Genomic DNA, 72,089 nt, shown 5'->3' with positions numbered 1-72,089 from the left:
TACAAAGACATAGCAAAAGGACAACCATCTATGAAACAAGCAGTGGTCTCTTACCAGACACCCAATGTGCTGGTGCCTGGATCTTAGAATCTCTAGCCTCCAGAGCTGTAAGAAATAAGGTTATATTATTGATAAACCACCCGGTCTAGGGTATTTTGTTACAGCAGCTAAAACAGACTAAGACAGTAATATTATTAAGTAAAGATGTCAGGTTCTTGATTTCCAGCTATTTCCCTCATCTTTTCTGACAGAATCTCGGTTAAACAAGTGGTTCTTCTATTATAGAGCTGAAGGTCAGCAGTATATTCAACTAGATCAAACTAGAAAATTATTTCAAAGTGTGATTCATTATAGAAGACACTTTGCCACTTGTGCTGTGAACCTAATGCTAATGCTCTAAATCTGAGCAGTTTGATGACAAATGAATTGGGATCAAGAGTGGAAGTAATATTGACATAAATGAAACCTCAACTCTACAAATTCTTCCTGATTTTAATTATGACCATTGTTTTCCTTTGTAGACTATGGAGTCTATATCTTAGAAAATATATTAGAAGGATTTTAAGGAAAGTAATGGGATAACACTAGTAGGTAGAGAAATATATTAATAGACTTTAGCCTGTGTTTGTGTTTAGCACTACTGATTAGAATAGACTTAAAATATATTATACACACACACGGAAGTGCTTTGAAATTTGGACCCTATGGTACATATGAATGAGAAAGACTGAAAGAGAGGAGCTAAAATAAAACAAAATTCTGTAAGAGTATCTATGAAAAGAGTTAAAATGGATATTTCCTTACAGAAAAGTATAAATTCATTCAGTTTTAGAGTGTATAAAATCTAGTTATTGCAATTTTACTGAGAATTAAATATGAAATAGTTTGGATATCCAATTTTTCTGACCAGATAGTGTATTAGTTTACTAGGGCTGCTATAATAAAATTCCACAGTCTGGGTGGCTTAAAACAACAAAAATTTATTCACTCACAGTTCTGGATGCTACAAGTCCAAAAGCAAAGTGTCAGCAGGACTGATTACTTCTAGCTGTTCTGAGAATCCATTCCAGGACTCTCTCCTAGCTTCTGATGGTTGCCAGCAATCCTTGGCATTCCTTTGCTTCTAGGTGCATCACTCCAATCTTTGCCTCCATCATCACATAGCATTCTTCCTGTGACTCTATGCCCAAATTTGCCTCTTCTAATAATACCAGTCATTGGATTACGTCCCACCCTCATCTAGTATGACCTCAACTCAACTTGATTACATTTGCCAACACCCTATTTCCCAATAACATTCACAGGTACCATGTGGTGGAGCTTGAACAAACTTTTTTGAGGACACAATTTTACCCATTACAGATAGTATTTCAAGAAGGCTTGGAATATTCTTTTAGAGATTTTTGGTAGTGCCAAAGCATTGGAGCATTTTAACTTTTTCATCCCTCAAGTTTTGTGCTATTTTTTGCTATGTTCTTTAATCCTGTATGTATTTTTTAAACATCATAAGAATTCTTATTTATACAATCAGTATTCATCTGTATTCATTCATATAACTATCCTTTCCTTTCTTCTTGATTACTTCTTGAATTTACAATGTATATCTGTGTCTCTCTCTGTGTGTAAAATTTACATGCAATTTTTCCTTGTCAAAGAGATAATGTAAATGACTAAGTGCCCTTTTATTGGCTGCCTTAAGAACACAGTTTTATGATAAATTCATCTAATGCCTTCAATAGAGGTTACTTTACTCAAGGCAATATTTTCTAAGTTTTCAGTTTGTAAAACGCCACAACTTTAATTCTGCTCTGATGTATAAAATGCACCTTCTGTCACTGTTAAAATGGAATAAACAAGTGAAGATTAAAAAGTCAGAGAACTTAATATCCATTGTCATTTTACGTGTGGGGAAATTTGTACAGCTTCATTTGTTGGAGGACTTTGACAGTGTACATCTCTAACCTGAGAAAAGGGATTTTTACATATATAAATTTATTGTAAGGAATTAATACATATATGCACAAAATGTATATAAAATTATTTACTGAAGAATTATTTATAACAATAAAAAGTTAGAAACAATTTAAGCATCTGTAGGGAAAAGTTGGAAAATCATGTATTGTCTATTGTGTACCTTCCAGCATTAACAGATTCCAGGAGAGGTATTTTCAACTCTATATGCATATAACTCATAGTAATGCAAAATAATTTTTGTCTGTAGACATGTAAATTCTATCCTTTGGTGGTTCAATTGACTTCCTTCCTACATCATGAAAGAAACTAGTTTTGTCCCCATTTGCACATTGATTTCATTATTATTGCTCTATAAATCTCTTTCTCTCTTTCTCTTTCCTTCTCTTTTGAAGAGGTTTTAACACCTTACAGTTTCCTCTTTAATGGGTTAAATATAATCTTATCAAGACTTTATTTTTAAATGTGTATGAGTCACACAGATTTACCTTGTTTTGTAAACTAGTGTTTAACATGTCTTATAAGGGGGGAATGGTTCAAATAGCTATATCAGAGAACACTGTATTCATTAAAATCATCTTATAGATGCATCTGATAACATAGGCATGACCTAGTAACCTGCTTAAAAATGTGGTCAAATCACAGCTCCACCACTAATAGGGTGAATTTGTGTCTCAAATTGTCTTGTGGGATAATAATAGTACTTATTTCATAGTTGCTTTATGTGAGCAATTGTATACAAAATATTAGATGAGTGCCTGCAGACAATACAGAAAATGTATGGATACAATATACTATATTTTTAAAGGATACAAAAATAGCATGGCCTACTTTTATTTTTTTAGTATAGAAATCCCCATTAGACTTCTTACTCTCCTTTTATTTAGCTTTTTTTGTTATAATAGACATACATTATTTTGTAAGAAATAAAAACAATTTAATTTTTAAAATGTCACAGTGGTTTTGAAAGCCATTTTAACAAATATAGTAGAGAAAAGACAAAAACCTTCTCAGGATGAAAAAGCAATGTCGGGCTTCCCTGGTGGCACAGTTGTTGAGAGTCCACCTGCTGATGCAGGGGACATAGGTTCGTGTCCCGGTCCGGGAAGATCCCACATGCCGTGGAGAGGCTGGGCCCGTGAGCCATGGCTGCTGAGCTTGCGCATCCGGAGCCTGTGCTCCGCAACGGGAGAGGCCACAATAGTGAGAGGCCCACGTACCGAAAAAAAAAAAAAAAAAAAAAAAAAAAAAGAAAAGAAAAGAAAAAGCAATGTCTAGGTCCATTGTTTTCAAATGTTTTCCATTGCTTACCAGCTTCACTCTATGTCCTGGAATTAGCCTGGGCAAGCTTATCATCAGTGATAAGAATTTAAAAAAGGGCAAAGATAACAAAGTCACTGTTTCCTTTACAGAAAACAGAAGCCTGTACATGGGCAGATGGTGCTTTATCCCTAATATGCAGGGTATGTTCATCTGATGGTTCTGCACATACATATAATAAAGCCTATGATCAGGATGAGGAGGAGCTGCTTACAACCTGGGTAAGAGTCTGGTACCCTGATAAGTTGTCATGGAAACAAGAGACAGGAGAAGCTAAACCAAATGGTACTTCTTCATCTTTCTTTTTTTTTTTCCCTGAATCAATAATATGTGCACCTTCATTATTCCTGCCAAATATTGGATAAGAGTTTAAGATTGTTAGACTCACAAAAAAAGAGGCAATGACAGTGCTTAGCACCAGAACTAAGTATCACAGCCTCCTCAGGCTGCCCGGGTCAGAGATCAGCTACAGAATTGAGATTTTCTTTACTATATTAACTTACTCATCATGCTGCTATTTTCCTAGATATGCAGTTAGCACCTAATATAGTATGGTTTTAGCTTGACTGTCCCCAGGTGGCTCCCTGGCCTGCTGGCCACTGTCTCTGGAGTCCCCACCCATTGTGTTTTTGATCTCTAAGAAACTAGAAAAGCACAGATATATTAACAAAGAGGTACATTGTAGGAACTCATTATATGGAACCGTGACCATAACAAGGGAGAATTAGATCAGTTAAAGAGTCCTTTAAATTATGGCCTAGAATAGACCAATTTTAATGAGAATACGCTTATTATCGGGACAAGATCTGCCAGTTTGGATCAGGCTGAGAATCCTGGAAGCAAGAGATAATTTCTGGTATCTGTCACATTCAGCAAAACAGTGAGACACAATGAGAGGAAAAACTACCCCCTCTAGGCACTAAAGCAGAGATTTGAAGATTAATAATATTGGACCTAGGTTTGCATTATATTGGAGGAAGGGATGGATTGGTAAATACTTTGTATACAAATATCTTTCTTGACCCCCATCTAGTTGTTTACAAAGTATAAAAAAAGAGCAAATTTTGTTTTCTGTCCATTAGTAGCAAATGCCAAGCCTTACAGGATTTAAGGTGGTGTGGGTAACAGTGAATCTCTTTTTTCTAAGCTATCTTCACAATACTTAGTGAATCTAAAACAATGTGGAAACAACAAAGAAGTCCTGCATTTTTACAGTCACCTTAAATGTTTCTGCAAGTTAATATTGATTGTGCCATTCAAGTAATGATGTTATAGGTATAAAATATAGGAGTACTTCTGTAAAAAATATTTTTATTTCAATGGAAGACTATGTATCATCTGTAGTCTATCCTTTATTTATCAGTTTCTGCCCTGGTCATTGTGTTTGAGCTATTTTGTTACTCTTTATAAGTTTTAGGTAAATTCTGTCCTCTCTGGTAGTGATTTTAATTGACATCCTCCCCTCTATGACAGAAAAAAAAAGGATTTTATTCACATTTGTAATTTAAGTCAATGTCCCTTTACTCTATATAAATTTATGCTATTCTGACTTATCCTTTGAACTGGTTATCATATCTGACTTGTTTCCTTGCATCATATGAGTAAAACAAGTTCTTTATATGTGTCAATTCTTCTTTCTGTAGTGAATAATGATTTTACATTTTCTGAAATTATCTTTTAACAGTTTTGAGGTTTTTCACCAAGATGCAAAATGGGTTTCACTATCAGAGTTAGGTAAAATTTATCCTAGAAAAATGTACCTCATGGGTTTAATTTCTCAGAGGTGAATCCAAAGTGATGGTCTAACTTGGCCAACTCTCTTGTTTTTCTAATTATATTTCTACTGTTTATTAATTTCATTTTTGTTTTTTTCTGGATGATAAGTTATTTCATGTTTGGAATTTTTTATGGTTTGACCATTTAATGATCTTTGTATATGGATTAACGTTTTATAGAGATCTATTCTGTGTGGGGTGAGACGTGACAAAGAACCTGGCTTGTTAGTATGATTTTAACTCAGAATTCGATTTTATGGTCTCATCATTTGGTAATCTCTATAAACACTAATGGATTACAGAGATCATGTCTCTGTTGGAGGAGAGATAACAAAGAATCAGATATGTTAGTCTTTTCTGCTTGCATATTTATTTTGAACTTAAATAAAAAATTTGCATCTATAGGAAAAAAATAATTATTTGATGCAAACCGTGAGTCATTCTTGATTCATGTCTAATATTTGAAAGTTAACCTTATAAATTCTATCTGTTTCTTTTTGGTTTGTTTGGCCTTGCTACGTGGCATGCAGGATCTTACTTCCCTGACCAGGGATCCAACCCAAGCCCCCTGCAGTGGAAGCTCAGAGTCTTAACCACTGGATTGCCAGGGAAGTCCCATCTATCTATATATTTCTGTATCTCTGGCTATGTGTCTGTAATTCAGAAAAGGCTTTATGTCTCATTGTGTGAGGTTGGAATATTTTCCTAGATTCAGTGGTGTTAATAAATTAGATTATAAATTCTTTTTTTATTCAGATAAAATATATGTATTTATTAACTATATAACATTAAATTTATTTTTTCACAAAAGAATGTTTTTTAAAAATGTGGTTTTAAAATATGCTGCTTTTCAGTTTATTTAGTATGTCAAGTGGCCTAACACTAACCAAGAATCATATGAAAAAATTAAAAATATGGAAACTGTAAATGCCTAGAAGTTAAATATTATAATTTTTTTCAATTTTACTTTTTTTATACAGCAGGTTCTTATTAGTTATCTATCTTATATATATTAGTGTATATATGTCAATCCCAATCTCTCAATTCATCCCACCACCACCACCCCACCCCTTGCTTTCCCCCCTTGGTGTCCATACATTTGTTCTGTACATCTGTGTCTGTATTTTTGCCTTGCAAACCAGTTCATCTGTGCCATTTTTCTAGATTCCACATACATGCATTAATATACAATATTTGTTTTTCTCTTTCTGACTTACTTCACTCTGTATGACAGTCTATAGGTCCATATGCATCTCAGCAAATGACCCAATTTCGTTCCTTTTTATGGCTGAATAATATTTCATTGCATAAATGTACCACATCTTCTTTATCCATTCATCTGTTGATGGGCATTTAGGTTGCTTCCATGACCTGGCTATTGGAAATAGTGCTGCAATAAACATTGGGATGTATGTGTATTTTTGAATTATGGTTTTCTCTGGGTATATGCCTAGTAGTGGGATTGCTGGGTCATGTGGTAATTCTATTTTTAGCTTTTTAAGGAATCTTCATACTGTTCTCCATAGTGGCTGTATCAATTTACATTCCCACGAAAAATGCAAGAGGGTTCCCTTTTCTCCACACCCTCTCCAGCATTTGTTGTTTGCAGATTTTCTGATGATGCCCATTCTAACCGGTGTGAGGTGATACCTTGTAGTTTTGATTTGCATTTCTCTAATAATTAGTGATGTTGAGCAGATTTTCATGTGACTCTTGGCCATCTGTATGTCTTCTTTGGAGAAATGTCTCTTTAAGTTGTCTGCCCATTTTTCAATTGGGTTTTTTGTTTTTTTAATATTGAGCTGCATGAGCTGTTTATAAATTTTGGAGATTAATCCTTTGTCCATTGATTTGTTTGCAAATATTTTCTCCCATTCTGCGGGCTGCTCTTTGTCTTGTTTATAGTTTCGTTTGCTGTGCAAAAGCTTCTAAGAGTCATTAGGTCCCATTTTTTCTTTTTGTTTTTACTTCCATTACTCTAAGAGGTGGATCAAAAAAGATCTTGCTGTGATTTATGTCAAAGAATGTTCTTCCTATGTTTTCCTTTAAGAGTTTTATGGTTTCTGGTCTTAAATTTAGGTCTTTAATCCATTTTGAGTTTATTTTTTTGTATGGTGTTAGGGAGAGTTCTAATTTCATTCCTTTTTTTTTTTTTTTTTTTTGGTGATATGCGGTCCTCTCACTGTTGTGGCCTCTCCCGTTGTGGAGTACAGGCTCCAGACGCGCAGGCTCAGTGGCCATGGCTCACGGGCCCAGCCGCTCCATGGCATGTGGGATCTTCCTGGACTGGTGCACAAATCCATGTCCCTTGCATCGGCAGGCGGACTCTCAACCACTGCACCACCAGGGAAGCCCCTCGAGTGGCTATTTTTTTCCAGTGTTAGGGAAGTTTTTGACTAATCTCTTCAAATATTTTCTCGGGTCCCTTCTCTCTCTTCTCCTTCTCAGAACCCTAAAATATGAATTTTGGTGTGTTTAATGTTGTCCTAGATGTTTCTTAGGCTGTCTTCATTTTTTTTTCATTCTTTTTTCTTTATTCTGTTCCATGGCAGTGAATTCCACCATTCTGTCTTCCAGGAGGTCACTTATCTGTTCTTCTGCCTCAGTTGTTCTGCTATTGATTCCTTCTAGTGTATTTTCATTTCAGCTATTGTATTGTTCACCTGATTTTTTGTTACTTAATACTTCTAGGTGTTTGTTCTTTATTTCTTCTAGGTCCTTGTTAAGCATTTCTTGCATCCTCTCGATCTTTGCCTCCATTTTTTTCTGAGGTCTTAGATCATCTTCACTATCATTATTCTGAATTGTTTTTCTGGAAGGTTGCCTATCTCCATTTCATTTAGTTTCTTTTTCTGGGGTTTTATCTTGTTCCTTCATCTGTTACATAGTCCTCTGGTTTTTCATTTTGTCTACCTTTCTATGAATGTGGTTTTTGTTCCACACACTGCAGGACTGTAGTTCTTCTTGCTTCTCTAGATTATAAATTCTCTTAAAGTATGTCTATTCTGATTGCTTATAGAAATAAATAAATATTTGTATAAATATATTTTTTTTTCAATTCTCATAAAATAAGAAAATTGAACTTCTAACACTTTTACTGTGTTAGATATAAAAGGTATTCTTGAAACTAACTTGGGAATGTTTTAAGTATTCAAGATCACATAATTAGGAAAATCATGGTAAATAAAATTAGTTTAATAATTTTGTTTAATAAAAACTGCTATGTCTATTATGATTTATCAATGTTGAATATAAGGGTAGATTTTTATTCACTTGTGTATGTCCTTCCTAAATTTACATAGGTTTATTGATCAAATAAGTTAACATTACTTCTACTTAATGTTTAAGGTTATAAAAAATGTACATTTGTGTTTAATCAAATTGATTCATTATTCTGACAATTCTTCTCAAACTAATTATGTTTTGTAACATGTTAACTTAATAATTACTAAAAATATTTAGATAATTTAAACTTTGTATTAATGTTAAAGTAAGTAATTAATGTGTATTTATTAGATAATTAGGTAATTAGATAATGAGATCACTTCCTAGTAAGAATCCTGAACATTGTTAAGCTTAATTTTAAGCTTTCATATATTTTTGTTTTTAATTTTTATATGCTTTAGAAAGACTATATATTGGAGTCTGTTAATGAATGTGTTACTTTTTGCCACTTTGAAAAGTTTAGTATAAAGTGTGACAGCGATTGTGAACTATGCCAGACTGAAAGAATGCTTGCTGTATGTAGCTTTCATGGAGATCCATCTTCCAATTTTCTCTAAAATAGAAGTGACCGTAGTTAAAAGTTATACTTGCTATACTGCAGTGTGGAATTAGACTCTACTTAGAAACAACAGTTTTGGAGAAATACATCTTTGTATATAGTTCTGTTTTTCAAAGGAAAGTGTAGTTTTTTCCTAAAGGAGTATTTTTGTCATTGTTGTTTGTTTTCTTGTCTTTTCTTTTTTTGGTCTCTAAATATCTTTACACTTTATAGGCTTATTGAGCATTCCAAATAGTTTTTGTTGAGTATAATCATTGATATTTAATGTGTTATAAATTGAAACAAAATATTTAAAATGCTTACTTATCAATGAATTTGAAGATAGCAATGATGAATGTATTGCATGATAATGACATTTTTAGTAATATTATGAAACTAATTCTGACCCTGTGGAGCTTCAAAGATTGGTCCTAAAGTAAGGTTACAGTTTGCTCCAGAATAGGAAAGAGCATAGTGAAGGAAAACATTTAGAACTGAATTTTGTCTCATATTAATAATACTTGAATTTGACAAGCTATGAAATATTTTAAACTCTTAGCAAAATGTGGCCAATTTGAGGAGGATTTATTTTGTTTACTTTTTTGCCATCACCTGTAATATAAAGGATTATTTTAATTCTTATTTTTTCTGTTTTATACCTAGATAATAAAGATTATGTGCCTTACCAGAATAAACTTCTATGATTTATGTTGGCATTCTGATGTTCTTGATTATTTAAGAAAATAAAAGTTTCTCACTTGGAAAAGAGATAAGGTTCTTTACTATCATGTTACCTTTTATTTTTAATTTTCAAATGTTTTACTGTCACTCTGAAATGAGTGATAATATTGCTTCTCAGGAACTCTGATCTGATTCTTATCTTAAGTATTAAAATATCTTGCCCAATTTTGATTTTCATTCTTTTACAAAATCAAATCCTAAAATAAATTAAACAACTTTCAGGATACTAAAACTGTCTCTGAGATTTTCCAGACGGACTCTGGAAAATCACAACAATTTGTTTTTTCACCTCGTAAAGAGAGGTGCTGGAAGTAGTAAGGTTTATTTGATATGTTACTCTTGATAAGTTGTGTAGGAAGAGTAGTAAAATCAGAAGAGATGCTCAAAATTGTTTAGGTAAATGTTGTATAACTATTTCAGAAAATGTATGCAATATAGGAAATTTCTTGAGATTTATCAGTTTTCTTGCTGTACCTGATCTGTTTCTATTCTGTTTATCAGAGTCTTGGTGCTTCTTTTGGCTGCTAGACATCCAGGATATACTTTATCAGTCACAACTTCAGTTACATTTTAAAATGCTAATATCATTGTGTCCTTACTTCTTTAAATTGAATATAGTATCTTATAGGTTACATCTTCTAGGTTAGTAGCTTTCAACTGGGGATTCCCAATAATTACCTATGGAGTTTTATTAATATGCAGCTATTTAAGACCTACACCAGACTTATGGAATCTCTACTTTATATCCCTGCTGTATTCTTGGTCTTTTCTTGCTATCTGCAGTATAAGCATGGTACAACGGGTTAAGATTATTGTTTTTTATGTCAAGATATTTCTATGTAAATGTTAGTTTTATAAATTGATGTAACCTTTTCTTTCAAAATAAGATTAAGCTTATAATTATTTTGTCTAAAGTTTTTTTGGGGGATTGACTTTATTATCTTGTTTTGCATGCCATAGATACAACCAAAATTTCTTGTCAATGGCATTATTCTCATTATGAACTCTCATTCAGTCTTTCACTTTTGAAAATTTCAGTAATAAATTAGCCACAGCTATTTTCTGGACAGTTTGTTGTCGTTTTTTAACCCTTAATGTTTCCCTGAAAGCTCTGCCTTCAGCTATATGTCAAGAGGCTTTGTCTTCAACCAAAGTCTATTAGCCCTCTTGAAAGGAAATTGCTTTGGGTATAGACTTCAGATGATATCATGTAAACAAACTTCAACAGTGGAATTGAATTAGGATTTCCATAATTTTAGTCATGAAGCAGATGGCTTCATGAGAATTTTAACTCAAGGTCCAAAGGAAAAATAATTGTATAGGATTAAATTAACTGATGAAGGATGATTCTAGTTTTTATTTAGAGTATTGTTGATGTTGTTCTAATGTCTAATTTTCTGGATATATAAGGAAGTCCTTTCTCTTTCCTCTTAAACTGTCTATAACTCATAATAATTTAGTATATTCTACTTTTGTAAGCTTAAATAAAGCATTTGTAAACAATATCTTATTTTTCCTATCTGAGCTTTTCAGAATTTGGAAATTTTTATGAAATATTCTTATTTTCATAGCAATATAACTATTTTGATAGTTCCAATGACAATCTGTCTTTTTTTTTTTGACAAGGACATATTTGGACATATATGCAACTAAGGCCTTGCCTAGAAGATTGATGCTCATTTAGTTGAGTATAAGCAGATAGTTTTAAGGAACTAAGATTAACTTTATAAAACTAATGCCCTCAGAGCCCTTTGGGGAAAATTGGCTCAGGATTTACAGGGTTACCACTCTTATAGATGAGTAAGAAATGTCAGTTCCTGGCAATCTTGGGGAACAGGTTATTTTGGATCTTGAGAAGGAGAAATTCACCCAAATAAATAGGTATTACAGGTGAAAACTAATGGTGGGTTCTGAGTATTGCTTCTGAGACTCAAGAAGCTCTTAAAGGTCCAACCTGTGATCCTTTATGAAAATTTTCAGCAAACAAAACCAAAAAATTCCCACACCACTTTAGAAGGCCCATATAGCAAATTAGCTCTCTTGCTGCATTTATGTGAAGAATCAGGTCAAATCTAAGGAGACTTCAAGGTTTATTTAACATTATTTTTGATTAAAACAGGGGAGATTGTAGAAAAAAATTGTTTCACCAGAAAACTATGCATCCTCTATAGCATACCCTTCCAGATTTATCGTATTCTAGCCTTGTTTATTGGCTTTGAGCAATTGTGCAACTCTGTAAGTTGTAGGTAACTGATTATATGTAAATCTGTTTTGTCAGTTAATGGTTTTAATTAATTACCTTCCAATTTGAAAAACATTGCAATCCATTTGCAATTCATCTCAACATCCCCTTACTCCATGTAAATTTGTGCTATTTTGAACATAGAAATCAAAATATTATTTTCCTTCCTTGGTCTCCTTTTTTAATCACTGTAATTGAAAAGTATAAAGATTTAGAATTTCACTGACATGATTTATGCCAATGCTCTTAGAAGGTAAAAGTGGTCCATTTAAAAGCAAAATTGGTGAGTTTAACACTAAATAATAATTTTTTTTACATATCTATACTATGGTTACACTGATATATGAAGTCATTACCCTTTAATGTTTCACAGCATAACAGGCAAAGCATGTAGAAAGGTCTCCTAATCAATGTTCCCATACTAAAATTCCTTCTGCTTTTTAAGACCCAAACTTTATAGAACAAAGTATGGTTTAAATTTTTTCTTTGTATTTTAACAATTTTATTATTTATAAATAATATTTCTTTAAGGGTTTTGGGTTCACATGGCATGCTATTTAAATAATGGGATATAGGCATCTGGTTAACATTGCAGCATCAAATGTCTGTTTTTTAAGAATGGATCACTGTCTTACATTTAGGTCTTTAATCTATTTTGAGTTTATTTTTGTGTATGGTATTAGGGAGTGTTCTAATTTCATTCTTTTGCATGTAGCTGTCCAGTTTTCCCAGCACCACTTATTGAAGCACCACTTTTCTCCATTGTATTTTCTTGCCTCCCTTGTCATAGCTTACATGACCATAGGTGCATGGGTTTTTCTCTGAGTTTTGTATACTGTTCCATTGATACATATTTCTGTTTTTGTGCCAGTACCATACTGTCTTGAATACCATAGCTTTGTAGTATAGTCTGGAGTCAAAATGAATTAAAGACCTAAATGTAAGGCTGGACACTATAAAACTCCTGGAGAAAAACATGGGCAGAACACTTTGACATAAATCACAGCAAGATCTTTTTTGACCCACCTCCTAGAATAATGAAAATAAAATTAAGCTTAAAAGCTTTTGCACAGCAAAGGAAACCATAAACAAAATGAAAATACAATCCTCAGAATAGGAGAAAATGGTTGCAAACAAAGCAACCAACAAGGGATTAATCTCCAAAATATACAAACAGCTCATGCACCTCAATGTCAAAAAATCAAACAACCCAATGAAACAATGGGCAAAAGACTTAAATAGACATTTTTCCAAAGAAGACATACAGATGACCAACAAACAAATGAAAATATTCTCAATATCACTAATTATTAGAGAAATGCAAATCAAAACTACAATGAGGTATTACCTCACATTGCTCAGAATAGCCATCATCAAAAAATCTACAAACAATAAATGCTGTAGAGGATGTGGAGAAAAGGAAACCCTCCTACACTGTTGGTGGGAATGTAAATTGGTACAGCCACTATGGAGTTAATATGGAGTTTTCTTAATAAACTAAAAATAAAGCTACTATATGATCTAGCAATCCCACTCCTGGGCATATATCCAGAGAAAATCATAATTCAAAGAGATACATGCACTGTAATATTCATTGCAGCACTATTTACAATAGCCAGGACATGAAAGCAGCCTAAATATTCATCGACAGAGGAATGGATAAAGAAGATGTGGTACATATATATAATGGAATATTACTCAGCCATAAAAATGAATGAAATAGTGCCATTTGCAGAGATGTGGATAAACCTAGAGACTGTCATATAGAGTGAGGTAAGTCAGAAAGAGAAAAACAAATATTGTATAATATTGCTTATATACAACATATAGAATCTAGGAAAATGGTGGAGATGAACTTATTTGCAAAGCAGAAACAGAGACACAGATGTAAAGAACAAACTTATGGATACCAAGAGGGGAAGGGGGTTGGTATGGATTGGGAGATTGGGATTGACATACATAGAGTACTATGTATAAAATAGATAACTAATGAGAACCTACTGTGTAGCACAGGGAACTCAACTCAATGCTCTGTGGTGACCTAAATGGGAAGGAAATCTAAAAAAGAGGGGATATATGTATAGTTATAACTGATTCACTTTGCTGCACAGAAGAAACTAACACAACATTGTAAAAATTAAAAAAAAAATAAGAATGGATCACTGACACTAAGTGGAAGATATCTCTAACTAAAATGCTATGTTTGGAACAGTTCTCTCTCTAGCTTTTATAGGTGGAGAAATTTCCTCCCAGAAATACAAACTGGGATTTTCTAATAAGTACTAATTGTGGTAAGTCAGTAAAGCTATTGCATTATATAAATTTAAGAAACTGTTTTTGTCAGAGATTATGAGAGAAAAGGGTTCAAAATTGCACTATAACTTCTTTGGAGTTATTGCCAGTTTGATTCCAGGCCACTACAATAAAATGAATATCACAATAAAGTGAGTCACAATTTTTTTGCTTTCCCAGTGCACATAAGAGTTTTGTTTATACTGTACTGTCATCTATTAAGTATACAATAGCATTATGTCTAAAATACAATGTACATATATTAATTAAAAATACTTTATTGGTAAAAAAATGCCAATCATCATATAAGCCTTCAATGAGTCATAATTGCTCTGCTGGTGGAGGGTCTTGCCTCAGTGTTGATGGCTATAGACTGATCAGGGTGGTGGTTGTTGAAGGTTGAGTGGCCATGGCAATTTCTTAAAATAAGAGTACAATGAAGTTGGATACATCAGTTGGCTCTTCCTTTCATGAACTACTTTACTGTAGCATGCAATGCTCTTTGATAGCTTTTTACCCACAGTAGAACTTTCAAAATTGAACTCAATCCTCTCAAACTTTGTTGCTGCTTTATCAATAAAGTTTATGTAATATTCTAAATCCTTTGTTATCATTTCAGTAATCTTCACCAAGAGTAGTTTCCATTTCAAGAAACAACTTTCTTCGTTCACTGGTTAGAAGTAACTCCTCATCCATTAAAATTTTATTATGATATTGCAGCAATTCAGTCACAGCTTCAGGCGCCACTTCTAACTCTAGTTCTTTTGCTATTTCCACCACATCAGCAGTTACTTCCTCCACTGAAGTCATCCATGAGAGTTGGAGTCAACTTCTTCCAATCTCCTGTGAATGTTGATATTTTGACTTCTTCTCATGAATCATGAAAGTTCTTAATGGTGTCTAGAATGTTGAAACCTTTCCAGAAGGTTTTCCATTTACTTTACCCAGGTCCATCAGAGGAATCACTCTCCGGCAGCTATACTCATACAGAATGTCTTTCTAAAATAATGAAATTTGAAAGTCAAAATGACTCCTTGATCCATGGGCTTCAAAATGGATGTTACATTAAGAAGCATGAAAGCAACATGAATCATGTATATCTCCATCAGAGCTCTTGTGGGAATAGGTGCATTGTCAATGAGCAGTAATACTTTGAAAGGAATCCTTTTTCTTCCTTGAAATGTAGGTCTCAACAGTGGGCTTAAAATTTTCAGTAAACATGTTGTAAACAGATGTGCTGTCATCCAGGGTTTGTTATTCCATTTATGGAGCACAGAGTGGATTTGACATTTCTAAAGGACCCTGGGATTTTCAGAATGTCAAATGAGCATTGGTTTCAAATTAAAGTCACCAGCTGCATTGGTCCCTAACAAGAAAATCAGCTTGTCCTTTAAATCTTTGAAGTCAGGCATTGACTTCTCCTCTTTAGCTATCAAAGTCCTAGATTACATCTTCCAATAGAAGGCTGTTTTGACTACACTAAAAATCTGTTTTATAGTGCCGTCATCTTCATTAATTACCTTAGCTAGATCTTCTGGATAACTTACTTTGGCTTCTACATCAGCACTTGTTGCTTCACCTTGCAATTTTGTTATGGAGGTGGCTTCTTTCCTTAAACTTCAGGAACCAATGTCTTCTAGTTTCAAAAGTTTCTTCTGAAGCTTCCTCAGCTTTCACAGAATTGAGGAGAGTTAGGGCCTTGCTCTAGATTAGGCTTTGGCTTAAGAGAATGTTGTGTCTTGTTCGTTCCATCCAGATGACTAAAATTTTCTCTGTATCAGCAATAAAATTGTTTCACTTTCTTATTATTTGTGTGTTCACTTGAGTAGCACTTTTCATGTCCATTAAGAAATTTTCCTTTGTGATCAAACTTGCCTAACTCTTTGGTGCAACAGGCCAGACTTTCAGCCTATCTCACCTTTCAACATGCTTTTCTTGCCAAGCTTAATCATTTCTAGCTTTTGATTTAAAGTGAGAGACGTGTGACCCTTCCTTTCACTTGAACATTTAGAGACAACTGTAGGGTTATTAACTGACCTAATTTCAATATTGTTGTGACTCAGGAATGGGAGGCCTAAGGAGAAAGAGAAAGATGAAGGAATGGCTGGTCTGTGGAACAGTCATAACACACATATATAAATTAAGTTTGATGTCTTATATGGGTGCAGTTCTTGGCACACCAAAACAGTTACAATAGTAACATCAAAGACCACTGATCACCATAAAAAATATAATAATAATGAAAAATTTGAGATATTGTGAGAATTACCAAGAGTGATTCAGAAGCAGAAGGTGAGGAAATATTGTTGGAAAAATGATTCTGATAGATTTGCTTGATGCAGGGCTGCCACACAACTTCAATTTGTAAAAAATGCACTATCTGTTAAGCGCAATAAAGAAAAGTCCAATAAAACAAAGTATGTCTATAGTTACTATTTTGATCTAACTATTGTTTTTAACATTCTCTTGTAGATTCAAAGTTTACCATGAGTTTTCAAGATATCTTAATTCAATTAGGATCTAAAAATCATAGAACTAAGTAATCATATAAGGCAGAGTTTCATGTAAGTAAAGAGTTAATTGAGGGCTTCCCTGGTGGCGCAGTGGTTGAGAGTCTGCCTGCCGATGCAGGGGACACAGGTTCGTGCCCTGGTCCGGGATGATCCCACATGTCACGGAGCGGCTGGGCCCGTGAGCTATGGCCGCTGAGCCTGCGCGTCCGGAGCCTGTGCTCCACAACAGGAGAGGCTGCGACAGTGAGAGGCCCGCGTACCACAAACAAAAAAAATAGTTAATTGAATTTGGAGGAAAAAATGGCCAAAGCTCCTGAGTATCCTGAGTATAGAATTACAGACATAGGATCAGAGCAGAATTCCATGGCAATGCTCATTGTGTACGGGAAATACAATGCAGATAAGCTTATTTATGGATCCACTGGGAACCCATCATAAAATGATGATCACTTAAAATTGGAATGATAAAATAAATTTATGTTCCCTTTAATTTTTATTTCTACTAATAGCAGTTCAATCATGTGGCAATTTCCTGATTGAGGATTTATGTTTAAATAAACCCTGAGACTCTTAGGGCAGTAATTTTTTTCTGTCTTACTTTTAGTTTCTTTTGAGGCTATATTTTTCAAATTTCTTACCATCTTTCCTCCTTAACTAATTCCATCACAGTATTAGTATATATTTTCTAAAAGATAAAATAGCAGCTATTTTCTAATAAGCTGACTATGAACCAAGAGCATAGCTCTATTTAAATAAAACTGAACAAGAGACGGGTTTGAATAAATTGAAATACATCTCAATATAATGGAGAAAAAATTATACTGCTAAACTCAGAACAGGAGAGATAGTTATTAGGAAGCACACATTGTTTTTAGCACTTTAAATGATATATGGTAAGCTTAGAGAAGTTTTAGAAGAAATGAAGAATTTTAAATTTTGGAAGGAAGAAGGAAAAAGGTGAGTGTAAGGCAATAATTTACAGAAGAAGAATGTTTAGGGGTATAAAAAAGGCTGGTGATCTTTTCTTCATGTTTCTTAAGAAATAAGCTTTATAGCCATCTTTACATTTTTAGTCAATAAGTTGATGCCTTACAAGAGGAAATAAATTTAAGAATTAACTAAAGTTCCTAAGAGCATACATTGTTAGGAAAGATTCTCTCAGATTAATATTGATACCTTGATTGTTTTTCATTTTGTATATTTCAGTCTTGTTTGTTTTATTTCATGCCATCATCATTTCTTATAATATGCTTATTTCCTTCTATTCATGCTTCTAAGTAAGGTATAAATAGCAATTTAAAAATTATTTTATGATAGATTTTTTTAAGTTTTCCTCATGAGCTCAAATTATTTTTTCTCCTACTTATCATTTGGATTTCTATGAACAAGAGTAAATCTTAAAAATAATACATCAATAAACAACTCAATTAAGGCACCTAACAAAACCCAAAATATTTGGTGTGATACCTTAGCAGCAGAGCTATATTATTAGTCAAGATTCCAGATCATAATGGCATGTTAAGCAGCTTGTTTAAGGAGCAAAATAACATATGCGTTAAAGTCTCAGTGTTTGATATATACGAAAAAAGTCAATAAAACCATGAACAGTTTGTAACTTTACTTAGCTATTTATTGATCAGTAAGCAGAAGCCCACTTAGTAAACACTGCAGTACTGATTTTTTTATTTTTTTGTTTCTTCCTCTTTGGCTCTTCTGGAGGTCCTAGCAAGATGCCAAAAAAGCCATGGCTGCACTATTTTAATGCCATGCCTGCATTCTTTTGTTTTATTTTCTTCTTAAAATAGTTTGAAACATTTTTAGTATTATGAAATGTCATCCAACCCATCCTCAAAGTGTAACAATATCTGTGATTTCTCATGTCTTTCATATATGTTAAGACTGCATTTCCTACTTAGAGAAAGTGGCTCTCTATGAAACCCTGGGATATGACATGACTGTTACATTATTTAAAATGGTTCTTTACTCCTGTTTTGCTCATTAGGGAAATGGAAACTTCAATAATTTGGCAAAAATACCACTGATATGTTATCCTAGACCTGCACGTAAATGGCAGTCTGTTAATTTCACAAGGTGCTGAGGGGTATTCAGTTACTGGTTGCTCATAAAGACATGAAAGTTAGGGGAACTCAGATATATATAACAGCCTCCCCACGGCCTCATTTTGTTCTGATGTGGTATAGTGAAATACATCCATCTAATTCCATTTAAAAAATGTTAGCAAAAGTGGAGGGAAAATAAAATGGAATATAAACTTTAAGTGGTCTACTCAGGAATTTAACATTCTTACTCTAGTAAAATACTTATATATGTAGTGTGAAATGACAGACAATTAGGACAAAAACTGATGCTTGAACTACATATGAATAAACTGAGTTATAAATACCTTAATTCACATGTCCTTTCTGGCTTCCCTCCAAAAGATTTATGTGGTTGACCTATCAATATGTATAGATAAGTAAGTTACTCTTAGCTTGGAAAGAACAAAATGTAAAACAAAATAGAGATAATACCTAAAAATGTGAAATACTGAAAAACTGAAATATTGGTTATTATAGTATGTTTATGTGAAATAACTGAACCATGCTAAAATAATAATCAGTTGCATAAATGTCTGTGTAGACTAAGAACATTTCCCTAAGAATGTATTGATTGATTTTCAAAATTATAATCTGCACGACCTCTAGACAAAGAGTACTGAAGATATTCCTAAATTATATAGACCATGATTGTCCCCCACTGCCACACCTGACAGTCATTGATAGCTTCTCTAATTTCAAGATTGTCAAGCTCATTAAATGACAGCATGGTTGAATGCTTTTCCGATGATCACACTACCATCTGTTTAAATGATGATCTATGATCTTTTGGAAAAATTTAGAACTTGAGCATTTAATATGATAAAAGCAGTTTGCCTCTCTTGGACACAGTTTCTTTATTTGTAAGCATTATGAGTCATAGGAAAATTTCATAAATATTAGTCATGACAAATCGCTTTAACATTGACAGGCAGCAACATGCACTATATTTATTCACTAAAGTTTTAAATTTTAACCATCAATGTGTATATAAAAACATACTGGCTTATACAAAGCTAATATATTTTTTCACATACTCCATTGTTAGATTTACTTAACTTTTAAAGTATATTGCTTTCAAATTTCACTTAAATAACATTTCATACCAAGCTTACTGTCTGGAAATTTGGCTACAAAAAGCAAACTCAAAGTACCTAGCAAAGATTATCAGCATCACTTAAACAGGTATTTTAACTTTACAAATATAGATTTGGTAATTTGTTATAATATAAAAGAGCCTTTAGAATGAATGCTTAGAGTACAAATCTAAATAAACAACCATATTTTATATGAAAAAATTTACATGAAAATAGGCCCTTCTGGTACAAAGGTACATTAGTACTGAATTATTATAACAAATACAAGGGCTAATACCTGAAATTTTGCTGTTGCTAAGACCTTAATTCAAGGCCATACAAGTTTTATCATATAGGATATTTCTATGTGATCTCAATGAAATTGTGCTGCATATTCCAACTGACAAGTTATCATAGTTTACCTGGCTTTTAAAAATAACATATACACACTACCATATATAAAATAGATAAACAAAAAGGACCTACTGTATAGCATGGGGAACTATATTCAGTGTCTTTTAGTAATCTATAATGGAAAAGAATTTGAAAAAGAATATATATATTTATAAATATATATATATATATATACACACATATATATAAAACTGAAGCGCTTTGCTCTACATCTGAATCTAACACCAAATTGTAAATTAACTATACTTCAATTTTTAAAGTTGTTAATAAAAAAATTAACTCAAAAAAGATTAAAGACTTAAATGTAAAACTTGAAACTGTAAAGCTAGAAGGAAACATAGGTGGTAAGCCATGACATAAGTCTTGACAATGATATTTTGAATCTGACACCAAAAGAAAAAGCAAAAATAAACAAGCAGGACTACATCTAACTGAAAATCTTCTGCAGAATACAGAAAACCATCAATAAAATGAAAAGACAACTTACTGAATGAGAGAAAATATTTACAAATCATATATCTGAAAAGGGACTAATATCCAAAACTTATGAAAAACTCATAGAACTCAACAGCAAAATAACAAACAATCCCAATTAAGAAATAGGCAGAAGATCCCAAGAGATATTTTTCCAAAGAAGACTACAAATGTCCAACTGATATGAAAAGATGCTCTATGTCTCTATGTTAATCATCAGGGAAATGGAAATCAAAACCACAAAGAGATACCACCTCACACCTCTTAGAATGGCTATAATCAAAAAAAACTAGAAAAAAACAAGTGTTGGCAAGGATGTGGAGAAAAGGGAATTATTACATACCATTTGTGGAAAGTAAATTGGTGCAATCACTATTGAAAATATTTTGGAGGTTCCTCAAGACATTAAAAGTAAAACTACCATATGATCCAGCAATTCCACTTCTGGGTATTTGCCTGAAGAAAAGAGAAACACTAAATTGAAGAAAATACATGCACCACCATATTTATTGCAGCAGTGTTTGCAGTAGCCAAGATATGGAAGCAACCTATATGTCCACCGATTAATGAATGGATAAAGAAGATGTGGTATATATATATATATATATATATATATATATATATATATAAAATGGGATATTATTCAGTCATAAAAAAGAATGAAATACTGTCATTTGTGACAACATTGATGGACCTTGAGGGCATTATGCTAAGTGAGATAAGTAAGAGAGAGAAAGACAAATGCCATATGATCTTTCTCACATGTGGCATCTTAAAGTTTTTTTTTTTTTTTTTTTTAAATCAAGTTCATAGATAGAGAGAACAAACTGGTGGTTGCCAGGTGGTGGAGTTGGGGGTAGAAATGAGTGAACTGTTTTTGTTTAGTTTTGTGTTTTTAGTTTAAATAAATTTAATTTAAAAAAACAAAAAAATATTTTTCTTAGTGGCACATAAAAAATGGTATATCTTAAATTGATGCTGTCTTAGGTTGTAAGAAATTCAACAGTGCATTACTAGAGGCAAATTAAGTTAAGAATATGATGGGAGATGACAAAGAGGGAACCTATAAAGTGACTTCTGGCTGCTTTGTTAGTGTGCTTAAAGTCGGTGTTCAATATTCAAATGCTTCTAGGTCAGGCCTTAATAAGCATTGGGCCCTGAGTTAGTTTGCTTTTTGTGTTTTTGCTTATCTACCACCAGCTTCCAGTTCAAGTTTAAATTTGGGCTATTTTCTTTCTCCTACTGTCTTTTAAAAAACATTTACAAAATGATCAGCAGTCAAATATATTTAGAAATCAGGTAGAAGAAGGGATTATCACTGTTAATGATCAAAACGATTCTTCAAGAATTGAATTACTCTATCTCAAAGTGTAGATAGATGAATACTAAATATAAAATAAAAGAACAAAGTACATATACAAACATAAAAATACAAAAATATTTTCCTAGATCTCAGAAAAGTAAAAATTGGCCTAAGCAAAAAAAAAAAAAAAAAAAAGGCTGAGTTTTAGAAATAATAAGACTCCAAAATCTTTATCTTAACTAGATCAAAGTTTTAAAGGTATACTTCTCAGTGAATGTGTGTTTGGGTTTCCATACCTTGACAAACACAATCTCCATTTCATTTTGTTTCTACCAGAAAATAAGCAAGGGAAAGAACTTGGAATATATATATATATATTTAAGACAGAGTTCTTTGTTTCTTTCATACTAGTTGGTGTAGGGAGAGCCTGGACAATAAAATGTGTGTGTGAGAGAGCAAAGAACAGAAAAATGGTGAAGAACAGTAAGAATGACATTAAAGATAGAAAAATTGCCTGATTCTAGTGCCTTTCATATGAGTACTCAACAAATCATTCATGAGTAATTGACTAACTGAATGAGTGAATAAGGAGAGAAATGATTCTTCCATATTATGCAATCACATATTCCATGAAGAGTAAATATTTTAATGCAAATAAGCCTTAAAATTCCAAGTTCAGTTCAGTTTGTCTTGTTGTTGAAACATATTTGGTCTGTGATTAAAATGTTCACGAGTTTGTGGAACTTTCCATCTGTGAGTTGTTTACATGTGAGGATCCTGGAGGATTGAGACTATGTTTATCTAAATTAATTTTTTTCTATTCCATGCTGAAGTTTATACTTATTATCACATATTGATAATAATAATAAGAATGTTATAAATGCAATAAAGGACTCAAAATGAAAGACATGACTGGTAAAATATCTGTGATTTAAGATTTTTCCTAATATGCTTCTTTCATTTTCTCAAGCTATTGAGATAGAAAACAGAATATTTTTAAGATGCAATTTTAAATCCCTTTGCAAAGCAGTCATACCATGGCTATTTCCTTTGCCTCTATGCCACACTCTATTCTTCTTTTCCAATGTGCTTTTCCTGCCACTAAATGTCACCTTGTTATAATATAGATTTTCTTATACTTGTAAAACTTAGCTCTCTTTTAAAGGGAAAAAAGCTCCCATATATGCATAGTTGACAATTATTTCATTATGAAGTTACTTAAAAGTATATACAAATTGAAAACTAGATTTAGATTTATTATTTTTATAGCTCTTATGGAACTATAAAGCCAAAAGAAGTTTACAAGTTAAATATAAACAAAATAGTAAAACCAATAAAATAAAATAATGTGATGTGGTTTTGTTAACTTGGAGTTAAGGTAGAAAGATACAGCGTAAAATTTTCTTTTACATTTATTCTATAACTGTTTGTCTTGTTTTGTTTCTTTACTTCAGTATTATTAATGAAGGCTGTGCCTGGTCACCTAATGAATGGTATTATTTCAGAACTTGTTTGCTAGTTTAGAATAAGACTTAATTTCATAATTAATGAGGTATCATTCAATACATCTGTCTTTTTACTACTTTGAGTATAAGATTACCATTTTGCATTACTCAAATAGACATTAAAAATCTAATCTAATATGGTTGAAATTGGAATTTGGAACATAAATTGTTTTTTTTCATGTACTTACTACAAAATACTACTAGTGCACTCTTTCAAATTAGCACATTCAAAAATAGTCACTTAGAAATATTTATGGAGCAGGTTCTCTTGGATTTGGTATGCTACTACTGTCATGATCCACTTCTGTCACCAGTTTTCTTTAATGGAATCACTTCAAATCTTTAGTTCATGCAGAATGAAGTGACATCCTTTTGCCTTTGTCTGACATAAGTATAGGCACCAATTGATATGGTGGTCCTAGGTTATAACAGCGATTCATTTTATGCTAACACTAATTTTTGTAATTTATTATAAAGTTCAAAGTGAATCATATCTATATCTTAAGATAACTATGATTATATTTGAGAATACAGTTTGGAAAACATTGGAATAAGAAAAAATTCCAATTCAGTCCTGCTTCTTTTACAAGATAAGAATACTTGTTCAGTTCACATAACTTCTTTCTGCCTAAGTTCCCTCATTTCTTAAATGAGAATTTGGACTTGAAACTCTTGTGCAGTACTAAAATGCTATGACTCTATGCATATCACTCAAAAAAACAGTAAATACTTAATGTTATTGATATGAAGGTAGAAACAAATAATTTATTTGAAAATAAATAAACATTAATTTAGCATGTTTTAATACAATACAAATGTATTTGTATAACACAAATGTATTCAATTTATTGTATTGTTACATTTTAATGTACAATTTGAAGCATACATTTATAGGTATCTTTCATTAAATATGAGATATTGGAATAGATTTTCTAAGTTTAATTTCTAAGCAGTAAAATCCCTGTGCTATGACATCAAGAAAATATTTACAAAGAACCCATAAAAACGCTCTCTTTATATCTTGAGCTGCTGCATTTATTAACTTTGTGAGCATGGGCATTCCTTTTCTTTAACTGCACAATACTCTATTAAAATGGGATTAATAATACGTCTTTTACTTACTTTACAGGGATACAAAACACACATTTTGTAAATTGACATTTTTTATACAAATTTAACAAATATAGTCTTTATCATCACCATTGGATACTTTCTTATACACTTTAATTTAAGGTAATTTTGTTACATTCCACCCATTAGAGGGCAGTAACATCACATTCCCACGGAGTGTTACCAATACATAGCGAGGAAGGAGAGAATAGACATTCTCACCAGTTAGATCTGCAGTCTTCTGAAATGTTATGGATAAACTGATTATTTAATAAGATATTTGTAAGATACTTCCCTTAGGAGCATCGTTATACCTGGTGATGAAGTACCTAAGTCAGATTACAAAAAGTTTACTTAACTTCCATTACCTTTGTTTCTATTTGGAAAATCTAGGTTTCTAATTTGTGGCAGTGGAAAGAAACTCACTCTCCTACAGTGAGTTTTAGGACTCTCTTTATCTTCGTTTGCCTTCAGGGAATGAGGGTGGAATGTATGTGTAAGCCTCCTTGATTCCTTAACTGTTGTTTTCTTCCCCAGTTATCTGCTTTAATGGCAACAACCTTTGGTTTTCAGCCAAAGAGGTTTTGTTTGCTTTTTTTGTTCTCCAATATTTCAAGACTTCTTCATTCTCTTCTTATACTGGAAGCAATTAAAAAACTTGAACTGATTTTAGTAAAGAAACCATAAGAAAATCTTTGATAATTAAGTCATCGTATATTTTTAACTTAATATTTATAGTCAAGAGACTGAAAAGGGGAAAGAAAGAGAACTTAAAGGAAATTTCCAAGGCAGATGTGGGTTAGTAGCTCTCAAAGACCTGTAGTTCACCTGTCCATTTGTATTCCTTTCTTCCTTTCCTCCTTCCTGACATTCTTCCTTCCTTCATTTATTTGACAAACTTCTACTAAACATCTATTATCTATAAAACAGTGATAGACAATGAGAACTTATAAAAATAAAATAGACTGAAAGTCCTACCAAAGTAGTAGGAACTATTGCACACACACACACACACGTATTAATATATATGTTTATATTTATATATATTAGGAGAACCACTGACTGAAACCACCTGCTCTGGCCAGGCACCATAGGTAACCACTTGCATGAGTTATCTTAAACAGGAGGTCCTGGTAAGGAATGCAGAACTTACTAACTACCACCAACTGGAAGAATTCAGGAAAGGTCAAAAGGAGAAAGGAGACTCCAGTCTATATGTCTTACCAACCTCCCAGAATCCTCCTGGCTGGAATTCATCTTGACTGAGTGATGCACAGGCCACCAGGAAGGACCCTGAGTCAGAGTGATTGGCTAGAGACAACCCGGAAACTAGCCCAATTACCATAAAACCCAAGACTGTGAGCCACGTGGCAGAGCAGTTCTCCTGGGTTCCCTTACCCTGCTGCTCTATGCCCCTTCCGAATAAAGTCTCTTGCTTTGTCTTCTCGGATAATTCGTTTCTGAGTGTTAGACAAGAGCCCGCACTCGGGCACTGGAAGGGGTCCCCCTTTCTGGAAAATATATATTTATATATATTTAACTATATGTAGTATGGTTAACTCACAAGTGCTATAAGGGTTGGGGAAAAGTTTTATCAAAGTTCAAAGACAAAATAAATTACTCCCAAATTAAGGCAATCTGAATTATCTTCATAAAAAAGGTAGAATTTGAATTGAGGCTCTTTTTGAAGTATGTATGATGGTTTGCATATTGAAAGATTGAAATTAACTTGGAGAACTAAATCAGAAGTAGAAAAACTTAGGGATTATGTAAGGAATAGTAAAAATTCAATTTGGTCAAATCTCAGAGTGCTTGGAAAATATTTTAGAGATGAATATTCCATTGTCAGATAACTCCTTTATTTTCTCCAAGTATGTCCTTGAAGTCACATGCCCAGAGAGACTCTATAAAAAGTTTTAACATGCATGTGATTCTCTAGTAGGAAATGACTCTAGGACTCACTATCCTCCGTGGTTCAAAACTACTCCAAATCCAATTATTTCTCCTAATTCCCTAAATATTTGGATTTTCATCTTGGTTCTTCCTTCTATGTTTACCTTGTTTGAATTTGACTGTGGAAGTCTGAACTCTACCTTGGCACTGATAAGGTTCAGAGCAGGCTGCCCCAAAATATGCCATGATGACATATTGATTATTTTGAACTGAAGTTGCTTGAGAGCCAGCTGATGTAAGAAGGAAACTCTGATCCTCCTCTGTCTCCCTGAAATCAGGAAATAAATCTGCCATGTGAAAGCCACCCTCCCTGTATCGGGAGGTAGAAGGACACCCTTGTCACCAGAAACAGGGAATTCAGGGCCAGAGAAGCCCATACTAGCGAATCTTGTTACTTCTTTACTAATTTACTATGCAAAGCCCAAACTTTGCTTAGATTTTTCATTAATTAAGCACCCAAAGCCTAAGTTTCTTTGTCCTGTCAATTCCTCACAAATTTATTGTTCCTTTGTCTAAAAAGTATAAAAGCTGCCTGCTTTGGCCACTTCTTAGGCCCTATTTCTATGAGATTTCTGTGCATATGGATTAAATTTTTTTCCTCTTGTTAATCTATTTTGTCTCAGTTTAATTATTAGACCAGCCAAAAGAACTCAAGAAATTTCCCCTCTAGAAGAGCACCTGTATAGAAACCCCAGGAGATAATGTCACCGATTAGCCGCGTTTTGCTTTTTTTTACCACCAAAGTTTACCTCAAGCTCTGTCGTCCAGTTCCTCAGTTATCTGCTCATTTGAAGAAAGAGAAACTCATCAAAGAAATGTGGGGTAAATTTGAGGGGTAAATCAAAGATGACTTTATAGTTTCGATTTGGTTCAGCATGTCTAGGATAAATCAAGTTAACCATGATAGCAAAATAACATACCATAGGTACCAGAATTTGCAAAGAAATTCTGAGCTAGTTATGGACATAATTGATTTGAAAATTGGTTAAAGAATGGGTAGTAGTAAAGCATTGTATTCAGTAGGGTTTTAATAAATGAAAGAATGAATGATACAAGATCTCAGATTAAGCCACTTTTGTGAGCTTTCTGTAATTCAAAATCTATTAAAGAATTAGAAAGAACCATGTATTACTATCTTCAAAGGTATTTGCCATGTCTTCATTTCACAGCTAGTATACGCCCATATGAGGCAACAGGGATTTTGAGTTGCATTGTGGTCATATGGCCCACTGCTCTCTGGTATGATTCACACAGAAAAGGAACACTCTAAATTGAAATTCCACATGATAAATACATGACAAAGCATGAAATGAAGTTTGCTTTTATGTCTCAGAATCACTTTGCTCTCAGACTAGATAGCTAGTTTAGGATATGGCAGAATTAGAGATGGGTCAGTCTTTGAGTGGGGGTAGGATGTGAGGTGTAATAAGTAAACTAAATCAACTGGCAGGTGATGATCAGCAATTCTCTTTCAAATATAATTTTATCTCAGGGTTTAGGAAGAGCTTACTCAAAGGATAGCCACCATAGCAGCAGTATTTACCATAGCCAAGGCATGGAAGTAACGTAATTGCCTATCAACAAATGATTGGCTTAAGAAAATGTACTACATGCATACAATGGAATATTACTCAGCTATAAAAAGAATGAAACATTGTCATTTGCCCCAACATGATGGACTGGAGAATATTATGCTTAGTGAAATAAGTCAGACAGAGAAAGACAAATAAATGATATCACTTGCAAGTGGAATTAAAAAAAATACAAACAAATCTAAATACAAACCAGAAACAGTCTCACAGACATAGAAAATAAACTTATGGTTACCAAAAGGGAGAGGGAGGAGGGGAGGGATAAAATAAGGGTATGGTATTAACAGATACAAATTACTATACATAAAATAGATAAGCAATAAATGATTCACTGTATAACACAGGGAGTTATACCCAATACCTTAAAATAACTTATAATGGAATATAATCTGCAAAAAAAAAAAAAAAAAGAACGAATCATTATGCTATACACCTGAAGCTAACACTATATTGCAAGTCAAGTGTACTTCAATAAAAAGAAAGGATAGCCAATTTAGTGTCCACTAGTGTGCCTCACTGCATCTTATTAATGGCCTTAGTGGTATTTGTTTAGGGGAATTAAGCAAAGTTTTAGACTTTACAATTTCCCTCACTGAAACTAGTATGGTAAAAAAAAAAAATCCTTTGATTTTTTAAATTTTTCTTTCTTTCTGGGGTTTTTCTCTTCCTTCTTTAGCACTTAAAATAAAAATGGTTACATTTGTAACTTGGTTCACATGTTTTTGTATCATAATCGCAAATATATTTAAGAATATATAAATATGAAATTACAGTGGCAGATGCCTGTGTCCACATTTGTTTGCTTTAGGCCTAGCTTTAAAATTAGTGAAGTAAGTCAGAAAGAGAAAAACAAATACCGTATGCTAACACATATATATGGAATCTAAGGGAAAAAAAAAACGGTCATGAAGAACCTAGGGGTAAGACGGGAATAAAGACACAGACCTACTAGAGAATGGACTTGAGGATATGGGGAGGGGGAAGGGTAAGCTGTGACAAAGTGAGAGAGTGGCATTTACCAAACGTAAAAGAAATAGATAAATAGATAGCTAGTGGAAAGCAGCCACATGGCACAGGGAGATCAGCTCGGTGGTTTGTAACCACCTAGAGGGGTGAGGTAGGGAGGGTGGGAGGGAGGGAAACACAAGAGGGAAGAGATATGGGAACATATGTATATGTATAACTGATTCACTTTGTTATAAAGCAGAAACTAACACACCACTGTAAAGCAATTATACTCCAATAAAGATGTTAAAAACAAAACAAAACAAAACAATTTACATTTTCTAGACAAAAAAATGTCAGTCAAGATTTTCTTTTATTTTTCCTGAAGGAAATTTCTCCAAAGGGTGTTGGTAACCTCATGTTCACTGGGAATTTCAGTAAGTTTGTTCAAGATAAATATTTGTATAATTGTATTTTATCAGCTTTGAAAACTTTTCTGTTGGTTTCCCAGAGAAAAAATTATAATTTTCATAAGCATAATGAAATTAATTTTTATCCAGATAATTGGAAAGCCAATTGTATGGTCAATGTTTCCTAGAATCCAGCAGAGAAGTGTTTTTTTCAGGCTCCGGACGCACAGGCTCAGCGGCCATGGCTCACAGGCCCAGCCGCTCCGCGGCATGTGGCATGTGGCATCTTCCTGGACCCAGGCACGAACCCGTGTCTCCTGCATCGGCAGGTGGACTCTCAGCCACTGCGCCACCAGGGAAGCCCAGTGTTTATTTTTAATAGAATTCATACAAATGTATCTTGAAGGGGCTTAGGGTTGGAATGGGAAATATTTCCTGGGGTGAAGGCATTCTCAGGAATTATTCTAAACTTATAGAAAGTAATATTTATAAATAAGGAAAAAGGATAAATGTGCACAATATCTACAATTTTACTGAACAGAAGGCAGAGAAACTGTATTTCACATTTTAACATTATCCCATGGTTGACAAAATTTTTCTCTAGCTAATAATAAATTAATCAGTGAGGTTAATCTTGAACTATGTCTACCTCATTAGATCCATCTCTTGCCATCTAACCCTACCCATTTTCATATTGTTATTCTTTTTATAATTTTTCTTTTGCATAGCAGGTTTCCTCTGTGTTTTGTTCTCTGCTTGGCAAACTTCTATTCCAATGTGATAATCCAACTCAAAGGGCTCCTCCTTAGTTTTGCCTCAGCTACCATCCCCAGGTAGAGTTGGTGGAAACTTCCTCTGGGCTCTTTTTCTACTCTTTTATATCTCTAATGTAGCAGGTATCCCCTTGTATTATAGTTTACCTATTTGCATGCCCCTTCACTGTTCTTATTATGTGCTACTCCTCCAGGCCAACAGAATAATTTGCTTATTTCAATATCACTGGCACATAATGATGCTTGCTTGGTAAAAGGCATTTAGAAAGGGCTTAGACTAAATTGATGCATGACTAATGGGGAAAATACTACTTAGTTACATTTAAACTAGAGGAACGTATATAATATTAAAGGAAAGAGAATCAAAAAGAGAGGGGTGAATATAAGCTGAGGCAATAGAAAACATTTTCAAGGTTAAATGTTTATTCATTCTTTAAAGAATTTGAACATTTTTTTTTTTTTGGCGGTACACGGGCCTCTCACTGTTGTGGCCTCTCCCGCTGCGAAGCGCAGGCTCAACGGCCATGACTCACGGGCCCAGCCGCTCCGCGGCATGTGGGATCTTCCCGGACCGGGGCACGAACCCGTGTCCCCTGAATCGGCAGGCGGACTCTCAACCACTGTGCCACCAGGGAAGCCCCTGAACCTTTTTTAAATAAAAACCAATGTTCATCTCTTTTTAAAATGGCAGATTGTTGAGGAATAAGTATGTGTACAGGTTTGTGTGTATATATATGTGTAAACCACAGTGAGAGAGAGAGACAGAGAAACAGAATTTTAAACATCCAGCTTTGGGTTAGGAGAAAATGAGAGAAAGGAACTGTGAGTAGAATTTGGGCTTGCTTTTTCCAATGCTACACTGGATAACATCTTCCCTCCACCTCACCAATCTATCCACATCAAAAATACAAGCAAAGAATTAGAAAACTTTTCTCTGAGAGGAAGAACTTTGCCAGCCAAAAATGGGTTGGTAGCCTTTTTAGTGAGCTACACCCTATTACAAAATTATGTTTGCACTGTGCTTAGTACAATTGTGCTTTCAACTAATAATCACTTGGTTTAGGTTTTTTAACGGGCAAAAGCTATCAGCTTCTGTGTCATTTTAACCCCCTTTCCACTGTTTATTTCATTCCACGCTTTCTCTACAAAAGTTTAATATGGTGCGTTAAACACAGGAGGTCGCTTTAATTTGTTGAAACTCCCACAGCACAGGAATTCAAGGTATATACATTCTATGATAAACATCAAGTCAAGATTTGTGTTAGTACCTAGGAGATTCTTGTAATTCTAAGATTTTTTGTAAGCTATTATGTTTAATTTTTTTTATTAAAAAAAACTTTTTTAACATCTTTATTGAAGTATAATTGCTTTACAATGGTGTGTTAGTTTCTGCTTTATAACAAAGTGAATCAGGCATACATATACATATATCCCCATATCTCCTCCCTCTTCTGTCTCCCTCCCACCCTCCCTATCCCACCCCGCTAGGTGATCACAAAGCACCGAGCTGATCTCCCTGTGCTATGCAGCTTCTTCCCACTAGCTACCTATTTTACATTTAGTAGTGTATATATATCCATGCCACTGTCTCACTTCATCTCAGCTTACACTTCCCCCTCTCCATGTCCTCAAGTCCATTCTCTGCATCTGCCTGTCCTGCCCCTAGGTTCGTCAGAACCATTTTTATTTTTTTTAGTCTCTCTAAACATATATGCACTGACATGACTAGGAGACCAATATTTATATTCTGGATTCCAATGTCTCCGTCTTATTAAGATGTCAAAGGAGACTTTGTCTGTAAATATTTTCTATTTTAATTGTACTCTCAGATGATATGGCTTGGACCATAGTATAGAATATGGGAGCTTATCTTATATTTCTGCAATCTAAAGCTCTTTGGTTCCTCTTTTATGGCATGACTGAATTGACTTCAAAATCTTATTTCTACAGTTGCAAATTATATTGGATGACCCTGTATGATCTTTCAGAGTCACACTATAACTATTCTTTTTTGAAGTTTGTCACCCAATACTCTAAGCTTTTTAATACTTTACATGATGCTTTGTTTGTAATGATAGAGCATCTATAGGTGAAAGCCTATGAATAAACTCCTTTTTTTGAACAAAGTTTTACTATAACATTTTGGAAAAAATCCATATAATGATTCTGCACCTAAGCCATGAGGGTAGTGAGAGGAAACAATCTTATATTTTATTTACTTACTTTTACATAAGGTTAGGAAGATTTGTTTTTCATTGGAAATAGCTTTATTTTATTAAACAAAGTAGATTTTTAGTGGATTCTGTTAATGTGTTTTACATATATTGACATTTCTGACATATTTAGACTTTGTATTCAAGTACAATGCCTCCAGATACCATATTTAGGGTGAACTATTTTTTTAGTTTTAGAAAATTTATTTTGTATAAATATATTTCTTATAATTTCTTGTGTTCTACGATAACCCCTAAATGATGTTTAATACATAATATATAAGACACACATCTTTTTAAAGGACCAGATGACAAATACTATATGCAAAATTAATAATGGATAACACAAATCAACTTGTATTAAGTAGTATAGATATGATGGTACAGAACAATTGGCTAGAGAAAAGAGGAAATGAAATGAAAAGGACAGACATAGAAAAAGCTGTCAGGAATTGGACAACTGTGTCATATTTGATTGGATGATATGATTCCTAATGGCCCTTTATTCTGTTCTAGATCTAAAACAGAGAGTTATTTCCCAGAGGAAATAAACTTGGAAAAAAATTAAAATTTAAACAATTACGTACTCATCTGTGTTTAAAAAATTGGATCATCTGTATTTTCATTTACCTAATTGTTTTCCTTTCCCTAATGTGAGAACCGATTCAGGAAATATGAGTCACGTTGCCTGATACTCCTCCTCTGTGTTACTATGTGCTGAGATCTGTCTCCCAATTGTGAGCACATAAAGCTGGGACAGAGCTGCTGACAACCTCGTCCTGAAATAGTATATGATTTTTAAATGGAAATGACCTAAAATTAACTTTTCTCTTTTTGAGAATGTGGAAAATATAAACTCCTTTATAAACTCTTAAATGGAAATACATTTATTGTCTAATTCTTTACAGGGATCAAGGACAAAACTGATTCTTTTATGTTTTATTTGCTGTCAATTCTTTATGTTAAATGATCTAATGGATGCCAGTAAATCTTGAAGTCCGTGATAGTCTTTTCCTGTAACTAGTATTGCTTATTATTCATTTACTCATTAATTCATTCAACCACCTTCTTTTTTCTTTTTTTTGACCACTTGATTGAAACTGATTATAGAAAAATCCACCATCCAGATCACTATTTTATCTTACTCCAGAGCCCACAAGGACAGACAAACATGAAACCGAATAATTATGAGATAATACAAAAAATTCCTGAGCACATATGCATAGCATGGAAGTTACTAATTGAGCTCAGGAAGCAGTTACTCCACCTGCCCTGGGATAGCTGAAGAGCGCTCCACAGAAGAGAGGATACGGAGCTGAGCCTGAAATAATGAATATAAGTTTTCCAGATGTGCTTTATGAGGGGAGGCAAGTTCTATCTAGTCCTATGGATTTCTTTTCAAGGCAGAGATATCTTCTGGATTTTTCTAGTGTCATTTTATTAGTCCAGACAGCAAAACTGACTCCACAAATTGTGAATTTAAATAAACTCTCTTACAGAAGATGAAGGAAAAAGTGATGTGAGCTGTGGAGCTCTCTACTTAAACACATGCTTTTCCAAGCTTTGATTACAGTTTCAGGTTTCACTATGCTAGAATACAGATGAAGCATTTTCTCACTGCCTTAGTGAGATGCATAGTTCCATTTAAAAACATAACCATGCACCAGTTAGTGACTTTAGGCTGCTTCTGTCATACACCTTCTCCTATTTCTGTTTTCAGTTACATACTTAGTAAATGTAGAAAGAATTTGTTGTAATTGAAACTCTGATGGTCTTAAAAGTGAGATTTATTGAGCAAATAGTTCTGTGGCGTGTAAATGCAGTCCACAAAGTACCAAGCATCAAATGTTTAAATTATTGTACACCCACCTGCTATTGATTTGGTGGACAATATTGGGACATGATGGTAATAGGGAAAATGTTAATGTTATCCTGAAAATATGATGGTGTCACCACTATCCGCTTTAACAGGAAATATTTCAGTTCAACTTCCAAAGAAAATGTTCCCAATATTAGGCCTTAAAAACCTCCTTAAAAGTCATGTTTTTTGGTCAGAGAATAGAGAAAAGTCTGATGTCCTAGGAAAATTGGAGAGATGAATGTACAAAGATCAGATCAGGGAGACTGAGACTTAATTTTAACAACCAGAATCATCTCTTTGCATAATATAATGAAGAAAACTAAAGAGAATTGTGGATATCAATCAATTCTTAAAAGCATATCAGTGTGGACAAAAAACTATAACAAAGTTAGGAAGACTGAAGCAGAAGGTTAGGACTCTAGAGTTAAGCACATTTCCTTTATTTTATTTTATTTTTTCAGATTGCATAGGTTCCCTAAATTTCTGTATTGGGAAGATCATTGTATTCTACAAGTCTGTAATTACTTCCTAAGTATAGTTTGTGCATTTTCTAGTGATTAGTGAGGTCATAAATTCATTTCTATTTTTCTTTAATTTCTTGGTCAAATTTTTACTTGAAAGATATAAAATGCATATTTAATGAAACCATAACAGATAGTTAAAGATGTGTACAAGTCATAAATTCAATGAATTTTCACAAAATGAACACATCTCTGTAGCCTACATACAGAATAAGAATAGGTAAATATATATGTATAACTGAATCAGTTTGCTGCGCACATGAAACTAACACAACATTGTTAATCAACTATACTCCAATATAAAATAAAATTTTATAAAAGAGTCAAAAAAACATATTTGTGTTTCAAAAAAAAAAAAGAAACAGAACTTTAACAGCATCTTGGAATTGCTTCCATGTTCCTTTTGAGTCACTAACCTCTTTCCCAAGGTAAATGTTATAATGACTTCTAATAATATTACCTTAATTTTGCATGTATATGAACTTGATATAAAAGGAATCATACAGTAAATACTTTATTGTATATGACTTCTTTTGCTCAACAGTATGTTTATGAGATTCATCCATGTTTTTTATGTATGAGTTCATATTGTTTTTTAGCAAACTAAATGTCTATCAACAGATGAATTGATAAAGAAGATGTAGTACATATATATGGAGTGGAATACTACTTAGCCATAAAGAAGAATTAAATTTTGCCATTTACAGCAACAACCATGATATGCTAAGTTACATAAGTCATATAGTGAAACACAAACGCTGTATGATATAGCTTATATGTGGAATCTAAAAAATACAACAAGCTAGTGAATAAAACAAAAGCAGGCTCACATTTACAGAGAACAAACTAGTGGTTACCAGTGGGGAGAGGGAAGGGGAGAGAGGAAATATAGGGGTGGGGGAAAAATGGGTTATAATGGGAATATATGAAATCACGTGTGTAAAACTTTTGAAAACTGTAAAGAATTTAAAGAATCTTTAATTCAATAAAAGTAAAAAATAAATAAATTAAATTTTAAAAATTTGTATTATCTTTTTAATATCATTAACTGCATGATAATTAGGTCATCTCTTTTAGTACTCAATCTCAATAAAAATAGGAGCATCTCTTTCTGTGCATTGTATACAGTATAAGCTTAAAACTAATGAGATAGGACTTCACTGGTGGCACAGTGGTTAAGAATCCGCCTGCCAATGCAGGGGACATGGATTCAATCCCTGGTCTGGGAAGTTCCTACATACCATGGAGCAACTAAGCCCGTGCACCACAACTACTGAAGCTCTCCCTCCTAGAGCCCATGCTCCACAACAAGAAAATCTACAGCAATGAGAAGTCTGTGCACTGCAAGGAAGAGTAGCCCCCGCTCGCCACAACTAGAGAAAGTCCGTGTGCGAGTGACAACGAAGACACAACACAGTGAAATAAATAAAATTAAAAAAATAAATAAATAAAATTAAAATAATGAGATAACTAAAGCCTTGCAATGTCAGGTTATCTTGGAAATAAAATTGTACTACTAGTACTAACTAGTTGGTTAATATTTATTATAAACTAAGTTTCCGTATCATACCTGTATTTTGGACAAATTAAGCTATTATGTATACACATCAATTTTCTCTAAGTTTTGTAGGAATTCTTATATGAGACAACTATCACTTAACCTAATCCTGTACCAATTATTTTATTTCAGCTTTAAGTAATATCAGCTGTTATGCCCCAAAAGTGCAAAATATTGTAATTTCTGATAGAGATTTGAGATGACTCCTTATAAACTTGGGTAAGTTTAGGTGTTCCTGGTCCAGCAAAAGAGTCAGTAAAACATGACAGAGCAAAATGGTAAGCTCTGTACCAAACTGATGAAAAGCTCACTTAAGTCCTCAAGAAGGCAATAAAATTTCTCAGTTGTAATGGTTTTAAGGGCAGCAAAGCACTTAAATGCTCAGAGATGTAGTTCCTACTATCTCTAAACCCACGAGAACTTAATAAAACATATTAGGAAAACTGGTTGAACAATACTGTTTATCACTGCAGGCTTTATTGGGCCATATAATTAACAATGATGACAATGTATATGTTTAAAAGGAAGGTGAAGATACTTCCTGGAACAAATCCTAGGCCCAATAAATAGTGTGTAACCAGAGGAAATGATTATCAAAATAAGAGGAAGTGATTATTAAAAGTATTTAAACCAGTCCTGATACTTTAAATGGTTAATTGTATATGATTTTTAAAATATTATCAAAATATGATAAAATTATTTTCAGGTGGGAAGTCATGAGACACTAAGAAAAATACAAGTACCTCTTTATTTCATTTTTAGAATACATTTAGATTGCCTGATTACTAAATACAGAACATTCTTTCCCTCCCATGATAATGTTAAAATAGAAAAATACTGAACTTATAAATCCTAATGGTGTAAGAAAATTAATCTACACCTATATTTATGCTGTTTTGCTATGTGAAAATTGTATTATTAGTGTTCAAGTAAGGGATAGAGAAGAAATTTTAGTTTCTTTAGGTAACTTACACAGATTTTGAGCATAGTTACCCTTTGAAATAGGATCTAATTATTAGAATCCACGTTAATCTTAACTGAATTTTGGTAAAGTTGGAGGAAGAAAGTTGGAGTGAAATAAAGTTAAGGTGGGCAATTGTTTAGTAAAAAGACATTTTACCAATCCTGTAATATCATGTTCAAAGATGATATTAATTATGAAATATATTTCCTAAGTATTCTTCCTCCTTGGTCATAAATTTAAAAGAACTTCATAAAAGAAAATAACTTTGTTGAAAAAAGGAAATTATTTTCTGGGCTTTAAATACTCAAGATAAATAAAACACAGCTAAAATATGTAGAGATTTGAGAACAAGTGTTTAAATCTGGAAGATGAGGGGCTTCCCTGGTGGCGCAGTGGTTGGGGGTCTGCCTGTTGATGCAGGGGACAGAGGTTCGTGCCCCGCTCCAGGAAAATCCTACATGCTGCAGAGTGGCTAGTCCCATGAGCCATGGCTGCTGAGCCTGCCGTCCAGAGCCAGTGCTCCACAACGGGAGAGGCCACAACAGCGAGAGGCCAGCGTACCGCAAAAAAAAAAAAAAAAATCTGGAAGATGATAAGAAAAATTATCATGAGCTTTATGAGATATAAATACAAGTGTTTTTCCAGGAGGATACTTTAATTCCTGAATCTGTTATCAATTAAAGCAAAGGCAAACAGCTTGAAAACACAAAGTCAAGGTTTACCCAAGTGGTGACTAATTAACTGTCAAGATTTACTCAAGAACTCTTTGTGGAACAAAGTTAATTTATTTAAATTTAACCTAAATTATTTCTCTATCTATCATCTAATCTATCTACCTATTCATTCATTCATTTATTCTTTCTTTCAAAAAATCGTACACTCATTATGTGTTAGACACTATTATAGATATTGGAAAATAAAAATAAACAGGACAAAGGCCTGCCCTCAAAGAGCTTTTATTTTAGTGTAAAACTAAACAAGGAAACAAATGTATATTATTATTTCATGTAGTTATTGTAATATCTATAACTTTTAAAAGTTGGAATGGACAGTGCTATATTATATATGTGATACCTTGTTCAACCTCAACTATGTGGCAGTTAGCTGCTAAAACTAAAATATTATACCCCAGGAACTGTCAGAAAATTATAAATATGAACTATAGAGGCAATTACTAATAGAGGTTTTGTTATAGAGGTCTTTATAAATACTTAATGCTTTAGTAATGACCATGGTGGACTCTTATTGATGAAATTAAAGGCATTCAAAATGTTTGGATGGGTTAAATATTTTAGAGACACACCCACATTTGTATACTCTGCGTATAAGCTATAAGAATCCAGCAAACCCTATAACATTTGCCTTTAGAGATAAGGCCAAAGACTTGGTCCATAAATAGTCCTCTATCTAACCACTGACTGGATGGATTTCCACTTGTCTGATTCCAAGAATAAGAGTAACTAACCTTGCCTAAAATTATTTCTGTCTGCCTCAGATGAGTCTTTAATAAAAGGTAGTTATCAGATTACCTAAGAAGACAGAGAGCTGGGACTCTATAATTTATACAACTATTTATAAATTATTGTGGTACTTGCTTGCTAGTAAGTTATTTGTTTAACAAATCTTTGTACGAGTTGCAGAATTCAGTCTGAAAACTTTCATTATACTGTAATAGTAAGATTATGAGGAAGTAGTTCATCTTTATTTTCTTCTAACTACTTTTAGTGGCTGCCATTGCATGCTGTAAAGAATGTAAGAGTTTGTATGACAAAAACTGGCTTAAGTAAGTTTATAAAAGTAGTGAAGTATTATAAAGAAACATAAAACAAAATAAGGTATGTGTAACTAGGATGTACATGGGAAGGTGATTTTAAAATGCAGTCCAGGAAGTCTTCACTGAGAAAATGGTATTTGAGCAGAAACCTGAATAAAGTGTGGGAGTGAGACATTGGTGATTGGTCTAAGGAAATGGCAAGTTTAAAGGCCCTGAACTGGGGACGAGGTGTGCCCATTCAAGAAACATTCTGAAGACCGGATGATTTGGTCAGGATGAGAGATAAGAAAAATATTAGGAAAGAAGGTCAGAGAAATAAACAGGAGTCAAATCATATAGAGTTTTTGACCATTAAATTTGTCTTAATTCTGAATAAATGGCAGGGCATTGGAGGAACTTTAGCAGGAAAGTAATCTTACCTAACTTACCTATAAAAATTACTTCTCTGATAGATGTGTGCAGAATAAGTTTTGAAATATCAAGAGTGAAAGCCATGAGACCATATAGGAATCCATTGTATTGATAGTAGTGTAGGCAAGCGGTCATGAAGACTTCACATATTTTAATAATGGAGGTAATAAGACTTGGTGGCTATGAGATAGGTATTTAGGTGACACCAACTGGATTCTTATTGGATTAATGTAGGATGTAAAACAAAGTAGTAAAATGTGAAAAAAAAAAGATTCTGGTGAACTGGAATATTGTAGCAATGGAGGTTAATAAGAATTTATTACTTGGGGGATATGTTTTTAGGTGAAGCCATCAGGATTACACATAGAATGTAAATAAAAGAAAATAATCATAAATGAAGATTGCACTTCTGGCAATGGTGGACTAAGTGGTTTGGATCAACATTCCTACTAAGAGAAAAACTGGAAATATGTAAAAAGAAAACAATTATTTGAAGCAATCAGAGAAAAATTAAACAGTGAGGAATTGTAGATCAAAATCTGAGAGAAAAGAGACATCTAGAGGATTAAGCCCAACTTTGGGGGTGACTTTTCTCTACAAAGTGATGACCATTCTCAAAGCAGCATCAGAGAGACTGAGAAGCTGAGCAGAGCTCCAGATACACAGACTGGGGGTAACTCTCTTGTGGAAAGTTCAAGATCCACAGAAAAGTGTGGGCCTTGATGAATATTACAGGCTTCCAATTAGGATTTCAAAAGGCCTCAATTTGAAGGAATAGTGAACAGAAACTAGACCAACCCAGTTTTAAATATTTGCAATTAAATGAAGGTGAACTGATATGACTATTGCTCTCCTGGATTTCAAGAAGAAAACAAAATATAAAAACAAGCAAACAAACAAAACAAAAAGTCAATTGTGTCTAGAGGAAAATACTAGAGTTCCTAATTAACTTTACAAATTTTCATATACAACATTCATTTAATCAATAATAGCCAGGCATATTAGAAGATAAGATGGAACAAAAAGCAACAGAACAAATAGACAATAGAAACAAACCCACAGGAGATATGGATAATAAAGTTTTGAGTCATGCAATTTAAAATAAATGGTCTGATACCTTCAAGGAATTAAATGTCAAATTTGAGAATTTGGCAGAGAACTAGAAGGTTAAAAAAAAAGAACAAATTTGAAATTCTATAACTGAAAAATACAGTTACAAATGGTTAAAATTAACAGCAGATTAGCTATAAACAGAATAAAGAATTAGTAAATTGGAAGATAAATCAGAAGAAAATATTTAGAATAAAGTCCAGACAGGCAAAAGAATAAAAAATACAGAAAAAGTATATAAGAAATATGCAGGAAATTAAAAAGCAGATTATAAATTTCATTTGAAAAACAAAATAACCAATAATAAATAAGAAAATCTTAAGAAGAATAAAAAAGTGTGAAGGCAAACTCCATATGATAACAAGATTTATTATCAAGATACAGTAATTTACACTGTGTGAAATTGATATAAAGAGAAAAATAGATAAATGAAACAGATTAATTAGCTCAGAAGGAGACTCATTCATACACATACACCTTATTTTTGACAAATTTAGTGTAGTGGAGTAGTTGTGAAGACATAAACAATTTAATAAATGGTGCAGGGTCAATCAGTTCTTCCTATGGTAAAAAATGAAATAATTACTACTTCACATCATATGCAAAACTCAATTTTAGTTTGGTTGTAGATTAAAATGTGAAAGAACAATGTTTTAGAATATAACATAGACCTATCTTTATAAAGTTGAATAATTTTTCTTAAGGGACACAAGAATCAGAAACCATGAACAAAAGACTAATAAATTGGACTATATAAAATTGAAAACTTTCTGTTCATCAAAAAATGCCATTGAGTGAAAAGCAATCCTCAAATTGAAAAAAATATAATTGCAACATAGACAACTCATAAAGGGCTTATATTCAGAATATACAAAGACTACTATGATTAATAAGAAAAAGACAGGCAAGCCAATGTGTAGAAAAATTGGCAAAAGGCTCATTAAAATACAGAATATTCAAGTGGTCATAAGCATATAAGACTGTGCTCAACCTCATTAGTAATCATAAATATGGAAATTAAAATCACAATAAGATATCACTACTCATTCAAGAATTAGTAATGGAATCATTAAAAATATCAACAATATCAAGTGATTCTAAAGATGTGAGACAGGTGCAACTCTTAAATCACTGCAGTTAGAAATGTAAATCATTACAGACACTTTGGAAAATGCTATTAAATTTCAGCATGCACATATTTTATGATCTAGCAATTTCTTAGACACACACACACACAAACACACACACATATTTGGGAGAAATCCATATATGTGTGTACCCCAAAAATGTCCAAGAATGTTTATAAAAGCATTTTTTGCAATTGTCCCAAATTGAAATCCAATTTCTCGTCAACAGTAGAGTAAATCAGGTTTACATATTCATACATAAGAAATACTATACTATCATGAAAATAAAGTAACTGTAGCGCAGGCAGCAAAGTTGATTAATTTCACATATTTAATGTTGCATGAAAGAAGCTAGGCAAAATAATTCATACTTAATGAATCCATTTATATAAGTTCAAACATAGGCAAACCAATGTTCAGTGTTATTAATTAAGCATAATTTAAGCTTTCAGGATGAGTAAACAAGTGGTATTAAAACATCATTAGAGGGGCTTTTGGAGTACTGATAATCATAAGTAACTTTCACTACATTTTTTCAGCTGTCTGCAGCATCAAAATGAATGATTCTCAGGAAGATATTTGGAAGTTTCTGGAAAAACATCATATCAGTGGCCTGCCAAAGCCCACAGTCCTGTCTACTTTACTCCCAATATTTAAATGTGCTGTAAATATCTCTTGCACTTGCTACAATTTAAACCTATAATCCTGCTTGCTGTCAGAGATTCTGGGAAATGTAGTTTCCAGTCTTCCAGCCTCTGTGATAGAAGGCAAGGGCTTGACTGAATTGCAGAAAAAAAATCCAACATATCAGACTGTAACTTTTATTCAGAAAATCAAACCAGGCTGTTATGACATAAGGAAGGCCAAGAGTTTATGCAGTAATAAACATGATAGGATATGACATTCCATAGAATCTAATTTAGGGTAAGGAGATAAGTAAGAAAACTGTACAGTATCAGTGATGTGAAATAAATGGATTAGAGGTGTCAAAAGGGATGAAAACATTTTGGAGTGGGGATATTGGAGCTGGAAGAATAGTGTGCATTAATCTGTTCAGGTTGCCATAACAAAGTACCACAGACTGGTGGCTTCAACAACAGAAATTTATTTCTCCCAGTTCTGGAGGCTGGGAATTCTGAGATCAAGGTGCTGGTCAGTTCAGTTCTTGGTAAGAGCTCTCCTCCTGGCTTTCAGATGGCAGCCTTCTTGCTGTGTCTTCACTTAGCAGAGACAGAAAGCTCTGATATTTCTTATTTTTTCGTAAGGACACTTGCCCTGTCAGATTAAAGCCCCACCCTTATGACCTCATTTAACCTAAATTACTTCCTTAAGAGGCTCAATTTCCACGCATAGTCACATGGACAGTTAAGTCTTTACCAGATAAATTTTGGGAAGGCACAAACATTTAGTTCATAGCAGATAGAAAACAAGGTCTAGAGGGTAGATGCTATAAATCTAGCTTCTGGAGAACATTTAAATTTGGTAATGAGGATGTATAATGTAGTGCCTAGAAGACAGACATATAACATTGCTAGTTCTCCTGATGACTTGTCTATTATATTTCTGACCCATACTAGATATGTGCACCCTCTTCATCTCTCTCTCTTTTTTCTCTTCAAATATAGTGTCAAGTGAGTGCTAACCACAAGATTGGAAGGCTCTTATTTATGACTGGCTTACTGGCCTTATATTATTATCTTTTAATTCAAGAAGTCTCAATTAAATATAATTTGGAGAAGACCTACAACTTAAAAGGGAATGTCTCATATACATTTTCCTAGTTTTCAGTAAAAATTTAAAATTATTTTGTGATAAAACTAATTTATAACCTTAAAACAAAATAGTTAGAAATTAAAGGGAGCATTAAATTATAAATGATGGTGTAGTTTCAGGTGGGTATTTAAATGTATTTTGTTTTTATATAAAAAGATTTGGCTCTCAGTTTTTAACTTTGTAAAAGCACATCATATAATTTATTTATTTTATCTAGAGATTATGAAAAATTGTGAATAATCTTCCAAATCTTTCCAAGGAAATAAATTGAACCTGGCAAGCTGTGCCAGAAAAAGTGAATACATAAAGAAATGTTAAAATACTGTAGCACATCCAAGCAATAAACCTTGAGGGATAAAAGAATTAGATTTGATGTATACATTTCTAAGAATCATGGATCTATAAAGACTCTTCAAAAAAGTGCAGTAATTAAATTTATTTATTAAGCTTATGTAATCTCTTCTCCACATTACTATGAATTTTGTAGCTGCTGGGCCTTCAGGGAGGAGAACTTCAAGGCTCCTCTTTGTCTCTTGCTATTTCCTAAGCAGTCTCTACTGGGGACCAAAGGGCACTCGCTCTCGAGGAAGAGTATGCAACTATGGATTGGTAAAATTTAAGGATATTATTGGCTATTGTGCTAATAGTTGCAATTATTGACATAGTTTAAAGATCATAATGGCCCTTACAGAATTTTCACTTTTCCTAGGTAAATTCTTCTGAAGAAGAACTATCATTTTCTTTCTGTTCATCTTACTGGACTTTGGAAAATCTAGATCAGGCAGTCTAGAGGAATCCTGTCTTGGAATTAGGGGAAATATTTGTGTTATATCTAATAATCTCACTCCCTTGCTCTGGTTCTTTCCCCTGGGTGGCTGCACTTAGATCTTCCCAGAGATCTGAGACTTTGGGTTCACATTTGGGTTCTGATGTGAAAATAGAGAGAAAAGCACATGCCCTGCTTTGAGCCTTGACATTTTAGACCTATTTAAGTTTAGGGAAAGAGGTTCCACATGGGTCCAGCATAGCTCTGGGGGTGGGAGTGGGATGTCTATCATGGTTTGACACCAAAGCCCTTACAAGTAATAAAAAGTGTTTTGCCTTATTCAGCTGTGAATGCATTTTCATCAGGTATATTGAGAGGAGAAAAATTGAGAAAGGGATTCAGGCATTTCTGTTTCCTTAGTGTAATTCTATCTAAGCAATTATCATCCTTTAGTTGTAGTGCCACATGTTTAACAGTAGTTAACCAAAAATAAAAAAAAATACATATATTTTCCTCCTCTACAGAAATGTATAGTCTAGTTGTATTACTAAAGAAATAGATATAGGTAGATGCTGAGCTACTTATAAACAAATTTAAAATAATAATCTCAATATGTGTGTGTGTGTGCACATGTGCACTTATTCATGTAGTACTTACAATAGCACATGGTAAGATTTTAATAAATATTCTTTAATGAATGCAAAAATTCATAATCCATGTGTTGCTAAGTATTCTCTTAGAATACCAAAATAGAACTGAAAAACAAAGAAAACCCCCAAGGGATAAAGTAATGGATCAAAAAGACTTGTTATTGTTTTCAAAATCAATGAACAAGAGGAAGATGCAAAAGAAGATAATGTATTAACTAATTATTAATCATTTTTATTGTTTTCTAGACTTCAGGAATCTATTTTATCAATATTGAGTGTGTGTGTGTGGTATCAATAATCTTACTCTGCTGATGAGGGAAGCAACAATAGAAATCAAGGGTTATTCTACTTCAATGTTAAATATTTCCCTTATATGGATTACCTGTTAATTATGAAGGACATTTGTAACTTCTTCTCTCCAGATGGTAGGATTAATCAAAGAATGAACAACAAGAAGTGTGTTCAATAAAGTGCACTTTCAATAAAGTGCAAAATGGCTTTTAAATCATTTATATAGGAAACATATTATTATGTCTTAAATTTGAACAATGAAATATTGATGATGTTTTCTGTAAATATTTTTAGCCTGGTTATGTCATTTATTAGTTGATTTATAACTGAAGCATTCTAATACAATGTTAATTTTAATGCACTAGTTGCTTCACATTTTTCTACTTTTGAGAAATGGTAAAAAATTCAATAATTATTAAATTTTCTTTTACTATGTATATCAGATTATTTGTGTTAGATTGTAAATCTAATTGAGTAGTCTTAAATTTTATCATTTTTAACACAGCATTGAAGAAAATTAAAAAACTTTGAACACTACATTGCAGATACCCCTGTGGACTCTAGGAATTCAGAGTTTAGGGACATCCACACGAGTAAGTTAAAGTATTTTTCTAAATTTTTTCAAATCTTTTCAAAAAGAAGTTTGAATTATATTTATTTGGTTTAGTAAGGACTGAAGGCAAAAGCCTTGTTTTGAAAACACTTTTAAAAGAGATGAATGATTTTTCATTAATTTTTAGAAGTTCTGTTTGCTCTACTGAAATCAGTAGCACATTAATTTTGTCTCATAAGCTTCCTTTTCTTTGAAATCCCCAAGTGTCTTTACATCAGTAAACAGAAACCAAGTTAAAAAAAAAAACTAAAAATACAAAACAGGAGCCTTACATAAAACTGTATTGTACAGCATCATGCAAACAGAGAACTTACTGCAGTGAGTTTAGACATGGCTTAGGCCATATTATGTGTAATTGCAAGCATAAATTAACTGTAATAGGCAGAATTCAAATGTTTACAAATAAAATTTATTATGTGAGATGATAATTGACAAATATAAGAAAATCACCATCTTTCCCTTGGCAATGTTTTATCTAGACAACATCATGTACTCAAATTTTGGATTCTACTCAAACTACATTTTCTTCTCTGACCAACATTCTCTTACAGCTCTGTAGCAATTACAGGATGTATCCCCCAGAGTAAAAGCAAAGGGCAGAGATGAAGTTCAAGGACTTCTTGCTACCTTTATTTGGCATAGGATTTCATATATATCCTCAGAGGTGGATGTGGGTGCTAATCACTGCATTGCAGATACCTTTTCCTCAACTCTTCAGAAACTGAATGTGTCATGCATGTGGCATTCCAGGAGCAGATCCCCACACAGGTTCAATTGTTCATTTGTTAAGTATTGGTCACATCATCTCCAGGAGAATTTGTGTGATTATGAACAATCTAGTAGGCTCATTGCTTTTATTTGTGGCTCCTGGTTGACTTCCTCAAAAAGTAATTCCATGGTACTTAATTTCCCTATTGGTGATCTGTATGAAAGTATGTCCTGACTTTGTTTTTTCTCCTCTCAGATCTTAAACATAAAAACAGGCAATGCTTTTTGATTTTCAGAGGAGAAGCAATAAAATACATTTATGTTCTCTATATTGCAGGACATTATTGTTGTATATGCTGAGCCAGATGCTTTCAAGGTCTATGCTATAACTTATTTTAAAGGGGTACCTTTAGAAGCTGTTTGGGTTTTCAGCATGCAAGGATCAATTGAATGTTGCCCAAACTAAATGAAAATAAAAAAGGGAAGGAGAGCAGAATTATTTGAATGGCTGCAAAACTAAGGATTGCAAAATTTGTAAAACTAAATTTAATTTAATTTTCAAAACAACTGCTTTAAGTAGAAAAATTATCCTCATTTTATTAATAAGGAAGCTAAAAATTAGGTCAGTTACAGGTCAGGCTATAACTAACTTTGCATTAGAGATAGCCCTGAAATCAAGAAATCCTCTCTACTAAAGTTCTTTCTAATCTACCACACAGCCATTCTTGTTCTGAGTCAAATATCAACTGGAAAATGCACTGGATATGTAGAATTTATACAAACTTATTAGAATAATTTTTCACAGAAAAACAAACTTGAAGCTACATATCAAAATAGATGTTAATATGACTTAGTTACATTGTCTATTGCAATCACAGAGAATTGGCAGGTGATGCCTTCTGCTTTAAAATAACCCTGCCTATTAATATTTCAGAGATGGTTTGTCTGTTACTGAAGACTGGATTTGGGGATGAAATATGATAGATTTTCAAACCAAATCATGGATTTTATTTGAAAGAATAGTTAAGACTGGATACCATATGTTATGGGCTGAATTGTGTCCATCTGCTCCCTCCTAAATTCATATGCTGAAATACAAACCCTCAGTAGCTCAGAATGTAAATGTGTTGGGAGATAGGGTCTTTAAAGAGGTAATTAGGTTAAAATAAGGTCATTAGGGTGGGCCCTTATCCAATCTGGCTGGTGCCCCATAAGAAAAGGAGACTAAGACACTGACACAAACTGAGGGAAGACCAGGTAAAAACACAAGAAGAGAGTCATCTACAACCCAGGGAGAGAGGCCTCAGAAAAACCAACTCTGCTGACATCCTCTGTCAGAGTTCTAGCCCCCAGAATTAAGAGAAAAAAATTCTGTTGTTTAAGCCACCCAGTCTGTTGTACTTTGTTATGGCAGCCCTAGTAAAGTAAGATATCATCTTATTTGATACTTTAGGAAATAAGTTTTTCTGGCTTGCAGAAAAACTTCATATATTCCACTTGGAATTATTTATGAGATATAGAAATCATTCATAATAATACATAGAGAAATAGAATTAGTTGCCCAACATATTAAATGATTATGAACAGTTATATTTGTAATGGTATTAAAGAGATGCTCTGGATGTGATATGTATGCCGAGAGTCTTTCTATATTTGAATTGGATGAACTATAACAAATCTGTGTGCTGTTATTAAGAACATAAAATAACAATAAATTATAAGGTTGACATTATATATTGGTAGTCAAATGTCTATAAGATTTGATATGAAGGTAGTGAAAAAATGCCTTCATCCTAAGATATTTTACCAGTAAGCATAAAAAAATGTTCAACATCACTGGGTTTTGGGCTATTAAAGTGTTCTATTAATATGTAAATTTGTCATCTATGTAGATCAACAAATTAAGTTTGAATTATTCCTTGACATTACAGTGTAAATTAATTTAATAGTTTTTATGGCCAATCACTTAGCCAGTCCCTGTGGCAAGAGGACATGTAAGTTTTAATGGAGAATGGTTGAAGGCTGAACCAGGTATATTGTATACTGTGGTATGAGGAGAAGGAAGGGGAATATTAAAAGAAGTAGAGTGGTTCAAGATGTTCGGAGTAGAAGGACGTGTGCTCATTCCCTCTTATGAGAGCACTGGAATCACAACTAACTGCTGAACTATCACTGACAGAAAACACTAGAACTCACCAAAAAAGATACCCCACATCCAAAGACAAAGGAAAAGCTGCAGTAAGACAGTAGCAGGGGCACAATCACAATAAAATCAAATCCCATAACTGCTGGGTGGGTGATTCACAACGTGGAAAACAATTATACCACAGAAGCCCACCCATTGGAGTGAAGGTTCTGAGCCTGACGTCAGGCTGCCCAACCTGGAGGTCTGGCAATGGAAGGACAAATTCCCAGAGAATCAGACTTTGAAAGCTAGCAGGATTTGATTACAGGACTTCTACAGGACTGGGGGAAACAGACTCCACTTTTTCAGGGCACACACAAATAATGTGTGCATCAGGACACCGGAGGAAGGAGCAGTGACCCTACAGGAGACAGAACCAGACCTACCTGTTAGTATTGGAGGGTCTCCTGCAGAGGTGGGGGCTGCTGTGGCTCACCACAGGAACAAGGACATTGGCAGCAGAAGTTCTGGGAAGTACTCCTGGGTGTGAGCCCTCCTGGAGTCTGCCATTAGCCTCACTAAAGAGCCTGTAGGTGCCAGTACTGGGTTGCCTATGGCCAGACAGCCAAGAGGGAAAGAACTCAGCCCCACCCATCAGCAGACAAGAGGATTAAAATTTTACTGAGCTCTGACCACCAGAGCAACACCCAGCTCTACCCACCGCCAGTCCCTCCCATTAGGAAACTTGCACAATCCTCTTAGATAGGCTCATCCACCAGAGGGCAGACAGCAGAAGCAAGAAAAACTAAACTCCTGCAGCCTGTGGAAAAAAATCCACATTCACAGAAAGATAGACAAGATGAAAAGGCAGAGGGTTGTGTACCAGATGAAGGAACAAGATAAAACCTCAGAAAAACAACTAAATGAAGTGGAGATAGGCAACCTTCCAGAAAAAGAATTCAGAATAAAGATAGTGAAGATGATTCAGGACATGGAAAAAGAATGGAGGCAAAGGTGGAGAAGATGCAAGAAATGATTAACAAAGACTTAGAAGAATGAAAGAACAAACACCTAGAAGTATTAAAGAACACACAGATGGAGAGGAACTATTCTTCAGTAACTGAAATGAAAATTACACTAGAAGGAATCAATAGCAGAATAACTGAGGCAGAAGAATGGATAAGTGACCTGGAAGACAGAATGGTGGAATTCACTGCCACAGAACAGAATAAAGAGAAAAGAATGAAAAGAAATGCAGACAGCCTAAGAGACCTCTGGGACAATATTAAATGCACCAACATTCACATTATAGAGGTACCAGAAGGAAAAGAGAGAGAGAGAAAGGACCCAAGAAAATATTTGAAGAGATTATAGTAGAAAACTTCCCTAACATGGGAAAGGAAATAGCTACCCAAGTCCAGGAAGTTCAGAGGGTCCCAGGAAGGATAAACCCAAGGAAAAACACACCAAGACACATAGTAATCAAATTGACAAAAATTAAAAACAAAGAAAAATTATTGAAAGCAATAAGGGAAAAATAACATACAAGATAATTCCCACAAGGTTATCAGCTGATTTCTCAGCAGAAACTCTGCAAGCCAGAAGGGATTGAAATGATATATTTAAAGTGATGAAAGGGAAGAACTTTCAACCAAGATTACTCTAACTGGCAAGGATCTCATACAGATTCGACAGAGAAACAAAAAGCTTTACAGACAAACAAAAGCAAAGAGAATTCAGCACCACGAAACCAGCTCTACAACTAAGGCTAAAGGAACTTCTCTAAGTGAGAAACACAAGAGAAGAAAAGGACCTACAAAAACAAACCCAAAACAATTAAGAATTTGGTAATAGGAACATACATATCAATTATTACCTCAATGTGAATATATTAATACTCCAATCAAAAGACACAGGCTCACCAAATGGATACAAAAACAAGGAGAATATATATGCTGTCTACAAGAGACCCACTTCAGAACTAGGGACACACATAGACTGAAAGTGAGGGGATGAGAAAATATTTTTCATGCAAATGGAAATCAAAAGAAAGCTGGATAAGCAATACTCATATCAGATAAAATAGACTTTAAAATAAAGAATGTTACAAGAGACAAGGAAGGACACTACATAATGATCAAGGGATCAATCCAAAAAGAAGATATAGCAATTATAAATATATAGGCACCCAACATAGGGGCAATTCAATACATAAGGCAAATGGTAAAAGCTATAAAAGAGGAAATTGACATTAACAAAATAATAATGGGGGATGCTAAAACCTCACTTACACCAATGGACAGAAAATCCAGACAGAAAATTAATAAGGAAACGTAGCTTTAAATGACACAATAGACCAGATAGATTTAGTTGATATTTATAGGACATTCCATCCAAAAACAGCAGATTACACATTCTTCTCAAGTGAGCATGGAACATTCTCCAGGATAGATCACATCTAGGGTCACAAATCAAGCCTTGGTAAATTTAAGAGAATTGAAATCATATCAAGCATCTTTTCCGACCACAATGGTATGAGATTAGAAATCAAGTATAGGGAAAAAAATGTAAAAATCACAAACACATGGAGGCTAAACAATACATTAGTAAATCATCAAGAGATCACTGAAGAAATCAAAGAAGTAATCAAAAAATTCCTAGAGACAAATGACAATGAAAACACAATGATACAAAACCTATGGGATGCAGCAAAAGCACTTCTAAGAGGAAAGTTTCTAGCAATACAAACCTAACTCAAGAAACAGGATAAACCTCAAATAAAAAATCTAACCTTACACCTAAAGGAACTAGAGAAAGAAAAACAAACAAACAAACCCCAAATTCAGTAGAAGGATAGAAATCATAAAGATCAGAGCAAAAATAATTGAAATAGAAACAAAGAAAACAATAACAAAGGTCAATAAAACTAAAAGCTTGTTCTTTAATAAAATTGAAAATCTTTAACCAGGTTCATCAAGAAAAAGAGGGAGCAGACTCAAATCAATAAAATTAGAAATGAAAAAGGAGAAGTTACAACTGACACAGCAGAAATACAAAGTATCATAAGAGACTATTACAAGCAACTCTATGCCAATAAAATGGACAACCTGGAAGAAGTCGACAAATTCTTAGAAGGTATAACCTTTGAAGCCTGAACCAGGAAAAAACAGAAAATATGAACACACCAAATACAAGTAATGAAATTGAAAATGTCATTAAAAATCTTCCACCAAACAAAAGTCCAGGAGCACATGGCTTCACAGGTGAATTCTATCAAACCTTTAGAGAAGAGCTAACACCTATCCTTCTCAAACTCTTCCAAAAACTTGAAGAGGAAGGAATACTCCCAAACTCATTCTATGAGTCCACCATCACCCTGATACCAAAAATAGAAAATTACATAACGATAGCACTGATGAATATAGATGCAAAAATCCTCAACAAAATACTAGCAAACAGAATCCAACAACACATTAAAAGGATCATACACCATGATAAAGTTGGGTTTATCCTAGGGATGCAAGGATTCTTCATTATACGCAAATCAATCAATGTGATACACCATATTAACAAACTGAAGAATAAAAACCATATGATTATCTCAATAGATGCAGAACAACCATTTGACAAAATTCAACACCCATTTATGATGAAAACTCTCTAGAAAGTGGGGATAGAAGGAACCTATTTCAACATAATAAAGGCCATATACAGCAAATCCACAGCCAACATCATTCTCAATGGTGAAAAATTGAAAGCATTTACTCTAAGATCAGGAACAAGGCAAGGATGTCCACTCTTGGCACTATTATTCAACATAAATTTGCAAGTCCTAGCCATGGCAATCAGAGAAGAAAAAGAAATAAAATGAATACAAATTGGAAGAAGAAGTAAAAATGTCACTGTTTGCAGATGACAAGATGCTATACATAGATAATCCTAAACATGCCACCACAAAACTGCTAGAGCTAAACAATGGATTTGGTAAAGATACAGGGTAAAAAAATTAATGCACAGAAATCTCTTGCATTCCTAAGCACTAACAGTGAAAGATCAGAAAGAGAAATTAAGGAAATAATCCTATTCACCATTGCAACAAAAAGAATGAAATACCTCAGAATAAAGCTACCTAAGGAGGTAAAAGACCTGTACTCAGAAAGCTATAAGACACTGGTGAAAGAAATCAAAGATGACACAATAAGGTGGAGAGATATCCCATGTTCTTGAATGGCAGAATAAATACTGTGAAAATGAATATACTACCCAAAGCAATCTACAGATTCAATGCAATCCCTATCAAATTACCAATGGCAATTTTTACAGAACTAGAAAAAAAGTCTTAAAATTTGTATGGAAACACAAAGACTCTGAATAACCAAAGCAATATTGAGAAAGAAAAACGGAGCTGGAGGAAACAGGGTCCCTGACTTCAGACTATATCACAAAGCTACAGTACTCAAGACAGTATGGGCCTCATACAAAAACAGAAATATAGATCAATGGGACAGAATAGAAAGCCCAGAGATTAACCTATGCATCTATGGTCAACTAATCTATGACAATGGAGGCAAGTATATACAATGGAGAAAAGACAGTCTCTTCAATAAGTGGTGCTGGGAAAATTGGATAGCTCCATATAAAGAATGAAATTAGAACACTCCCTAACACCATCCACAAAAATAAACTCAAAATGGGTTAAAGACCTAAATGTAAGACCGGACACTATAAAACTCTTAGAGTTTTATAGGAAGAACGTTCTTTGACATAAATCACAGCAAGCTCTTTCTTGACCCTTCCTAGAGTAATGGAACTAAAAGCAAAAATAAACAAATTGGACCTAATGAAAGTTAAAAGCTTTTGCACAGCAAAGGAAACTATATACAAGATGAAAAGTCAACCCTCAGAATGGGATAAAATATTTGCAAATGAATCAATGGATAAAGGATTAATCTCCAAAATATATAAACAACACATGCAGCTTAATATTAAAAAAAACAAACACCCCAATCAAAAAATAGGCAGAAGGCCTAAATAGACATTTCTCCAAAGAATACCTACAGATGGCCAAGAGGCACATGAAAGTCTGCTCAACGTCACTAATTATTAGAGAAAAGCAAATCACAACTGCAATGATGTATCACCTCACACTGGTTAGAATGGGCATCATCAGAAAATCTGCAAACGACAAATGCTGGAGACGGTGTGGAGAAAACGGGACCCTCTTGCACTGTTGATGGGAATGTAAATTGATACAGCCACTATGGAGAGCAGTATTCAGGTTCCTTAAAGAAATAAAAATAGAACTACCATATGACCCAGCTATCACACTACTGGGCATATACCCAGAGAAAAACATATTTCAAAAAGACACATGCACCCCAGTATTCATTGCAACACTATTTACAATAGCCAGGTCATGGAAGCAACCTAAATGCTCATCAACAGATGAATGGATAAAGAAGATGTGGGATACATATATACAATGGAGTATTATTCAGCCATAAAAAGGTATGAAATTGAGTCATTTGTAGAGATGTGGATGGACCTAGAGACTGTCTTGCAGAGTGAAGTAAGTCAGAAAGAGTAAAACAATTATCGTACATTAACACATATATGTGGAATCTAGAAAAATGGCACAGATGAACTGGTTTGCAAGGCAGAAATAAAGACACAGATGTAGAGAACAAACTTATGGACACCAAGGGGAGAATTGGGGGGGTGGTGGTGGTGGGAAGAGTTGGGAGATTCGGATTGACATATATACACTAATATGTATAAAATAAATAAGTGGGGGTTCCGGGAAGATGGCGGAAGAGTAAGACGCGGAGATCACCTTCCTCTCCACAGATACACCAGAAATACATCTACGCGTGGAACAACTCCTACGGAGCACCTACTGAACGCTGGCAGAAGACCTCAGACCTCCCAAAAGGCAAGGAACCCCCCACGTACCTGGTTAGGGCAAAAGAAAAAACTAAACAGAGACAAAAGAATAGGGACGGGTCCTGCACCAGTGGGAGAGAGCTGTGAAGGAGGAAAAGTGTCCACACACTAGGAGCCCCTTCGCGGGTGGAGACTTCGGGAGGCGGAGTGGGGGAGCTTGGGAGCCGCGGAGGAGAGCACAGCAACAGGGGTGCGGAGGGCAAAGCGGAGAGATTCCAGCGCAGAGGATCGGGCCGACCGGCACTCACCAGCCGAGAGGCTTGTCTGCTCGCCCGCCGGGGCGGGCGGGACTGGGAGCTGAGGCTCCGGCTTTTGTCGGAGCGCAGGGAGAGGACTGGGGTTGGCGGCGTGAACACAGCCTGCAGGGCGTTGGTGCGCCGCGGCTGGCCGGGAGAGAGTCTGGGGAGGGGTCTGGACCTGCCGAAGAGGCAAGAGACTTTTACGTCCCTCTTTGTTTCCTGGTGCACGAGGAGGGGGGATTGGGAACGCTGCTTGGGAGAGCTCCGGAGACGGGCGCGAGCCGCGGCTAAGAGTGCGGAGCCCAGAGACGGACATGGGACGCTAAGGCCGCTGCTGCCGCCACCAGGAGGCCTGTGTGCGAGCGCAGGTCACTAGCCACACGCCCTTCCAGGGAGCCTGTGCAGCCCGCCGCTGCCGGGGTCCCGGGATCCGGGGACGGCTCCCCCGGGAGAGTGCACGGCGCGCCTCAGGCTGCAGCGTCACGCCGGCCTCTGCCGCTGCAGGCCCGCCCTGCACTCCGTGACCCTCCCTACCCCCCCGGCCTGGGTGAGCCAGAGCCTCCGAATCAGCGGCTCCTTTAACCCCGTCCTGTCTGAGCAAAGAACAGACGCCCTCTGGCGACCTACACGCACAGGCGGGGCCAAATCCAAAGCTGAGCCCCTGGGAGCTGTGAGAACAAAGAAGAGAAAGGGAAATCTCTTCCAGCAGCCTCAGAAGCAGCGGATTAAAGCTCCACAATCAACTTGATATACCCTGCATCTGTGGAATACCTGAATAGACAACGAATCATCCCAAATTAAGGAGCCCTGTGGATGAAAGGCTCTTGGTGCTGCAGCCAGGACTCAGTGCTGTGCCTCTGAGGTGGGAGAGCCAACTTCAGGACACTGGTCCACAAGAGGCCTCCCAGCTGCACATAATATCAAACAGCAAAAATCTCCGAGAGATCTCCATCTCAACGCCAGCACCCAGCTTCACTCAACGACCAGCAAGCTACAGTGCTGGACATCCTATGCCAAACAACTAGCAAGACAGGAACACAACCCCACCCATTAGCAGAGAGGCTGCCCAAAATCATAATAAGTCTACAGACACCCCAAAACACACCACCAGACGTGGACCTGCCCACCAGAAAGACAAGATCCAGCCTCATACACCAGAACACAGGCACTAGTACCCTCCACCAGGAAGCCTACACAACCCACTGAACCAACCTTAGCCACTGGGGACAGACTCAAAAAACAACAGGAACTACGAACCTTCAGCCTGCAAAAAAAAAAAAAAGGAGACCCCAAACACAGTAAGATAAGCAAAATGAGAAGACAGAAAAACACACAGCAGATGAAGGAGCAAGATAAAAACCCACCAGACCTAACAAATGAAGAGGGAATAGGCAGTCTACCTGAAAAAGAATTCAGAATAATGATAGTAAGGTTGATCCGAAATCTTGGAGATAGAATGGACAATAGAATGGACAAATTGCAAGAATCAGTTAACAAGGACCTAGAAGAACTAAAGATGAAACAAGCAACGATGAACAACACAATAAATGAAATTAAAAGTACTCTAGATGGGATCAATAGCAGAATAACTGAGGCAGAAGAACGGATAAGTGACCTGGAAGATAAAATAGTGGAAATAACTACTGCAGAGCAGAATAAAGAAAAAAGAATGAAAAGAACTGAGGACAGTCTCAGAGACCTCTGGGACAACATTAAACGCACCAACATTCGAATTATAGGGGTTCCAGAAGAAGAGAAAAAGTAAGGGACTGAGAAAATATTTGAAGAGATTATAGTTGAAAACTTCCCTAATATGGGAAAGGAAATAGTTCATCAAGTCCAGGAAGCACAGAGAGTCCCATACAGGATAAATCCAAGGAGAAATACGCCAAGACACATATTAATCAAACTGTCAAAAATTAAATACAAAGAAAACATATTAAAAGCAGCAAGGGAAAAACAACAAATAACACACAAGGGAATCCCCATAAGGTTAACAGCTGATCTTTCAGCAGAAACTCTGCAAGCCAGAAGGGAGTGGCAGGACATATTGAAAGTGTTGAAGGAGAAAAACCTGCAACCAAGATTACTCTACCCTGCAAGGATCTCATTCAGATTTGATGGAGAAATTAAAACCTTTACAGACAAGCAAAAGCTGAGAGAGTTCAGCACCACCAAACCAGCTCTACAACAACTGCTAAAGGAACTTCTCTAGGCAAGAAACACAAAAGAAGGAAAGGACCTACAATAACAAACCGAAAACAATGAAGAAAATGGGAATAGGAACACACATATCGATAATTACCTTAAATGTAAATGGACTAAATGCTCCCACCAAAAGACACAGATTGGCTGAATGGATACAAAAACAAGACCCATATATTTGCTGTCTACAAGAGACCCACTTCAGACCTAGAGACACATACAGACTGAAAGTAAGGGGATGGAAAAAGGTATTTCATGCAAGTGGAAACCAAAAGAAAGCTGGAGTAGCAATTCTCATATCAGACAAAATAGACTTTAAAACAAAGACTATTAGAAGAGACAAAGAAGGACACTACATAATGATCAAGGGATCAATCCAAGAGGAAGATATAACAATTGTAAATATTTATGCACCCAACATAGGTGCACCTCAATACATAAGGCAAATACTGACAACCATAAAAGGGGAAATCGACAGTAACACATTCATAGTAGGGGACTTTAACACCCCACTTTCACCAATGGACAGATCATCCAAAATGAAAATAAATAAGGAAACACAAGCTTTAAATGATACATTAAACGAGATGGAGTTAATTGATATTTATAGGACATTCCATCCAAAAACAACAGAATACACATTTTTCTCAAGTGCTCATGGAACATTCTCCAGGATAGATCATATCTTGGGTCACAAATCAAGCCTTGGTAAATTTAAGAAAATTGAAATTGTATCAAGTATCTTTTCTGACCACAACGCCATGAGACTAGATATCAATTACAGGAAAAGATCTGTAAAAAATACAAACACATGGAGGCTAAACAATACACTACTTAATAATGAAGATATCACTGAAGAAATCAAAGAGGAAATCAAAAAATACCTAGAAACAAATGACAATGGAGACACAACGACCCAAAACCTGTGGGATGCAGCAAAAGCAGTTCTAAGGGGGAAGTTTATAGCAATACAAGCCCACCTTAAGAAGCAGGAAGCATCTCGAATAAACAACCTAACCTTGCACCTCAAGCAATTAGAGAAAGAAGAACAAAAAAACCCCAAAGCTAGCAGAAGGAAAGAAATCATAAAAATCAGATCAGAAATAAATGAAAAAGAAATGAAGGAAACAATAGCAAAGATCAATAAAACTAAAAGCTGGTTCTTTGAGAAGATAAACAAAATAGATAAACCACTAGCCAGACTCATCAAGAAAAAAAGGGAGAAGACCCAAATCAATAGAATTAGAAATGAAAAAGGAGAGGTAACAACTGACACTGCAGAAATAAAAGAGATCATGAGAGATTACTACAAGCAACTCTATGCCAATAAAATGGACAATCTGGAAGAAATGGACAAATTCTTAGAGAAGCACAACCTGCCAAGACTGAATCAGGAAGAAATAGAAAATATGAACAGACCAATCACAAGCACTGAAATTGAAACTGTGATTAAAAATCTTCCAACAAAGAAAAGCCCAGGACCAGATGGCTTCACAGGCGAATTCTATCAAACATTTAGAGAAGAGCTAACACCTATCCTTCTCAAACTCTTCCAAAATATAGCAGAGGGAGGAACACTCCCAAACTCCTTCTACGAGGCCACCATCACCTTGATACCAAAACCAGACAAGGATGTCACAAAGAAAGAAAACTACAGGCCAATATCACTGATGAACATAGATGCAAAAATCCTCAACAAAATACTAGCAAACAGAATCCAACAGCACATTAAAAAGATCATACACCATGATCAAGTGGGGTTTATTCCAGGAATGCAAGGATTCTTCAATATACGCAAATCTATCAATGTGATAAACCATATTAACAAACTGAAGGAGAAAAACCATATGATCATCTCAATAGATGCAGAGAAAGCTTTTGACAAAATTCAACACCCATTTATGATAAAAACCCTGCAGAAAGTAGGCATAGAGGGAACTTTCCTCAACATAATAAAGGCCATATATGACAAGCCCACAGCAAACATCATCCTCAATGGTGAAAAACTGAAAGCATTTCCACTAAGATCAGGAACAAGACAAGGTTGCCCACTCTCACCACTCTTATTCAACATAGTTTTGGAAGTTTTAGCCACAGCAATCAGAGAAGAAAAGGAAATAAAAGGAATCCAAATCGGAAAAGAAGAAGTAAAGCTGTCACTGTTTGCAGATGACATGATCCTATACATAGAGAACCCTAAAGATGCTACCAGAAAACTACTAGAGCTAATCAATGAATTTGGTAAAGTGGCAGGATACAAAATTAATGCACAGAAATCTCTGGCATTCCTATATACTAATGATGAAAAATCTGAAAGTGAAATCAAGAAAACACTCCCATTTACCATTGCAACAAAAAGAATAAAATATCTAGGAATAAACCTACCTAAGGAGACAAAAGATCTGTATGCAGAAAATTATAAGACACTGATGAAAGAAATTAAAGATGATACAAATAGATGGAGAGATATACCATGTTCTTGGATTGGAAGAATCAACATTGTGAAAATGACTCTACTACCGAAAGCAATCTATAGATTCAGTGCAATCCCTATCAAACTACCACTGGCATTTTTCACAGAACTAGAACAAAAAATTTTGCAATTTGTATGGAAACACAAAAGACCCCGAATAGCCAAAGCAATCTTGAGAACGAAAGAAGGAACTGGAGGAATCAGGCTCCCAGACTTCAGACTATACTACAAAGCTACAGTTATCAAGACGGTATGGTACTGGCACAAAAACAGAAAGATAGATCAATGGAACAGGATAGAAAGCCCAGAGATAAACCCATGCACATATGGTCACCTTATCTTTGACAAAGGAGGCAGAAATGTACAGTGGAGAAAGGACAGCCTATTCAATAAGTGGTGCTGGGAAAACTGGACAGCTACATGTAAAAGTATGAAATTAGATCACTCCCTAACACCGTACACAAAAATAAGCTCAAAATGGATTAAAGACCTAAATGTAAGGCCAGAAACTATCAAACTCTTAGAGGAAAACATAGGCAGAACACTCTATGACATAAATCACAGCAAGATCCTTTCTGACCCACCTCCTAGAGAAATGGAAATAAAAACAAGAGTAAACAAATGGGACCTAATGAAACTTAAAAGCTTTTGCGCAGCAAAGGAAACCATAAAGAAGACCAAAAGACAACCCTCAGAATGGGAGAAAATATTTGCAAATGAAGCAACTGACAAAGGATTGATCTCCAAAATTTATAAGCAGCTCATGCAGCTTAATAACAAAAAAACAAACAACCCAATCCAAAAATGGGCAGAAGACCTAAATAGACATTTCTCCAAAGAAGATATACAGAGTGCCAACAAACACATGAAAGAATGCTCAACATCACTAATCATGAGAGAAATGCAAATCAAAACTACAATGAGATATCATCTCACACCAGTCAGAATGGCCATCATCAAAAAATCTAGAAACAATAAATGCTGGAGAGGGTGTGGAGAAAAGGGAACCCTCTTACACTGTTGGTGGGAATGTAAATTGATACAGCCACTGTGGAGAACAGTATGGAGGTTCCTTAAAAAGCTACAAATAGAACTACCATATGACCCAGCAATCCCACTACTGGGCATATACCCTGAGAAAACAATAATTCAAAAAGAGTCATGTACCAAAATGTTCATTGCAGCTCTATTTACAATAGCCCAGAGATGGAAACAACCTAAGTGTCCATCATCGGATGAATGGATAAAGAAGATGTGGCACATATATACAATGGAATATTACTCAGCCATAAAAAGAGACGAAATTGAGCTATTTGTAATGAGGTGGATAGACCTAGAGTCTGTCATACAGAGTGAAGTAAGTCAGAAAGAGAGAGACAAATACCGTATGCTAACACATATATATGGAATTTAAAAAAAAATGTCATGAAAAACCTAGGGGTGAAACAGGAATAAAGACACAGACTTACTAGAGAATGGACTTGAGGCTATGGGGAGGGGGAAGGGTAAACGGTGACAAAGCGATAAAGAGACATGGACATATATACACTACCAAACGTAAGGTAGATAGCTAGTGGGAAGCAGCCGCATAGCACAGGGAGATCAGCTCGGTGCTTTGTGACCGCCTGGAGGGGTGGGATAGGGAGGGTGGGAGGGAGGGAGACGCAAGCGGGAAGAGATATGGGAATATATGTATATATATAACTGATTCATTTTGTTGTGAAGCTGAAACTAACATACCATTGTAAAGCAATTATACTCCAATAAAGATGTTAAAAAAAAAATAAGTAATAAGAACCTGCTGTATAAAAATAAATAAATGAATAAAATAAAATTCAGAAAATGAAATAAATTAAATTAAATTAAAAAAAAAGAAGTAGATAGGCAAAGAGAGATATAGCCCACAAGCAAAAAATATTATTTGTTTTAACCTGCAACTGTTACCACATCAAAGTATGACAAGAAATGTAGGTGCCATTTATAAATTGAAGTAATTGCAGAGAAGAGCCCAGTGGTAATAGATATCTCTCAGACACATAGTGAACAATTATTTCACAACACCAAGCCTCATGATTGTGCTCCTGATACAAGCTATGCCATGCTGTGTGAATCAAAACATGTCTAGAAAGAAATATATGGTATATAAACATCCCCGTTTACTTAGGGCTTTTTTGTTTTCTCCTTTTGTCTCCTAATAAGCATAAGGTAAACCAAAAGAATTTGTCAGTATTTGACCATTTTGACATGTAAATATAGCAATTTTCATGTATCTTAACCTAATATCAATAGTATCTCCTTTTACTCTCAAGAGTGCCTGCATTTAATGAGAAATCATACGGTCACCCTAAGTAAATATTTGTGGTATTATTATTTTCCCAGGGTTGCCTGGTAATGATTTTCCTTATTTCTTTTAATTCACAGCCATAATTGCTTACACTTAGAATCATATTTTTCTTATTGAAACACACACACATACACACACTCACAATTGTATTGAGAGTAGGTACCAAGAATAAGAGCCAAGTTGTTCCACCACAAAATATGAGACCATTAAGAAAATGTTTTTTTCTAAATTGATATATTGAAAGACCATGATTTTAGCCTGTAGTATTTTTTGTTTTGTTTTGTTTTGTTTTGTTTTCTTTGCGGTACGCGGGCCTCTCACTGCTGTGGCCTCTCCCGTTGCAGAGCACAGGCTCCGGACGCACAGGCTCAGCGACCATGGCTCACGGCCCCAGCCGCTCTGCGGCATGTGGGATCCTCCCGGACCGGGGCACAAACCCGCATCCCCTGCATCGGAAGGCGGACTCTCAACCACTGCGCCACCAGGGAAGCCCTTAGCCTGTAGTTTTTAAAGACTTCTTAGATGTTACCTATTTTTTGGGGAAGAGAAATGGAAATATTTTAAATGGAAAGATAAATTTTACTATGTCCATAGTAGAAATTGATCATATTTCTTGCATAAAGGAAGCATAAAGATTTCACTCTCCCTCTACTACCTGACTAAACTGCTTCAAACTAAATTCTGTAGATATTGGAACCTCTCCTAGGACCTGTACACAGATATGTACTAATTAACTTTGTCAGTTGGCTTGCAGCCAAAACCAATTATGTAGCAATGCAGACATGTACTGCTTCTCATAAAGAGAATGGAAAATTGCCTAATAAAATAAATAAAATCATTTTTACTATCATGACAAATAATTTTATTGTTTTGTGGTCCTTTTACCTTGGTTATTCATTCTTTCTGATTTAAAATAATCAATAATCTAAACTCCAGTACTGAAATTGAATTACCAAATCCTAATAAACATTGAATCTATCCTTTACTTGTATATTGCTATTTCTGCCATTACCTGATTTTTTTTTTTTTACATTTGTGTCTTTGTCCTTTATTTATCGTCACATATGTCAACAAGGCCAGGGAACCGTTTTTCAGCAAAGGTTAATGCCAGTGTTCTTTCCGTAACTAGTATTAAAGTATTAATAGGTTCTCCAAGGGCAGTTGTGCCTAAATTATTCCACTAATCAATACGCTACTGAAAGTCAAATAACAGTGAGAGGGTTTGCTGCCAATTCTCTACTTCAAGGAAAACTCATATCCTTGAAAAATGCAAAAGTATAGGCATCTGCAAAGAAACTGCTCAGGTACAGCAATATACTGTTGCATGTGGTGGTGGGGACTGGACTTTAATTGCATATTTTTAAAACCCTAAGTAAGCTTACCTTTTATTAGAGGTAAGCTTTGGGCCTACCTATTCTTTTCATTTCAAATTTGAGTGTCACTGGACTGATTAAATTCATTTGCTTAGACTCTTTTTTTTTACCTGCTTTCTGATATGACATTATTATTTGTAAACATACCCATAAATCCTAGATGCAGAAATGAATGCACTCATCATTTCTTAGCCACTCAAGAAGAATCGAAATCACACACACACACACTGAAATTTAAATAATAAACTTTAAATGAGACTATGCTGTGTATGGTCAGAATTAGATCTTGAGTGGCATAATTGGGTACTAAAAAAATAACTTGTGTTTCCACGGGCAGAAGACGTTATTTCTTTCTAAAACAAAGCTATAATTCTGAACTACCCTTAAGTAATAAAGTCGCTTGTTCATATAAAGTTTACAATGATTATTAAGTGCAGAATATGACCTGAGGAGAAGTAAATTCATAATGTATGTAAGTAAAAAAAAATGTACAATGTAGGGAGTTCCCTGGTAGCCTAGTGGTTAGGATTTGGAACTTTCAGTGGAGGCCTGGGTGCAATCCCTGGTCAGGGAACTGAGATCCCACAAGCAACACAGTGCAACCAAACAAAACAAAGCAAAACAAAAAAGTACAATGTTTAGCTTTATATGAGGGGGTGGAGGGGTGGGACAGGGGGAGCCTGAAACACTGTAGCACAAGATATCATTACTAGGAAAGAGAAAAGGTAGAGCTGAAATGTGAGCACAGCTTTAATCCTTACCCTCTCATCTGATTTTTATACACTGCCTTTATACATTTTAGTGTCTTCCTCATTTTCAGAATAAGGTTACCCACACTGTGCTCAGGTCGCCCTTTCCCTGAAAGCCCACTTCAGGTCGCCCCTGCCTTCTTTTTTGTCTTTAATTCATTAATCCCTTCATTCAACGTACATTCCTTCCTAGTTGTCCCTTCTGAGCAAGGCAGGTGCTAAAAGATACTGAGAAGAAAAAGACATAGTCCCTCCAGGATAAAAGCCCATGGCTCATGGCAGATGCTAACATATAACCAAATAATTGGAAACATGTGATGTATAAGTATATAGTCTATAGACAGTATACGGTGGTAGTACAATTGTGTGGAAGCACATGGTGACTTTATAGGGAAACAAAACCAGATGTGAGTTCAGACACCCTTACCTTGTGGTTGTTGAATTCTGGCCAGTCCTAAAACCTGTCTGATCCTCTATTTCCTATTGGCAAACTGGGAATAATAATTCCTGTCTTGCCATATTGTTGTAAGGATTAGAGGAAATGCATGCAAAGCACCTGGAATTTAACAGATACCTAAGAAATAAATGCAAGAGAGTTTATATTAGGTTGAGGCCTGTTCTGCCATGTCAGTGAGCAGTTTTGAATGTTCCTTGTGTCTGTTAGAAATTCTTTAAATATTTTAAAGCAGCAGAATGACAGGGTCAGAAGGACGCTTTAGAGAGATTAGTTTGGCAACAGTGAACAAGAGAAATGGGAGGGGGAAGAACCTGGAGATCAGAGCAAGTTAAGAGACTATTGGAATAATTCAGGCATGAAATGAAAGGACTTGAAAATAGAGGATAGAAGGCATCCCACATGACTAGATTGATAAAATGAGAAAGATTTTGCAAGGGAGAGAAACGGCACTTTGTTTTCACAAGAACAGGCACTGGTATCCTTCGGGGAGAAAGGAACTAACATTATCTTACACCTAACAATTGCTCACACTAAATTAGATATTTTAGACATTTTAACTTACTTAAATATTCCAACAATTCTAAAAGGTATGCATTGTTCTCTCATTTTTAGATGAGAAAACATTTGCAAGTTTAATTAACTTGCCCAAAGATGTACAGGTAGAAAGTGCTTGAGTAAGATTCCAATCTTAGCCTTTAACTGCTAGAACATATGAGTCACACATTATCACACTAACCTGCCTTAAAAACTTCAATATTAGGAAGTGGTAAAGGTAATAATAAAGTGATAAAGGTAATAATAGAAGTAAAGCAGGAGAGAATGTTATGGGGGAAACAGAAGGCAACCGTTTGCTTCCTTCCCCACCAACCCACTCTAATACTCACTAGTGGAAAATGTACCGCTCAGCTGGTGTCAAGCCCTTTTCCTGCCCTGGGGCTCCTGCACCTCTCACATGTATACACTCTGGCTTAGACCCTCACTTCACCTGATTCTATTTGAGGAATATGGGTAAGGGCTTCCTCAGAGTTAAAAATTAATCAAGATTCCTCTTACTTTTCATTCACTTTTAAGTTTTCAGGCACTAATTCATGTCAATGTTCTTTTTTTTTTCATTTTATGCATAATTTTTCCTTTTCTATTCCATGGATCTTAAATGGTATTTTGTCTAAAAAATGTGAATAGCTTGAAACTTTGACAAAAGTTGAAAAAAGCCCATGATTTCTGACTAGAATACACAGGTCAAATATGCATCACGCAGATCACCTACCTGAATCATTTGCTAACTTCCCCTGTTCTCTCAGAGAATTTTAGTGGAAGCAGTTAGAGCTGTTGAGTGCTGGATGCTCAAGTAAAGTCCATGTTTAAATATAACAAATAGGAGAACTAGTGGACCATAATAAGAAAATGTGGAAGAAAAGGTTACATATTAAATTGAAAAATATCGAACATTTAAGGCAGCAACAGTAAAGCCTACTTCTCCATACAATATTAATCATGGACACAATCTCACCCGTATTTGCTTGACACTTGTATAATTCTCCCAACTGCTATGAAAAAATCACCTAGAGAACATGGAATTTTACTGTCATAGAGAGAACAGAATAATGCATCACCCTCATTTCCATATAATGTTTCACCAGTTAGATATCTGAACAAAACTCTAACAAAACTCTGTTCTTTTTTGTTTGTTTTTCAAGGAAAGACTAAATTACAATTACTAAATTTTTTGAAAATGGCATTGACTGACTGGAGTGATAAGTCATTTAGCTTATCTTGCTTTTAGGTGAGACCATGTCTATACCATCCCAGGTAGATGGAAATGCATCCTATATGGATTGACTTTTATAAGGAATTGCATTTCATAGCCTCCCTGTATTAACAGAACTTAGTAAGGGGAAAATATATGTTATTATAGCTAGTATAAATCCCTCCTGCTGTAACTTGGATCTACTTCTTTCATGTTCTTCTGGTCACCATTTTTTGTTTTGTTTTTTGCGGTAGGCGGGTTCACTGTTGTGGCCTCTCCCATTGCAGAGCACAGGCTCAGGACGCGCAGGCTCAGTGGCCATGGCTCACGGGCCCAGCCTCTCCGCGGCATGCGGGATCCTCCCGGACCGGGCACGAACCCGTGTCCCCTGTATCAGCAGGCGGACTCTCAACCACTGTGCCACCAGGGAAGCCCTAGTCACCAGTTTTATGTCATAACTTAAAGGCAGGTGACTTTTATTATATGATGAGTTATCTTTTAATATAGTAAAAGCTCACAGGTCAGGAAGATGACAGTGTGCATAGACTTCAACAATAAAGGGAAGAACATAGATATTTCTTGACAAATGTTAAAGTTCTTCCTTTTTCTTTTTTACTTCTCCTAAAACAATGAGATTGTGTTTTATTTTATAGGTACTATATCATTATTTATAATGAAGAATTTTTTCCTCGTCCCTTGGATTTTTAGGCTTTGTGAGACAAAGCTTCTCATCTGTTAATTGTTCTTCCTTAAGGTAGTTCTGATGTTAGCATAAAGGGAACTTTTAACAGGAACTTTCACCAATAAAATGTTCATTTTTGTTTATTCTTGAGACATTTCTGTGTGTTTATGCAGGAAACCAGCATTAGAGGATAAGAACAAATAAGAAGAGGAATAGGTGGTCAATTCTATAATGATAAAATGCAATTCTCAGGGACTTTCTTAACAAAATCTGATACTTTTTCTTTTCTTTTTTTATAGAGAAGCAAAGCCAAAAGACAATGTAAATGTCCAAAAAGAGAAAGAAATACCTGAAAACTGCTGACCCAGATATAAACCCACGAATATGAAGGATAAATCATATTAGCCCTATAGTCTTTCAAAATACTGTATTCCTTGACATTTCTTTTTTTCCCATCCATACTGTGTGGTAATATGTGGTGTTTATTTTTGTTCAAATCAGTATCCTGAGCTCTGGTACTGTTCTATACATTGTATATATGTTCATCACTGCTACCTTTCTCTCATACTAACACACTGATATAAGTAAAATAGTGAAATTTTAAACAACAAATGTTTAGTAAGATAGCTTAGCAGATTATATTAGTTCACCATAAATTTTATGATGTTATTACAACAATGGTTTTGAAGACCATATACGAACACTAAGACATGTTTTCTACATGATGTTAGAGAGAGGGAAAAAGAACAAAAGTTTGAAGTTACATTGTAACTACTATTTTACTCTTTAGTAGGTATATGAAAATTGACTTGAAGATGTATGTCCAAATGATAATGAAGATTGCTTTAGGGTGATAGAATAATTGCAGACAATTAATATTCTCTGTAATATTGTCATGTTGCTGTAACATAGTCATGTTGCTTCTATAACTTTATAATTTAAAATAGTTTAATGTTAATTTTCTCAGTCTCCTACCCAAGTAAGGAGAAAACTGAAGAGGTAATTAATTCTGCCAAAAAAGATCAGATTTAAAATGACCACTTGAGGCAGTTATTCAACAGTGGAAAGAACATTAGAAGAAAAGAGAGTGGCAAGGGGAAAGCCATCTGGGCCTTCACATGCACGTGTCCTGGGACAAGCCAAAGTCTGATGTGGCACAGGAGATCAGAGCCATGAGCAGCCAATCAGAGGTAGGTTTTGCTAGGAGGTCAACTGAGCTGAGAGAGAGGTGCCAGGTTACAGGGTACAAGATAAAGCAACAAGCCAAAAGGAGACTGACAGTGAAGCTTTTAAGGCCTTACTGTGATGATATAAGTAAGAGTCTAATCTGAAGAAAGTGCTGACTCCCCCTGTTCCATCTTTCCACAGGAGAAGGTCAATGTGAGGATGTGACCACCCATAGACCCCCGAGCTGGACCTGGGCAAACAATGCTTCTCCTCCATCCCCTGTTTGTAGAATATATGTTCTGCCCACCATCCCACACTAAGAGCTCTTTCAAGGACATAGATGTGACAGAGTAAGGTGTTGTTAGACCATCTGGAAGGTACAGATGATTGAAGCCTGTTGAATCCTCTATAGACACTCTTAAGACTCTGATGGGCAGATGCTGTGATCTTCTACTTATCTTATGGTGCCCAAGATAATCCTCTTAGTAAGTTCCCTTGCTTATTAAGCCTTCCACTTACCAATCTGGAGTGGTCTGATTCTTCGGACCCTCCTTGCTCTCAGTGTATGGGGGCCAGTTTCAGATTTCACCCTGGGAAGCTCCTAAGGTTTTGAACCAACACTGGTGGAGGGGCAGGTGGATCAGTGGGGACACGGGGATTGTCTAACTGTTGAGGGAGCCCTACACAAAAGTTTCTGGAAGTTTTATGGACCCTGGGTACTGAGTCAGAGTGGAGAAAAATACCTTCAAGTTTCCCCCTTCTTTGGCAAAGAAACCTCAGGAAGACCTTTGCTAAAGGCCTCAGAGAAAGACATCTAGGAATGAAAATATGCAAAAGGTATGACTGAACAGTAGGGTCTGTGTCCTTCACTGTGTCTGGGAGGAAGAAATTTCCCTCTGCCTTTCTAAATTCTTCTGGCTGGTCTAAGAATTAAATTAACATGAGATAGATTAACAGGAGAAATTCAAACAAAAGTTTAATAACATATATATATGGGTGAGACCCAGGAGAACTGAGTTACTTGCTGAAATGCCTGAAACCGTCACCTTAAATATCTTTTGCTGCTAAAGACAAAAGATGATGTTGGGGGTAGTGGTTTGGGACTTCAATGGGGAGGAAGCAATTGACATAGAGATGGAAAAGCAAATGTTTGGGAGATAAATGTTTGCTGGGCCATGCAGAGACAAGGGGACACAGAGTGGACTCTGATCCCTAAGAGTTTCTCCCACAATGCCTGGCCCATATTCTTTGCAGATATCTCTGGAGATAGCTCTATTCTAAGGACAGGCCCTTTATCTAAATTTTTTAGGCAACTAAGGGGGAGGTAAAAACAAAGACTTCCTGAGTCTTCTGTTTCTGAAAATAATCAGACTAAATTAATTCTCATGCCAAAGACACACATTTCGGGGTGGCAAATTTTGCTCCCCTACAATCTGCAATACCCTTCACCCTTCAAAGACCACAATGCATTGACTATGCATAAAGTTGGGCATGGAGAGAGCAGCTTCTCCCATGAGGACTGTCAGGAAAACCTTTTAAATTGCCTATGGCCAGGACTGAAATATCACACAGAGGTTTAATCAGGAGATAAACTCAGATCAGGCTCAAACAGTGAAGGTTGTGGATGCCATCTTTGGAGTCTGGGGCCTCTGAGATTTTTGAACAAGACATTGACTCAAAAAATAATAAGTTTTAGAAAGATAACTGGTGCACATTGTGAGGAATAGCCAGAAGAGGGTTAAGGGCAGACACAGGGACAGTGCTTCAGAATTCAAATGTGGGTATGGAAAAATCATTTCCAAAAACATAAAGAATCGTAAAGAAAGAGAAAGTTTTCTTGATGAGAATTAAAATCAGTTGCTTTCTTCTGCTTTCCAGAATTAATTTAAATTCACTTTAAAGTTTTGCTTATATTCACTGATTTACCATTAATATAGTCTTTTAGCTGCCTTTAAGGTATTTTGCTCATTAAGGAAATTATAGATGAAGTTAAAGTTATACTATCTTAGGTATGAATCATGTTATCCATTTTCAAAACTAGATCTCATGGACTAATTCTATGAAAACCACATGAAAAATTGCTTAAAGGTTTTCTTAGCTAACTTTGCATTTCTAAAGACATTTCTCAAGAGCAAGCTCAATAATTTGAAAGCCATCTGTTCCATAGACTAAAATAATACAGCCAAAGCAAGGAATTGAGAAAAAAAATAAGAAGAAGCATGTATTCTGCCCATGGGAAAAAGAATGAAAAAATGTAATGGAATTCCACTGGAAATGTTGAGAACTCTTACTTCTGACAAAGAATATAATTGGAGAAACACAACACATATGTCTACAACTACATACATTAATCAAGACATCATTTCAAGGTTGTGTTTAATATGAGTAACTTGCACTTTCTTTGACCTAATATGTTTGTTTTATCAATGTCAAGAAACTCAGTGTTTAGAATACACAAATTAAAAAAACAAAACAAAACTTTGATCATATGGGTCAAGTAAGTTTGAAAACCATGTGAGAAGTTAAAGAATATCTTTATTTGCAGGTTTATAGTTTGTTTTCTGATCATTAATAAAAAATTGTCTTTTAGAATGAAATAGACTTGAAGAAAAGAAAAGCTGTTAAGAAAAGTAATGATCATATGTTATTAAAAGAGCAGGTGCTGTTGTAAAAAAATAAAATATAAAAAAAAAGAGTGGGTGCTTTTTCAAGAATGAAGTAAGTCCAGAAGATTGTCAAAGAGGGGAGAATTCTTCAAGGATTCAAGCATCATTCATCACCCTAAGTTTGCTTGGTGAAACATTTATCAGCACTGCAGCTAAGAAAATCCTGTTATTTAAGAGAATGCTTCTCTGAACAGTCAGTGAAAAAATATTCTAAATGCACCTGTAAAGCCAATGACAACATTCTATGTGGACACAGAAAATTTATTCATTAACAAATTATTTATTGAGTGGCTATCATGTGCCAGATATTATTTTAAGCCCCTATATACAGTGATGAGCCAAATAAACCTGCTAGGAGCTTATCTTCTAGTGAAGGGGTAGAGATTAATCATGGATAAATAAGCACATAAATATAATAATTTCCAAACTAATAAGTACAATGAAGAAATTAGATAGAGATAAGGTGTTACTGTATGGAAGGGTGGGAGAAACTGCTTTGTAGAGCCTGGTTAGGAAGGTTATCTGAGGAAGGGACAATTCTAAAGATTTTTCTAAATGTACTAAAAAATAAATACAACCTTTGTGAGTAGATGTCAGATGTGAAGAAAAATTCGAGTGACAATTAGGTTTCTGGCTTAAGTAATTGGATAGTGGGTTGTGTCATGCATCAAGTTAGAAAATTGATGAAGCAAAGTAGATTTAGAAGAAGATATTAAGTTGGGTTGTGGACACAACGAATTTAGGAGGTCCTACCCCTAACATTTTTAGGGCCTATGGAAAGAGTACAAATGTAGGCTCACATTCCATATTTCTAAATATTTAAAAGTTATAAGTCAGGGCTTCCTTTGTGGTGCAGTGGTTGAGAGTCCGCTGCGATGCAGGGGACATGGGTTCGTGCCCTGGTCCGGGAAGATCCCACATGCTGCGGAGCAGCTGGGCCCATAAGCCATGGCCACTGAGCCTGTGCATCCGGAGCCTGTGCTCTGCAACGGGAGAGGCCACAACAGTGAGAGGCCCACGTACCACAAAAAAAAAAAGGAAAAAAAAATTATAAGTCAAACTAACAAACTGTTAAAAAAGATACATCCTATTATCCTACTTTGAAACATATTCCTCATCCAGAAAATATCTGTATTTCTTGTCTTTTTTAATCTTTTTCCTTTTCTGGGTTATACTTTTATACTTTCAGTTACTATCCTGACATTGAATTGTATTCACTGAATGATTTAAATAATTGAAAATAAAATATAATTCTATTCAAAGTGTCTACAATTTGAATAGATCTTCATCAAAAATGTAAATTAAAATAAA

This window comes from Leucopleurus acutus, assembly GCF_964270905.1.
Source record: "Leucopleurus acutus genome assembly, chromosome: 17".
In the NCBI taxonomy this organism is placed as follows: Eukaryota; Metazoa; Chordata; class Mammalia; order Artiodactyla; family Delphinidae; genus Leucopleurus; species Leucopleurus acutus.
Note: the sequence above shows the minus strand (reverse complement) of the source record.